At 39.3% G+C, this 72,089-nt stretch overlaps 1 protein-coding gene, 1 long non-coding RNA gene and 1 other non-coding gene across 4 annotated transcripts; 2 read left to right on the forward strand and 1 right to left on the reverse strand.

Moving 5' to 3' along the window:
• Positions 1-1,107: 1,107 nt before the first annotated feature.
• Positions 1,108-29,575, forward strand: LOC131234527 (uncharacterized). The gene is made up of 11 exons (XM_058231467.1): positions 1,108-1,260; positions 1,567-2,075; positions 2,455-2,575; positions 10,411-10,496; positions 15,635-16,034; positions 16,132-16,232; positions 22,382-22,448; positions 25,390-25,617; positions 27,261-27,767; positions 28,432-28,504; positions 29,320-29,575. The coding sequence occupies exons 1-11, from the start codon at positions 1,108-1,110 to the stop codon at positions 29,556-29,558; spliced, it is 2,484 nt and encodes an 827-aa protein (XP_058087450.1). The 3' UTR covers positions 29,559-29,575.
• Positions 29,576-30,607: 1,032 nt separating this feature from the next.
• On the forward strand, positions 30,608-35,002 carry LOC131234298 (uncharacterized). Of its 2 annotated transcripts, XR_009165667.1 has the most exons (3): positions 31,296-32,840; positions 33,002-34,370; positions 34,599-35,002. It is a non-coding gene; the product is annotated as an uncharacterized LOC131234298 (long non-coding RNA). The 2 variants fall into 2 exon arrangements; XR_009165666.1 differs by lacking the exon at positions 34,599-35,002 and having other exon boundaries at positions 30,608-32,840; positions 33,002-33,579.
• A 29,065-nt stretch (positions 35,003-64,067) lies between these two features.
• Positions 64,068-64,174, reverse strand: LOC131235857 (small nucleolar RNA R71). The gene has a single exon (XR_009166374.1). It is a non-coding gene; the product is annotated as a small nucleolar RNA R71 (small nucleolar RNA).
• Positions 64,175-72,089: the final 7,915 nt, after the last annotated feature.

Genomic DNA, 72,089 nt, shown 5'->3' on the forward strand with positions numbered 1-72,089 from the left:
GCTCATTTTAGTGCATGATCCTAAAATTGAAGCATATCCAAAGCTCAAGTGGGCCACACCATGGGAACTGTGGGAGTTGAATGCTTATTGTTAAAAAGTTGATGGGGCTACAGAGTTTTAGATCAAGCCAATATTTGCGTTTCCCTTCATCTAGGTCTCTGTGACCTTATGAACAGGTTGGATGGCAAGCAAACATTTCTGTGGGCCCAGGAAGGTATCAATGGTTATTCCACTATTTCCTGTGGTGTGGTCCGTTTGAGCTTTGGATATGCTTCAATATTGCTGTAACGTTCTAAAATGAGCTGGAAAAATGGATGGAGGGAATGGATAGAAGACATACATCACAGTGAGCCATACAGAGTCTGATATCGGGTGATGTAGGGGTGACGACCGAATCCACTTCCCCTAAGACGAGTGCACTCAGCGTCTGGTGGGGCGCGCGGTCTTGGTGTTACCTCGGTAATAGCTCAGTGGGTGTTACCCTAGCCGGAGGGCCCACCTTGATAACATGTTGTATATCCTCCGTCCCTTCGTTTTTTTCACCCCATTTTAGTATGTAGTCTCAAAAATTAAGCACATCCGAATCTCAGGTGGACCACACCACAAGAAACAGTGATGATTGAATTTACACCGTTAAAAACTTCCTAAAGGCCATTATACGAAGATCCTTAAATTTTATTTGTCATCCAACACGTTAATAATGTCAACCAGAACTAGATAAAAGGATAATACGAAGATTAGCCTGATCTAAAATCTTTTGTGGTTCACAAACTCTTTTAGTAGTCATTCACCACTTTTTCCATGGCTGTGTCGTGCACCCGATATTTGGATCTATTCAGGTTTTGGAATAACGACTTTAGATGAGCTGACAAAACAGATGGGGGCGTGGATATGAAACACACTCATCAAGGTGGGCCCCACACGGTAATGGTAAAACTCACTAAGCTGTTAAGCGGGTGAGAGCTAATGGGCTCCTCATCAGGTGCCCACATATGTACTTAAACGTGGATTATTGATCAATATCTTTTTACTTTCGATTCATTTTCATGCACACCTAGCCAGCCTGACAAGTCAACTGTTTTATTTTCTCTCTACGGAAAATTAACGATGGATCCATCAGAAAGAACGGCTCAGATCTCTCCACCCCTGCCGCATTGGCTCTATGTGGAGAGCAAGCTACCCACGCGAGTAGCTTCGCATTTCTCAACAGCGCAAGCAGCTCCACATCTCTTCCCCGCCAAAAAAACGTTTCCAAAAGAGGTATAACACCTCGGGAGCTCCGAAATCTCTGTGCCTCTCTTTTTATTATAGCGTCAATATGGAATATTAATACAATTATCTGAACCAATAATCGCATACTAGATAAATAATACTATCATCTCAATATAAACAAGATAAAAATATTAATAAATTAAATTTTTTCTAACTATATATGTTTTAGTGTCCATATGCATGCCACCAATCAAAGATTCATAAACATTGAATTTTTTTATTTTTGGTTAAAATACCAATTAAAAACCATTGTTTATATTGAATGAACGGCTCTGATCTATTCCTTGTTTGCAGCATATGCTGGGAGCGACATGTAGGCATGGTACCTCATATGCCTCCAGAAGCACTGGATCAGTTCCCATCAACCTTTTCTCTGCCAAAACTAAAAATCCCTTCTCCAGCGATAACCTCACTCTCACTCTCTCCATGATTCTCTCGAAGCCCTCCTCAAATCCCCCCTTCAGCGCCTCTTCTCTGCATCCCGCTTCCAGAAGAAACCCTAGAAATCTAGGGTTTTTTCCACCGTTCCCTTCTCTCCGCACTGGATTCAGGGCATTCTCTTCCTCCTCCAATCAACCGGACCAAAACCCTAGAGCCAATCCCTCCAGAAATCAGCAACACAAAACCGGAGAATATCACGGGCACGAAGAAGATCGTCCCGTGCATTGTGAAGTCGATGTGGTATCGTGGCGGGAGCGGAGAATCCGAGCTTGGGTATCGGTGGCTATCGATGTTGAAACCATGTGGAACGTGCTCACGGATTATGAGAGGCTTGCCGATTTCATTCCTAATCTCGTACGCAGGTGAGCTTCATTCCTGTTGAATTTCAACATGCAAGTGACTTGTCGACTGTACACGTGGTAGAGATGTCAACCCGGCCCGTCCAAATTGTGTCTGCCATTGTGGGTGGACCACTGACCTTTAAAAAAAATAAAATAAAATCCATTGGATGACCACAAATTGGATGGCTGAGATACTTTAGTTGAGGGAAATTTTAGGTGATGCTCCGTCCCAAATGGGTGCTCCATTTTGGAGATGGTCTAGATTAAACATGTATGTCATACAGTGGATGAATCACCACCATTCGAAAAGAAAAATGGTGGGTCTTGTTGAACCATCCATAGTCATTTTGGTTTGAGTCCTTGTATTTTCTTTTTGACTGAGTGGTGCCTTTGCCTGCAGCGGGAGAATCCCTTGCCCTTATCCAGGCCGGATATGGCTAGAGCAGAGGGGGTTGCAGCGTGCTATGTATTGGCATATCGAAGCTCGTGTTGTTTTGGATCTTCAAGAATTCCCCAATTCAGTTAGTCTTTTAAACTTAAGATAAGATTGTAGTATTAATCAAATATAGTTAAAAAAATCACTTGGTAGATTTCATTTCTGCAGCAGAGGAAGGACTGATTTGAGATGTTGCTGAATAAAAGCAGAGCGTGAAATGCTGATTGTTGAGTTAAAAGTTTGGTGAATTATTTCAAATGGACTTTTACCAGGACTGGTTGAACACATATCTCCCACCGCCCAAAGATATGTTGCACATATATATCCTGCAATCCAAAGATGGTCGGAGGACCTCACCAACAAATCTCCACGATGATGACAGAGATTTGTTGGGTTCTTCCAACCGTCTTTGGATTGTGGGATATACATGTCCAGCGACTCTTGCTGAACATAATATATGTGGGCAATAATTTTTGTTGAAGATGGCATACAGTTTTTTTTTTTTTTCTCTATTTTGATTTCTTTGTTAAATACATTGGCTCTTGGGGGGACAAATTTTGTCTTCTATTTATGATTCAAAATTTTGAAAACTCGACTCAACTGAATTTAATGTCTAGCCAGGTCAAGTTGACCAGAAGAATCAATTGAATCTCCAATTTATCTGACTCGATATATTATAATTATATAAAACAATTAAAATAGTTGTGAATATTTGAAAGAACTTAAAATTCTGAAGCAGCCATGGGGGTTATGCTATTTAGTTTCATAGTTAAGGTTTTAGGTTCAAGTCTTATCAGCCATCATAAATTTTATCAGCAAAATAGTTGACCCATCAGTTCCCAGATTTTTACTAAACCAAGTGACTTGGTTAGAATCTCCACAAGTTGTGTGGAGTTGATCGAGTTAGTGATCTGGTTCTTGAGTCTGGAAAGTATGCCATGGCATATTTTTATATGCGACTAATATGCGATCGCATAATGGCTCAATGGTCAGAAATATGATTGTTGAGACTTTATTTATATATATTTTTTGCAATTTCAGCCACTTTTGCCTACAAATAGGCACTCAAATCCCTCACATTTTCACCATTGATTTCCATTCTAAAGCTGACAATCGCACTCTCTCTCTCTCTCTCTCATTCTAATTTATCTACAGACTACATTAAGTTGTAAGTTGTAAGTTGTGAATTGTTTTAAGTTATCAAGTTATCCATTTATCAATAAAATTTCTATGTTTGAAGTTTTTAATAATTAATTCTCTCTTAATGTAGCTTGTCGATTGTTTTGTTAAAATTTTTGTAAATATAATATAAATAATTAAACATATAACATAATAAAATGCTCAAACTACAATGAAATAAGTAAAACAAGTTATCCAATCTCTTAGTCAAGTTTTCCCAATTTTTTAGATTTTTGGTTTTTATTTTTATCCTTTATCCTTTTTTATTTTTATTAAAAAAAACGATAGCATATGCGAACAACATATGTTGATTGCATGTGATCGCATATGCGATTTGACAACATTGATTAGAACTCTTTCAACATCGTACATAGCTTTTTTTTTTTTTTTTACACACGCACACACACCACCACACACTCACGCTATAGTGGGATTTCACCACCTATGGGTACTCGAACCCTTGACAAAGTGTTGAAACTCCTAAGAGTCTACCACCGGAGCAAGAGCAAGGACCCTTGAACATAGCTTCTTGTTGTTGTTTCTTTTCACTAGAATTGTTTTCCAAGTTCCGAGAACTCCTTAAGTTTCTCTGCGATATCTTCAGCCCGTGAACATGCCACTACGTTTTTCTTGGTTCGGGCGAAACATTCGGAATACATCTCACTTAGAACTCTTACCACAAAAATTGCATTTGAGGTGAAGGCCATTGTTCTCATCCACCTTTGAGCAATAGTCTCACGTTGGGTTGTTATCCTTAACCTTGGTCTTCTTCCCCGTCTTCAACAACAATCAACACACTCCCATCTATTAGGGGGGAAAAATCCGATTATTTAGCTAAAAAATAAGTATATAAATCTTTAAGATCGAAAAGAATCATAAAGTTAAAAAAATAGAATATTTTCAACTTATTTATCCTAAAAGGGAAGATAGGAAAGATAAAAGATTAGATAAGTATTTTATGTTATTTTGTACCCATTTTGATGTAGGATCCCAATGGAGACACCGATGTTTGATTCTGTTGAGCGACGAGAAAGATAAGTTGATTTCTTTCATTAAGTTTTTGAGGGCTAAAAAACCCCAAAACCCTTTTCTCTCTCTTAAAAGAAACAAAAAAGTGTTTTTTCTTTCTAATGTTGGTGGGCCTTAGAAAACTTTTACAAACAAAAAGAATAAAAAGGCGGAAAAAGCTGTTATTATTATTTTTTAAAAAAAGGAATTTTCATCTTCTTTTTTTTCCTGGTGAATTATGGTGGAAGTTGAATCGTACTATTCAGATTATATTGCGATTTGGATTTACGATATGATTAGAAACCCTAGCGATACAGTTTGAATCATTTGATTCAGATAACATTGATCATACCTTGGATATCCTTTTGCCCGTACGCATAAACGTACTCCCACCCATGTCCATGGTTGAATGTTCACCATAACTAGTACAATTGCTTGTTGAATAACCATGAAGTTCGTAATTAATATTTCTATAATTCATATAATTTATTAGCACATTCAATGTACTCAATAATTACACTAAATCAGTCATAGAATGTACTGTGCATTTGTTTTTAAAAAATATTTTTTATAATTTTTAAAAATTAAATTTATTTTTGAAAATAAATAAATGAGTATGGCTGATGTTAAGATTAGCATACACTCTAAATGTACACAAGTATTAGGAAGAAATAACATGTGGTTAATCTATTTTTTTAAATGATCTTTTATTATTCTTAAAAAATGATATTTTATTTATTTATTGATAATCTTCAATTTAAAAATATATTTTCTTTAAATTTCAAATAGTTCCGTTAATCTGTAGATCAACTTCCAAGCACTTTAATGTGATTTTTCCATATTCTAATTGCAAGTTAAATGAGTGAATTTTGAAAATTTTCAAATTTCCCCAATTTCCCATATTTTAAAAAATCAGAGGTCAAAATCCATGATTGAGCACGCAAAACATGCCGAATAATGGATTACTAACTTCATCCCACTGATTCCAAGCAATCTAAACGAGGGAAAACAATTCAAATTAGCAAAAACTCACTGATTAGGTTTCCGGTATCGCATGCTTTTCTATCTCAATTTCCACACCAAGTCGCATTTCTTTCCAAACAAATGAAATGGAATGGTCGCAATCCCCTTAGGAATAGAATCACAACAAAAAATTTCAAAGAATATCATTTAAAAAAAAAATTTCGTTGTAGTTTTGAATTTCTTTTGGAAGGGGCTGATGCAACTGCATATCATTGATATGTATTGCACGTATCAACAATATCGAGAAGTTTATACAGGCAATATTGTCAAAGTATCTCAATGTATCAATATTTCATCCGTACATTATGATATTTTTTACAATATTGTATGGCACCAGGAATTTGACACCTAACTCCCTGTTTCATATGTCGAGGTGTGATACCAATACTATGGGCCAATATCGATATTTAAATCACTGGTTGGGATTAGCATTCGAAATATTGGCATCACATTACATATTGCACCCTTGGGATATAGATACGTATCGGTTATTGCAGGGATATATCGCTTTTATTGTGTAATGTATCTTTGTTGTTGGAAACATGGAAAACATTGGGAAATTGGTCGAATTTTTCAATGAAACTTTAGTGATTGCTAAAAAAGACATCAATGCACACTTATAATTCAAAACATTACAAAAAAACAAATACACATAATAGGTTTTCTTTGTATGGGGTCCTAATGTATGTGTTGCCTAATTGAATTGATGCAATTATATTCAAAGTCTACTAATATAATTTATTAATGTAAGAAGACCTATGTTTGATTTTATGTTTGGACACAAATTACAATTGATTTGCGAGAAATTGGAAATTTTTGATTTTTTTCAATTTTCCGCAACTCGACCCTTCTCTTCCAAATCTCAAAATTGAAGCTCTCAATCCATGATTTTTCAGGCAAAACATGAAAAATCATGGATTTGTAATAATTTGACACTGATTTACAGAAAAAAAGGATTGAAAATAGAAAATGCTCACCAGATCAAACATGTGGGAATCATATCCCATTACTTGTACGTTTTGTATCACACAAATGGGATACAAGATATATCATGGGATATATCGGCTGATATTGTTGATACTTAAAACACTGGTTGGGATAGGGCTTAGATGATGATGATGATGATGTCAAGACATGGTTATTTGATGATTGATAGATTCTTTTCCATAAAGCCTGTGATGGGTTAAATTGTGGGTGATGCTCCTTTACATCTAGTGGTTTGATGCCCTCTTCTTTCTGTTCAGGTTCCTATATTCTTGCATTTCTGTAATGTTTTCTTTCACTGGAGATCCCCCCCGCCCTTCTTTTGAAGATCGCAAATTTATTAAAATCCTGAAGGCAGCAGAAAACTGGAGATCCAAATTAAGACCTAAAATCTTGTATGCAGAATCTGAGATCGGTTTCTTTCGATTTGGGCTCAATTTCCCTGCTCATGCTGCACCAATTTTTGGTGTCAGAGCAAGTTTTATTCTTCTGGAACTCATTTTTCTTTTCTTTTCATGGTTATCCGTTCTTTTCATCTAATCTATTTCCTGCATCAAATACCGGTTTACGGATCTTGTGCTGAAAATAAATATTGACACGGAAACAATTGTTTGGTTTTGAAAATGTTTCTGCACCAATCTGGTATGTTGAAAAAAATTCAGATCTGACACTCAATTCCTACGTTAAGTTTTTACTTTCAGATCCACTATCGATTTCGTTTCCTGCAGTCAACTCTGCTACTAGTAGCAATCAGATTCCCCTATCATGATTTCTGTTGCAAGTTTTTTGTTTCTAAATATCACTGCTTAGTTTGTTTTCCACTTTCTTTGACTTGTTTAATGTTTTTGGGTTTCTTATATCTGCATCAAGTGAATATTCTGACTCTATTATGCTTTAAATCCACGATTTGTGGCAATTGGTTAAGCCTCTTTTCTTATTTTTCTGCTGCATAAAACCAGAACGTGTAAGTTTTCCTGCTGAAACCTGCTTCTGAATCTATTGTTTGTGTCTTAAGTCCTGTCTTCTTTACCAAATAATGTTGGAAACACTAACAATTTTATTTATTAATTTTAAAAAAAAATTTTAAAATTTTTTTTCAAAAAAACAACAGAACTCTGCTACTGTAGGTAAACGGTTAACTAGCTCCCTGTTTGTCTGCAAATATATTTTTTCTTTCAGTAGACAGAGAAAATGATCTCAGTTCTGCTGCTGCAAATTAATTCTGCAAACATACGTAACACTTCAGGTGCCTCAGTTTCTTGCAGCTAAATTGTTCAGCTTCACCATCCATCTAGTGTTTCTCTGTTTTCCTGTTATGGAGCAATCAGAACTTGAATTATATAAACTGCTATCGACAATCTTTTTCTGTATCAGCCCATATTTACTTCTTTCTTCCACACACTTGCCTTTCACTTCATTCTAGCCATTTCCGTTACTTGTTCTAGTTGAGATGTCTACCAGAAGCAGTCATTTCTATCCTCTTTATGACAGTCCACCCTGTTATTTTAGTTATTCGGAGATGCTGGCTCATAGTGGAAAAATCATATGGGATCCAGGATGATGTGGGAAATATTGTGACAATTGACACACACCAACTAATGGCTCCAGTCAATCAGTGGATCCACCATAGAAAGAGATGTTGCAAACCCGTACTGTCGTGAAAATTCAATAGTGAATATGCTACTATGACGAAGCCTAAGCTCCTTGAGAAGGAAAAGTAGCATGAAAATTGAGTGGAAGTGTCTGAAGAAAGCATCACATTCCAAGATACTGAACACAAAGACACTGTTGGATCTAGTGATGGTTCCATGGATAGATTGACTGATAAATCTACTATTGGATCGACTCTTGAATCCATTGATGGATCAATTGAAGAATTTACCAATGGAGTGACCAGCAAAGCTGTAGATGAGTTGGTTTCTGATTCAACAATCGTGTTGACAGAAGAATTAATGGATGAGTCTAATGATGGATCAAAAGAAGGATCTATGAACATATTTGGAGAAGAATCAAAAGATGAATCAACAAAAGGATCGAACAATGCTGGATCTAATGATGGATGCATCTAACGATGGATCTGTGAAAATGACAGAGATTAACACCTAGATCAAGGGACACAAATTTGTTGAGTAATTCAGGGCCTGGAAAGGAAATTGAAGACATAATGAAAGGTTCAGGTTACATGAAAGCACAAGAAGATGCAAAGTGGTCTGCAGTTGATTCCAGCCTGAATTTTGTGAGATGACTTGTAGGATTATGTCAACTGCTGCCAAAGCCAAGGAAGATGCGATTTAGAGGACTGTAGCGAAGCACAGAAGTAGAGAACTGGAGGGTGGGTTCTTTTCAAGTATAACTGGAGTTTTGTGAGAGACTTGTAGGATTATGTCAACAGCTGCCAAAACCAAAGAAGACATGATATAGAGGACCATGGCGAGGCACAAAAGTAGAACTAGAGGCCGGGTTCTTTTCAAGTTGTGTTTTATTTTTATATTTTGCATCTCGGGTCAAAACGGGTGTGCCCGACTAGCGATCAGATTAGGTTGGTGGGCCTCACAGGTGGCAGTCAGATTGTGGACTCCACACCTGTGCACTATGGACATGTGTGCACTGTTCGTCTGTACATGTGTGGATTTGATAGTTAGCTAGTTAGTTCATACTTTTAGCTAGCTTCTTATGTAATTCAATTTAAAGAAGTTTTCTGTTAAAATCAAATTGTCTAGCAAGCAATAGTTGGATATTTATTCAAAATTTGAAAAGTGTGGTGTGAAAGGTCTACATATGGTAGACTTTATGGATGTTGTAGAGACATGGTATTCATGCAACCAAGCCACTCGATCATTAGATTGAGGCCTAGATTGGTTCATATGAATGACCATCTATGTGATCAAGCCAATCCAAGGCTTCATTCTACGTAACTGGTCTAGATCAGGCCCATCCAAGGCTCCAAACATCAGATCAAGCCCATCCAAGGCTCCAAACATCAAGTCAAGCCCTTCCAACCGTTCGGGCTGAAAATCAGGATTATTCAAACAACCAGATTGAATATTTGGACTACATCAAAGGTCCATATTGAGCCAATTAGTGATCTGGACCTGGTCAAGGGCTTTGATGACAGATCAGGACCAATTACCTATTCAGTTGGATTGGTGGAACCCACCGATCCATTTAGACAGTCTTGATGTAGACCGTTGGACCATGTGGCCCAATGTTCTATCTGTGCCCCATTTAAAGGTTTATGCACAATCTTATGAAGGAGCCAAGATGGGTCCACTTGATCTCACTTCAGACAAGTCTTCAATTTAATGGGGTCCATGTAATCTGCGTTGTCCTTGTAGCTGTTAAAAAGTTGATTTCTCATCATCTTGCAAACAGAGCTCTAATATTGGTACAGTCTGGTCATCCTTACATGCACAAGAAACAGACCTGCCCTTTTATAATCTGTTATGGCTTTCAGGCTTTCATTCATATTTCCAACACTTTATTCCTTGCCTTTAATCTATGTAACTGCAATCTATAGCCTTGTAACTTGACCCTACAATATTAAAGCATTCATCATTGTTTAGACTTCTCTCATATATGCATTTTAGTGTAGTTATATTTCATGGCAATTCTAGTTGATTGCTTGTAGACAGTTCCTAAGCATTTGTCATTGCATCTACTTCTCATATATGCATCTTTAGTGCAATTGCAAATTATAACAATCCTAATTGATTGCTCATGTCCCAGGCCAGTGGTCGTGAGCTCCACTTTTCCATGGTTGATGGGGACTTTAAGAAGTTCGAAGGAAAATGGTCTGTGAAAGCTGGCCTAAGGTTGGATCTCTTTACGCCCCTCTTGAATTGGTTGGGCATTGTGTCTTAACCGTCATTCTCCTTTACCTTCGCTCTTTGCATTCTTTTCTCGCCTTTGGCAGGCTTTTTGATATATTATTGTTAACTCTATAAAAAAAAAAAAACCAAAAAAACAAAAAAGTTGGCATAATCCTAGGTTCCACAAAAACGATTATTCTTAGCATTTCCTTTGTCCTACATGGACCCTTAAAAGAACTGGAGTACCGATTCAGATACTGAGATAAGGAACTCTCCTTCTGTAGACTCAAGTTCATTTCTGCCAGGGCTTTGAACACTTGGCCTACTAGTTATTTGAAACTTCGAGCATTCATACTACCTGGGATACAAACCAAAGTTGTAACTACTTTTATGGAGATATATTAACACGATTATACTCATAAGTTGTATATCCTTGCCGTAGTAGCATTTCATGAGAATTTGGGCTATAGAGGATGCCTTGTACTGGATATGCGTACTTGTACTTGGGTAACATAGCGTGCCACAAGTAACAAACACAATAGAGCCAAATTGCAACATAGAGATTGTTTAGGAAAAAGTAAGCAGCTTAGTGGAACTACAAGGATAGGATACAGGTCAAGGCCGCTGATTTTCCTTTAGCTTAAATCCAAATGGGCAACCATTGTCCTTATTTGCTGAAGATTTTGTGATTCTGCCATCTGAGATCAGAAGTATCAAAATAAAAACTTGTAGAAGATTGAATTATTCATGATGAAGAACGTTTACAGGCAAGCCTTCTCATTCCCCCTTGAGGACCCTTATTTTGAAGGGCAATGAAGTGTTTTTTTTTGATAGGTTATCAGAATTTATTAAAAGAAAAGCGAAAACAAAACAACACAGCAAAAGAGAAAAAAGCAGGCAGCAAATACAAAGTACTTCAAAAAAGGGCATCAACCAGCCACCCACAGCTGAGACTACAACCAGAAACACATGCCCCAAAACAAGATTACCTCAAACCCCAAAGGGCAAATTCAGCCCTAGATGCTCCTTGTTTGGCCATAGCATTGGTCAACTCGTTGGCATCTCTCCCTCTCTTTTTTTTTTTTTTTACACGCACACACACCACCACACACGCCATGGTGGGATTTCACCACCTATGGGTAGTTGAACCCTCAACCAGGTGTTGAAACTCCTGAGAGTCTACCACTGGAGTAAGAGTAAGGACCCAACTCGTTGGCATCCCTTGGCACGTGTGCAAGGAAGACCAATCCCCTTCTAGAAGCAAAGACCCCTCACTTCTTCGGTTCTTCCACTGTCCACAACACAAATTTTATTGTGAGAAAAAGAACAAGAAAAATACAAAGGGCTTATAGCTAGTGAACCCGGCGTTACTCCATCTCCTGCGAGGCTATGGCTCACCTCATTAGCTGACTTCGGCACAATAGAGCACTGAACAGAGCACACAACAGAATTCAACAACTTAATCTTAGAAATACAGTAAATGAGTCTCCAGGGCCCCTATTGAACTCCTGTAGCCTACTGCAATGACTTGCTGTGGATCTCCTTTGTTAATTGGCTCTCCATGAAGCAATGTGGAGAATAGACAAAGCTCTTCTCTTAGCTCAAACTTAGATGCATCGGACAATCCCACCTTCCCGTAGGGTCCAAAAATGCCAACTTCACCTCTAATTTATCATTTGTCAGAAGTCACCCAAGGAGCAACCAATTCAGCTTGAAGGTACTAGATTGGGGCAGTTCCCTTGAGGCAACTCCCACTTCATCGGAATGGAATGGCCCTCCCCTCCCACCCAAAATCCCTCTTCTACTTTCAGGGCTTGTTTGTTTTACCTAATACCACAATAAATACAAGGATAATCCTAATGATGATTAATTATGATTGTTTGGATAGAGATATGAAATGCTAAGTCAATTGCCACTGGTGTGAGGGGCACGATCCCAACGTAATTTTCGCAGGGATTTTCTGCAGAAATGAAGAGACTTCTTGCCGGTTCGGTAGTCCTCTGGTCTACCTGTGACTCTATGCATGTAACAGATACTCCTTAGTCCGCATCTCGTAGTTGGCACCGCTGCAACTGCAAACCGTCTAGTGTCGGACATTATCCCAGGCGCTCAACGGCCCCAAGCTTTGGATCAATCCTCGTACACCCCAACAGCCTTACTGCCTTGAAATTCCTGCAAAATGACAGCGCGACAATTAGGCAGCCTGTTCGAGGAAGGCTCGGTCGAGATGGACGGTGTGGATGAAGCGGCCAGTGAAGAAGGGTCATCAATGGCAGATGAGGGAGTTGGGGTTGTATTGGGAGGGAGGGAGGAGGGATAGAATGTGGACGAGGGGGGAGGTGTGGTCAAAATGGGAGGTGGGAACTAGTGATGGAGGGTTGGAATCAATCAGGAGGGCTCAGGTGATGATGATGATGGCGATGATTAAGGGAGTGGAGTTGCATGTTGAAAATGACAGGCTTGAGGGATTTGTCTTTGAACTAGAGATTGGGGAGGCTGAGGGGCTTCTTTAAGTTCCTTATGGGGTGTTATTTTCTGGAGAAAATGGCATTTCTCTTCTCCTTTTTTTGAGGGCTCGGGATTTACGAATTTTTTAGATTGGGTGGGGTTGATTTTCATGAATTTGGGTGTTGTCGTCTGGTTCTGCTTCCTACCTGATGTTGTTGTTGTGCTGGACTCGGGTGGCAGTGTTGCAACAGCACTGACATCGCAATTGTGCTGCTCGAATAGCTCTGTGGGCCCCACCATGATGCATGTGTTTTATCCACGTTGTCCATCCATTTCGCCATCTCATTTCAAGGCATGAGCCAAAAAATGAGGCATATCCAAGATTCCAAATCTCAGGTGGACCACACCACAGGAAACGGTGGTGATTGAACGCCCACCATTTAAACTTCCTAGGGCCCACTGTAATGTTTATTTTTCATCCAGCCTGTTGATTAGATCACACAGACTATGGATGAAGATAAAAAATAAATATCAGCTTGATCCAGAACTTTTGTAGCCCCCAAAAAGGTTTAGTTTTTTGCTGTCCCTGTGTGACCTTATTGATCAGATTTTAGCATGAGGAAGGGGGATCTTTTTAATGGTGGGCATTCAATCACCACTATTTCCTATGATGTGGTCCACCTGAGATGTGGATCTGCATCATTTTTGGGCGCATGGCCTAAAATGATCTGAAAAATGGATGGATGGTGTGGACAAAACACATACACCATGGTGAGGTCTGCTGCAGAGCTTTTCCAGCACCACATAGTACCAATGTTGGTGTTGTGTGCTACACTGTGCAATCTAGGCCCGCTGTTGCTGAATGTTGATGCTTCTATGAGGTGCTGTTTTTCAGATTTTGGGGGTTAGTTGTTCAGCTTTGGTGGAACACCATACTTATTTTAGCATTTATTAGGCCATTTCACAAACCATTCCAAACATTGGAATTGTCGCACCAGTTGCATTTCACATAGGATGAAGACGGAACCAAACATGGTATGAGTGTAGTCAAAATTTCTCTGATAAGAGGGGACAGGTAAAGTAATTTGTAATCATTACCTATTTGCATTACCTTACTGTGGTAATTTGTAAAACAAATAGGCCCTTGGATGAACTCCTAGAAGGAAAAACTGATTCTAATATCATGGGGATAATTCTTCTTTTAATTGACTCCTCCGAAGCTACCTTACTATCGAAGACCTACTATTCCTTTCTTTCCAAAAACCTCACTGCATGGCAAAATGGCATTATGTTCCACACAATATTCCTCTAGGAACAAAAGGAGCCGCAATTCCACCCACCCATCACCTCTTTAACACATGCATTCATAGCCACTTTATCCCCCAAAAGAAGAAGAAGAAGAAGAAGAAGATTCCACACAGAATTGGCCAACTAGCAAAAGAAAACAAAAGGAAAAAATTTCACATTGCATTGAGGACCCTGTACTGATGATTCCAATGGTGTCAAGGTTCGAAGTCAGTGAACTATGGAATTGAGCTTATTTAATATCAGCACCATCACTCCAACTTCTTTATCTTTGCTCATTAAAGAGATGGGCCTCTTATGAGTCAAGCAAAAACAAGAGATCTCATTCTTTATGTTGCTTTTTTGCATCGAACCAATGGAATCCTTCTTTAGGCAATCTTCTTGACATCAATTTTGTATCAATGGCATTTTCCTGCTGCTCTGCCTCATTTGTCTTTAGACTCTTTGCTCTAAACATTTGGAGCTGCACCCCCATGTTCATTCAAGTCTCTTAACCTATGAGGTCTGTTATTGGATCTAGTGGCTCTCCCAAACCTCAATCCATAGGGACATCTTAATCATTCTTATTCTCCTTCATTCATCTATCATCCCTCCATGCTTCCCCACAATCACCACTACTACCTCCATTGCTGCTGTCACCACCATTACCTCTTTGATGTCTCCATACTGTCTGTCCATCACCTCTCAATGAAAATACGGGATACTACTTGTTCACTTTCGCCCGCTGAACTATGTAGGCTGGATTTCCTCAATGTGCATAATATACCTATGCATTCATATTATTCCCTTAAAGGTGTTAACCATGCAAAATCTCATTTCCAAGACTGCAGACACATGGCTAACTTGGTTTCAAAAAAAATGAAAAAAGAATAAAAGAAGATATTCTTAAGGTAGTTTCTCTCTCACATTCAAACTTTTTAATGCATTTTTGGTTATACAGACCAAAGCTGTGCATCAAAGTATGACAATTCTAGTTGTTCTTCATGCTTTCTGGGACTAGGAAGCCATTCATGTTTGTTGCACAAGGCCATGAATTTTTGAAATAGTTGTTGCATGATTTTTATTGTTTATCATGATTCATGATTGGGTATCTCTGTGTTTGTTTTATGGTAAGTGATGTTGATTTGAAAATGACTGACAATTTCAAATCTACTCTTATTGTTTCTCTTATTTATAAGTCATTATTATTGTATAGAAATGTTCCCTTCTCTTGAATTTTTTAGGCTACCATGCCAAATACTTGAAAACACTTTCACACATGGTACCTATCCCATGTGTCTAGGTAATACAATATTGTCAAGTTTTTCTATTTTGATATCTCCTTCCGAGAAAATAAATGCCAGGTATCTCTTTATTAACCTTTCACTCCTGGTTCCTATGCGTTTCAGGTCTTCAACAACAATTTTATCTTATGAAGTGAATGTGATCCCAACATTCAACTTCCCAGCCATTTTTTTAGAGAGAATTATCGGGTCAGATCTTCCTGTGAACCTTAGAGCCTTAGCCTGTAGAGCAGAAAGAAATTCTGATGGGAATCAGAAAATCCCAACTGTTGGAAGCGCATCCTATACTTCCTCTTGCAGGGACTTGTCAGATGCTTTTCCTCAGACAGATAAGCTTCTTGCCAACGAGTTCAAGGGAAACTACGGCAGTTCTAATTTTGGACCCTTGCTTGCTCCATCTCCTAGTGAGGTCAACAGCAAATGGGGTGTATTTGGAAAAGTTTGTGCACTTGATAGGCCATGCATGGTAGATGAAGTTCATCTTCGTAGATATGATGGCCTATTGGTAACTCATTGTTTCTGCACTATTAACAGCTGCCATTCTTCTTCAATGGGAACCCACTTTATCATAGTTTCTCTGATGAAATGGTTTTGGGCTGAAGGAAAATGGTGGGGTCCATCGATGTGTGGTCGCTAGCATTACTGTCAAGGCACCTGTTCGTGAAGTATGGAATGTTTTGACTGCTTATGAGACTCTGCCTGAGTAAGCATTTATTTTCCATGTTCAATGTTCCTACTTTTTTTTTTGCCCTTTTTATCCACTTCCTGACTCAAGTTAGTTCATTACGCACACCGTGTTCCAAGTTGTTGTTTTTTTTTAAAAAAAAAATTTTAACTTTTTTTAAATTTTTTTTTTTTTTTTTCAGCTTATTACCTTCAGAACATCATAATCTTTATCATATATATGCTCATGTACTGTGTGCATTTTGTTTATTTTTTCTTAAGCCTGCTCTCTCAATTGATGATCACTTACCAAAGTAGGTTCAAATGTCTGCCCCTGATTTATCATCCCTTATTTGGAACGTTTCAATGATCTCCAGTGCTATATGCTCCAACCTCTCCAATTTGTATGACACTCTTGCTAGTTGCTACAGATGGATTATTTTTGCATCAATAAGCCGACATCTGCCATTGTTAATCCAGTCTAGCAAGGGAACATAAAAACATCCTCACATGCTAACAACTTCCTTTCTTAAACAGTTTTCAGATTTCCGATGTGCTGATATGTTAAATTAGGTGTCCACCTCAACCAGAGGTTAAACAATGTGATTAGCTCTCATATGCATTTGATGTGATTCTGGTGTCTAAAAAAAGACAATATTCACATTCTTGATATTGTTAGTTCCAGAATAATAAATGTGGAGATCCATTTTAGTCCTTGAGACAAGTTCCTGAAAAATATGGTAGCGGCAATGTTGTAAATTGCGTTTAGTAAGGGGTTGTTTGGCAATCTGGAATTGGAATAAAATCCAGAAGCACTAATTCCCATGTTCGGTCGGGAGTTTTGGCAGATTTGAATTCCAGCGGGATTTGAAATGCTAATTAGAAGCAGCTTTTCAATTCCTGGGCAGAAGCCGGCTTGCAAATTCCAGCTTATCAATTCCTCCCCAACGGTTGTTTTCTTGAAATACATATTTAAGGAGAGCACCAATAGGTAATAAGATGAGGGGAAGTAGACTTTAGATTATCTGGTCATGTGCAACGGAGACCAAGAACGTGCCGGTTAGCAGTAGTGACTTGGTAGAAGTTGAAGTCTATAAACATTGTTGGCAATATTGATACTATCGGCTGATATATTGGCCGATATTATCGATATTTCAGTCCAACGATACGAAACCCTCAGAAATTCGAAAAATAAAGAAAATTTGATAGAATACTTTGTATCGTGCGATATATCGCAAGATGTCGCAAAATCTTGGCCGATATTGCTGATATTGCAGAAAACATATATAAAAAATTTCTCTTATCTTTGTGATCTTCCTAAGGGAGTCACTTCCGTTTGGATTTAGTGGGCTGTGGTTGACATTGTTGGATCATGTAAGAAAATCTCTAAAACCTTTTTTTTTTTTTTTCTTTCTTCGAAGATAATTATTTTGGAAGAAAACCATATTTCCAGTGAAGATGATGGGGATTTGGGTTGGGATTTGTGAAAAGAAAGATTTTTGGGAATGTTGTGATTCCGGTGAGAATTTGGGATGGATTGCACTGTTTTCTCGACTGGCTTTAGCAAAGAAGAGAGTCAAAAGACTCACGTTAAGTTAGGGAGAAAATTAGTTGTTATGCAGATAACAACTTAGTGGGTGTTAACCTTACTGTGTGGGGTCCATCTTGATTAATGTGTTTCATATCCACGCTGCTCTTACTTTTTTTTTTTTTTTTTTTGATTATTTAAAGATGTTATCCCAAAACGTAAGCAGATCCAAATCTTGGGTGGACCTTGGGAATTTTTTAATGATGAGCGTTCAATCATCACTGTTTCATGTGGTGTGGTCCACTTGAGATTTGGATGTTCTTAATGCTTGGGACCATGACCTAAAATGGGCTGGAAAAACGAATGGACAAATTAGATATATAGCATAACATCAAGGTGGGCCCTATGGTAAGGTTAACACTCACAAAGTTGTTACTTGGGAAACACCTAATCCGCACCCCTTAACTTCAGGGAGAGTGGATTCGGTGTGACCCGACTGCATGAAAGACGGTGCGGCCCTTTCGATGGGGAGATATCATTTTGGGTCATGAGGAAAAGAATGAGGCAAATCCAAAGCTCAAGTGGACCCTACCACGGAAAACAACAGAGAATGAACGGCTACCATTAAAAACTTCTTTGGGGCCACAGAAGTTTTCGATCAAGCTGATATTTGTGCTTTCCTTTCATGCATATCTGTCTAAACTTATGAACAGGTTGGATCTCAAATAAACATCGTGGTGCGCCCCCCCCCCCCCACCCCGCGAAATGGTTTCAAGCTTTAATGGTGGCATCACTATCCCCGCTGTTTTCTATGGTGGGGTCCACTTGAGCTTTGGATTGGCCTCATTCTTTGGCTCATGATCTAAAATGATCTCTCTAAATGGATGGACGGTGGATACAACACATACGTCATGGTGGGGCCATAGTCAGGGTCCCACCCAAATCCTTGTTCGGTCGTGCACGGATTGGGTACTACCCCGCCAGGTCAGACGTGGATTTCTTGCGAAAGCCTTCCACGGAATGTTCCTTTGTTGGGATGGTAGGTGGGGCCCACCGTGATGTTTGTGAGACATCCACTCTGTTCATCCGTTTTGAGAGCCCATTTTAGGACCTTGGACAAAAAATGAGGTGGATCCAAACCTCAAGTGGGCCGCACAAGAGGGAAAACTGGGGAAAGTTTCTTACCCTTAAAACCATCCTGGGCTCCACTTTGTTGTTTATATGCCATGCAAACCATTTATAAGGTCATTCCCACTGGGATGAAGTGAAAGCACAAAAAATTTGTGGGCATACGAATTTTTCAACGGTGGTCATTGAATCCCAATGTTTCCTCTCGTGCGGCCCACTTGAGTTTTGGATATGCTTCATTTTTTTGTCGCATGTCCTAAAATGTGTTCTCAAAACGGATGAACAGGGTGGATTTCTCACAAACATCATGGTGGGCCCTACCTAGCATCCCAGCGCAAGATGTTGGCCTAAATTTGCATCTTGCAGATTGCCTACTGAATAGTGCTCTGTGAGGGCCACCATGATGTATTTGTTTTATCCATGCCGTCCATCTATTTTTCTAGATCCTTTTAGGCCATGAGCTCGAAAATGAGAAATATAAATTCAAGTGGACCATATATTAGGCAGGTTGCACTATATCAGACCACTGTCTATCCATTGATTTCAAGTGGGGCCCCACCTGATAAGTGAACCGGCTCAATTTACAGGTCGGAAAGGACGTTAAGAGATGCATGTGAAGGTTCATATATGCTGTGTATGTGATTATTTATCTATTCGAACTGTTTGCACTTTTGAAGTCGATCATGTGGGTCCACCTTTAGATGCCCGTCACTCTAAATATTACTTTCTATTATATTATCTGCTTTTGAATGAATTGGATGTGATTTCATACATGTCTTCATACATTTATAAATGTTATGCATTATATTTTAATATAGTTGGCTTTGTTCAGACAGACAACGCATAGCTTAGGACCCTATACAAAGGAAATCTATTATGTGCACTTTTCTTTTTTTTCTTTTTTTTTTGAGATGTTATGATTTAAAAGTGTGTATTAATGTTTTCTTCTTTTTTTTAACAATCCCTGAAGTTTCATTAAAAAATTCAACCATTTTCCTAATGTTTCTCCATGTTTTCCAAAAAGTGTGATAAATTACCTGATACAAACGATATATCCCAATTCCCATGCGATAACTGATACATATTTGTATCCCAAGGGTGCGATACATTGCGCGATACCGATATTTCAAACGTTGGCTATGAAAGGGCAAGGGGAAGGCCTAGAAGGATGTGGGTGGAGGTGGTAAGAAAAGACTCAGTGCCTTATGGTCTAAGTCTAACTGAAGTCATGGCCCTTCATAGAATGGAATTGCAAAAAAGTATTCATGTAGCTGACCCCAATTAGTTGGGATAAGGCTTAGATGTGATGATGATACCTATGTAAGGAGAGCAGCATGATGTCTCACTCCACACACACGTCCCCACAAAGCATCCACTACTTCATTATCTTCCCTAGTATGCACAAACAAACATTTAACTTCTTTACTCTCCTTCAACTCCTGCCACTGGTGATCTCTCTAACTTTGAAGGAATTAGAACTAATAGTGCCAATTAGGATTTTAGAATCACTTTCTACCACAATCTGACAAAAGCCAATGCTAAGCAGTAATGGATTTCATCAACCAAAGCTCTAAATTCTGCAAGCATGCTTGAACATTTCCCATAGAAATGAGGATAATAAAACAAAAGAGACAGAACAGAACCGAAGAATTCCACCTCCAGCTAACCCAAGATTTACCTTAAGAAGTGTTATCGTGCAACCCATTGGCGGTTTTAGCCAAACCACAGGGGTCATACGATTTTGTCTCCTTGAATTTTAACATGCACACATTCTATGGCCAGCCTTTTCTGAAAAAGTGCGTTCCGTATCAAACATTTAACCTTCGAAAGCATTCTTCAACCAAATCATCTTGTTGCTTTGAGTTCTTTGAGCTGAAAAGTCTTGTCCATCACACTTACCTCTAATATGACCATTCCGAACTTCATCAAGCACAACTCTCAATTGCTCCACTGAGGATTGCGTCTTTTCTACCCAAGCTTTAATCTATGATGGCTTTTCTGTTGAAACCATAACTTTCTACTTGGATCTTGAAACGCTTGCCCACTCTCAGATATGCAGGACATGCAATAGCTTCTTCTTTCAGCAGGGATTAAGAAATAAAAAGCATCACATAGTTGAGTAAGAGCATCTTTTCCTTGCAAGTTTCAGTTTCTGTTCTATGTTGATGATGGCAACGTCTTTGATAATTCTGGTTGGAGAATAAAATTGTAAAATTTTCTGGAGCTATCTAGATGTGTTCTCCTCATTTTTGTAAAAATTCATGTCATTCTTATGAGCGGAAATACATAAAATTCCAGAGGAGAAATCATCTGAAAAATTACAGCTTTTCTGGATAGCAAGTGTCCCTATAGTGATTCTTGGTGATCTTTAATTGGGTTTTAATCTCCTCCAGTTTTAGAAACTATATTGAATAAGCTTTCATTTGGCTTTTGAATCACATCAATTGGAGTCATGCACAAGCTATGGAAATTTGAAGTTTGTGCTATCATGGGTGTCATTCATTGTTCATGCGGAAACCCTTCACCGGTGAATCATCACTGGTTTTCCATTTTCAGTGATCCATCCAGTTGCCATCCGTTGACCCAATGTCAGGAACCCAACAATTCCCAACAAAAGGAGCATAATATATATAATTTTTAAAGGTCAAAAGGAGTGTCTTATTGTTTGGATTCATGAAGTTATGGCATAAGTTTGGTGCCAGCTGCCAAGCTGGCACAACTCTCCTTTATCTGGTCTTGGGATTGGCAATGAGAGCAGGCGCAATGAAGTAGACTATTACATAGGTTGATTGCCATCAAGTGCTTTCTAGTAGTCTAGTACATGGGTTGATTACAATTGAGTGACAACCTATGGTCTAACTGATGGTCCGGCCCTTGATAGAGTGTAATGGCAGAACAGGATTCATGTGGACAACCCCAATTAATTGGGATAAGGCTTGGATGATGATGATGAAAGGTCAAAAGGAGCATAATAATAGGATATTTTGTAACCAAGTAGCTCAAAAAGCTGTGTTCCTAACTGCAAAGTGGATGCCTAGGCCTGTGGTGTGAGGGCTCTTAGGGATTGCAGTAGGGATCTTTTTGTGGGTAGTTGGGAACTGATCCCTTGATATTTGACGACAGATGATTCCTCGCCATCTCTCCTCCTCTGATTTAGTGTGCCAGTGAGGTCTGTCTCCGTGTTGGTTTCTCTTTTAATAAATTTATTGACTAAAAAGACGGGGACCAACAACAACAACAACCATGTTTGAAGTCTTGGGGCTGTTATGTTGACCTTAGAAGCATCTGAGTCCTGTTATCACGTGTCTTACAGATTATAGTCTGACATTTTCACTCTTTTATAGTATACTTTCATGTACTGATAAAATAGATGTCTGTTACATTTAATGCTTCATATTTTATGTTTTAATTAACAATCCCATAAGAATCTTTCTCAGATTACTCTTTGTAGTGTGTAAACTCATTTTATCAAGCTCTATTGGTCTTAAATTGTTTTTCCTGATTTTCTTCTCTCATGAAGCTGGTTTTCACAGGATAGTTCCAAATTTAGCAATCAGCAAGATTTTATCGCGAGAAAATAACAAGGTTCGCATTCTTCAGGTACGAAGCAGGATGCTATATTATCTAGTAAAGGAACTTATTCTTTCTCAAGTGAACATTTATTTTATCTTCCTGAGTTTTGGTTTCTTGTTTTAAACGTGATACATATCTCTTTCCTTGCAAAGAGATAACTTGCTTATTGGACTGTTATTCCTTAAGTTCCATTCACTACTGATGTTCAATTGATGTAAGAACTGTGGTTCAAGGATAATCTACACTTCCATCATTATGTGTCTTAGATATACTTTGGCTAGAAAAAAATAATTTTATTAAGAAAGCAAGAACAAAGATGCAAAAAAGATGGCCCAATAAAGAATTGGCACTTCAAGCACAAACGGTGGCCAAAGACCAGCTATAGAGCCTTACATAATAAGCCCACCCAAACAGAAAACCTCATCTTCAGGAACCAATAGTATGATTCAACAACTGACCGATAAGGAAAGGCTGAACTCCAATCTCTCAAATCACCACACTCTGCAATATGTGAAGAAGGCAAACCATCAAACAATAGGAACTGCAAACCAATGCCGAATCCATGAATAACCAAAAGTCCAAAATACATAACAGACGAGCAATCATCTCTGAAGGCAGCCTCCCTGATTACTTAAAGGATCCCACTTAGCCATTCATAACTTGAATGGCCCAGAAGAAGATGATGCTGAAAGTCACAGGAGAGATCGAAAAATTGATGAGAAATAGCTCTTGGACTGCCATATAACATCCAAGAACTGATCCCATTCAATTCAGAAATTTAGAATGATCCGAAGTTCTCTGAACTCCAAAGATGCCTGGTGCCTCTCCAAAATACCAAGCAAAGCAGGCCGACTATCTTGAGGAGATGAGAAACAGTGGACAGCACAGCGATGCAAAAAGTACTGCAGCAGCTGCAAATCCAATTGAAATTTGAAGCAGATCTCCAAACAAGAAGAGGACTGCCCCATACAAAGAAGCAGCACAAAGGAGACCCAAAATCAACTATGAATGAATTTCAAACTGGCTCAAACAGAGGCTATGAATCTGACAAAATCTTCAAGAAACTTGACTGAAGAAGCATCAATGCAGGCTTTCAGAAAACCTCTTCACATTGAATGGATAAAAAAACTGCAGGTCCCTAAGAAGCTAGGTATCCTTCTCCAAGATTAGCGAGATTGCAAGCTGATCCGAAAACCTGAAACCAAGCAACATATCGAAGACATTAAAAGAAATCCCCGAGCCACCAGTAAGCAGAAAACTCTGAAGATACTTATAGAATATAGTACAAGCATCAATAGAAGCAGCAGCACCAAAAAAAAAAAAAAAGGAAAAAGAAAGAAAGAAAGATATATATATATATATATATATATATATATATATATATATATATATATATATAAAGAAAAAGAAAAAGAAAAAACCAGAACAGCATAATGTAAGCCTCTTGATAAATCCTGTGGAAGTACCAGTCTCCTTCAAGATTGGAGAACCACAGCCCATACGTGTATTCTCTAGATTGACCTCCATCCTAGCTAAAAAACTGGAGCAACACTGCAGCAAGAAATATATGTGCCACAACACCTAAATCTGTAAAAACCTGAGCAGAAGTGCCCGCGTTTCTCACAGCTAGTTGCGGCTGAAGGAATGTCACCCAATACACTGACTGCGATCTTCCTGGACCATGATGATATCCCAAGATAGCCCAAAAATCTGAACAGTCCAAGAATAAATAGGAAAAAGCCCTTAGAGCTTGTTGGATTTGTTGAAATTTAAAAATGGAAATTGCTTTACTGTGGAAATAAAATTTCCACTGTTTGTCTTTTTTCCATTTTTTAAAATTTTAATTCAAAATCAGTTTCCATTTCTTCATATTTCCAGGAAATGGCCCTTTTTCATTTCCTTTCTAAAACGAAATACAATTCCTTGGAGTGGAAAATCCATCTCGTTCTGCTCTTTCCACAGCTCAACCCTACTTTGTCTCCTTCACCATTTAGATGATCTTAACCATGTGGGCCCTTAGTCAAATCTAGTCATTGGTATTTCTACATGAAACCTACCTTAAAATGATCTTAATCAAGTGGGGTCTATCTTTTGTCAATCCTAAACACTTCTATTTCAACATGGGGAATCAAACTCGCGTATGTGGGGAGCACACCCACGACGTTTGCCCTTTGCCCAAACCCCGTTTGGGTGGCTCCCAGTCATTTTGCTACATCTGTAATGGGAGTTTGCAACCAATCCAAATGGGGCCTAGATCTAGCTGTGGAGGTTAGTCATTCCTCTCACTATCAACGAAGGTAGGTGAGTCATTGGTATGTTGCAAGGTCACTCGATCCTCACACCATTAACAAAAGGCACATGAGCCATTTGGATTTGGTATCGTGCAAGGTCTCTTGGTCCTCACCATCAAGGAAGGCGAGTGAACCATCTAGTACGGTTTAAGGCAGGCTACTTGCAAACCTCAAGAGGATGGGAGGCATGGGGATCTTTAAGAAATGGTGAATTCCGGCATTTCATTCAGGAAACAACACGTGCTGACAGTGCAAGTTTTTTGAGCAGAATTGTATAAATGAACAAATAATTGGCATTTGCGTAATTTCATGAATATAAACTTTTAAGGAGCTCTTCTCAAAAAGAGTAAAAAAAAAAAAAAAAACACTTTTAAAGAGCTGGAATCAGCAAGGGAGCCATGTTCAATAGAGAAGGTTCACAAATGTCAGGAGAATGGCTGGAAATGAAGTTCTATGTGTAGGGACAATTGTTTCTCAGTATAGCAACGTGATGGTTTTGCTGATCTTCATTATTCTAATTCTTTCTTCTTTTTTTTCCCGGAGTATATACCAAAAGAATAATAAAGTTCTTTAAATGACCAGAGTGGTATTTAGAATAAGTTGCAACTGCTCTTTTTCAAAATGTTAGTGTTTTTATTAATTTCGTGAAAGAATTTTCACACAGACCTGTGTTGCAGGAAGGCTGCAAGGGACTATTGTACATGGTACTTCATGCACGTGTCGTTTTGGATTTGTGCGAGCAGCTTGAGCATCAGATCTCATTTGAGCAGGTTGAGGGGGACTTTGACTCATTTAAGGGAAAGTGGCTTCTAGAGCAACTTGGAAATCATCATACACTACTGAAGTACATTGTAGAGTCAAAAATGCACAAAGATTCCTTACTGTCAGAAGCGATTGTTGAAGAGGTACATATTGTAATACTCTGATCTTGCAGATTTAGCTCAAGGGCTTTGTGGTAGTTTTGATTGAATTTTATCTACAGGAACTTAGAGAGAACCTCTTTCTATTGGATTTTCCAAATTAGTAGACTGTTTGTTGAAGTGGCCAAGTTTTTGGCAGTGTTCGAAGTATTGGTATTACACTATGTATCACACCCTTGTTATATGGAAATATCATGGGAAACATTAGGAAATATCACATGTATTGCGCAATGTATCACAGTCTGAGGGCAACATGGGGAACTATTAGGAAGATGGTGGAAAGCAAAATTCAGGAGAAGATAAAAGACATACGATTGCACACTTAGAATGCCTGCGTCCCAACTGGAGTGCAGAAAAACCTCCAGAATTCCATACTTGACCTTACTTTTCAGCTAGCTTGAAGTCTGATCAAGGACTTGATTGATACTTTCAAAAAGTATTGACTGATCTCATGCATTTATATGACCTACTTCTTGCTGATATATTGTGGAGAATATCAATTTCTCTTTATATCTGCATGTATCAACGACAATATTGTCGATAAAATGCAATTTTTGTGATACACCCCTGCTTTCCTATCAGTGACCTGCGATACGGATGGTATCGGCAGATATCTCGATACATTGAACATTGAGTTTTAGAATATTGATACTGGGATGCATATTGGATTTCTTGTAATGAAAGATATCAGCATGTGTCTAACTACACACTGTATCGTCCATCTGGTGCAATTTTTGTCTGATTTTGTGCCGAATTGCAACACACAAACTGCATCATATCATGAACTAAAAAAAAAAAACACCAATACATATTGGGTGATGCAATATGCATTAAATGATATTTAAAACCATGGAAGTGTAGTTTTCTATGTTTCTGTTGTTTCTTTCTTTCATTTTCTTAATAAAATTATTCATCTTTCAAAAAAAAATAAAAAATGGAAGTGTAACTTCTTCAGGTCATACATTTTACGAATTAATCCCTTTATCCCACTCAAGCCTTGTGTGAAAATGCCCCCGCATTAATCACCCTCCGTGAGGAGTCTTGAATACGAAACCTCCCGTTCTAATACCAATTTGATGTAGGATAATTATCACTTGCTCTAAAAGCTTGAACTGATAGAGCATAGCGAATTAATCCCTTTATCTCATAGCTATCTCATAGCCCAAGCCCCACATCCATGGGTTAGGTCCTCGACCAAACCCTTATCGTTGGCCCCAAATCCATGGGTTCCACCCCCTCGTGGGCTCCAAATCACATGGGTTCCGGCTCACACGAGCCACATGCTTCACACGGGCCCCAAATCACATGGGTTCCGCGGGCCGCCCACCCCGAGTGTGCCTCCGCATCCCACGGGCCACCCCACTCAAACTCGGTGTGAAAATGCCCCCGCAATAGGTGACCTATCATTGATCTGAACCATTCATTCATTCATTCATACAACCAAACACGTGTGCGTGTGCTTGTGTGTGTGCGCGTGTGCGTGCGTGCGTGTGTGTGTTCGTGTGCGTGCGTGCGTGCGCCTCTATATTAAGCGGTGTATGCAAAGGTGCAGCAACTAGTCTGTTTTTTTATAAGAAAAAAATTTGCAGAAGCAGGGTTTGACCAATTGTCATTTCTGATCATTTCAGGTTGTATATGAAGATCTACCATCAAACCTTTGTGCCATCCGTGATTATCTTGAAAAACGGGACCCCATTGAGTCAAATTCTTTGACGACATTCAGCCATCTAAAATATCCAGTCGAACAAACTGCTCCATCTGATAATGACAGGAATCTTGAGCAGAGCAAACCACCTGCTCCATCCAAGAATGGCATGCATCTTGAGCAGAGCAAGCAGCCTGCGCGGTCCGTCAGTGTCCCAAATCCACCTCGACAGAGACCAAAGGTCCCAGGCTTGCAGAGGGATATCGAAGTGCTTAAAACTGAACTCCTCAGGTTTATTTCAAAATATGGGCAGGAAGGATTTATGCCCATGAGAAAGCAGCTCCGTTTACATGGAAGGGTGGATATCGAGAAGGCAATCACACGCATGGGTGGTTTTAGAAAGATTGCATTGTTGATGAACCTTTCCCTTGCTTACAAACATCGAAAGCCAAAGGGCTACTGGGACAACCTTGAGAATTTGCAGGAAGAGGTAAGTTCAAGCATAACATCAGCCAGTAGTAGCTTTCATTCACCTCTGGCTTTCTTTTTTCTTTTTTTTCTTCCTCTGGGGGATCATGGCTCTGTGTCCTTTATGATCCTTCTTGCTTCTCCATACGCGATACACCTTAAGAACCATCCAATAACCATAAAAAGAAGAAACAAAAAAGAAAGTAGGAATCTGAATGTCTAAATAGAGGAAATATACAATGTTTTGTCGAACATTTGCTTAGCCCAATAAACTGTACATGTTGGGTCAAATTGTAGTTTGGTAATTCCCCAAGAATCTGCATATCGGATGATCTTAACCATCCAATTTGGGCCCTGTTAAATGGACAATTGATTGTAATTGTTCATTTTTATCACATAGCTATAGTGGAGACATTAGGGCATGGCCCATTACATGATGGGGCCCACTAGTCCAATGGTTTAGGTTACTGAAATGCAGTCCCCACCTGTACCTCTGCTGGATTGAAAATTTTTTTGTTCCTTTCAGCCAGGCATCATCTAGCACCTCGTTTAGATATCTTGATAATCTGAATTCGTTACAGACATTTGTTGGATTTTGTATTGAAGGTTAATTCCATTCCATCACCGTAATAAAGGCTCAAGTGGACTTTCTTGGTAGAGTTTAATGATTTGCTTTTATCATGCAGATAAGTCGATTCCAAAGGAGCTGGGGAATGGATCCAGAGTACATGCCTAGTAGAAAATCTTTTGAGCGGGCAGGTAATGGGAAAATATATACTTTCAATGATTATCTAGTGTCATGACCTGGACCGAGTTTTAGATGTAAGTAATCTTAGCCATCCAATTCTGATAGGATAGTAGCCAATTGTGTGGGTAACCACCTGCTTTCTTGGGGGCGTCAAACCCATCTAGTTTCAGATGGCAGTCTCCACATGCAAAAACCATGTGATCAAGATCTTAATTACTGCAGATTGTAAATCCATGGTAGGAAATTACACCTGGTTCTTCCTAGCCTCTCGTGTCTTAAATGGGCCAATTTAATGGCAATTCCATATTGAAAACTTCTCTAGGAGAGCATCTTGCTAACATTTCCCGTCCTATCCAATTTTCAGTGTCCATTTTCATGAGTTCTGCCAAGCCTATAAGCACATCTCGCCGTGCGCAGAACATGCATGTGAAATCCATGCAGCTGATTGGATAGATTCCATCATGTATGTGTCCTGGTCCAAAATGAGGCTTGTCCACTCATCAGGTGGGCCCCATGATTTTGTTCAATGTGGACTGTTGATCGGGTTATCCAACTTACCTTTTTTTGTGCATGTGCCATCCACCCAATTAGTGGATCGGTCTGATTTTCCAGCCACGGCGGACCTGTCTGGTGAACAGCTTTGATTCAGACGTGTTCCATATGTGCATGCACTTGCATTAGCAGAGCTATCAGTTTCATTGTTCTCTTGTTAGTTAGACAAACTTGAGTGGTTGCAGGAGTACCAATTACCAAAAACTTGCAGTCGTGTTCCCACTACACGAATCAAGCTGACTGCTATGCTTTTTTCTTTTATTCTTTTCCCCAGGGCGGTACGACATTGCCCGCGCATTGGAGAAATGGGGTGGTCTTCATGAAGTTTCTCGTCTTCTTTTGCTTAAGGTCAGGTACCCAAGCAGACAGGCCAATCCTGCTGCTAAAGAAAAGAAAATTGATGCGATTGTGTCCGATGATCAAGAGAAAACATCAAATAACCCTTACGTTTCACAGGATACACAAAAGTGGCTTACGAAACTAAAGCATTTAGACATTAATTGGGTGGAATAAGAATGCAACTTTTAATATTTATGATCCCAATGGTTTAATGGCCCAGTCCATTCCATTTGTCCTTGGGCTTTTAGTGTATGGTTCGGTCCTCGACATTTCCTATCAGAGTCAACACCACATCCTTTGTTTGAGTCCGAGAAGGATGACTTGGGAAAAGGGCAATCTAGACCAGAGTGAAAGCCGCCACAAGATGGAAATGACTGCATGGACAAGAGGCTAAAACCAGTGCTACTGCAAATTGGGCTGCCATACTGAGGTTGGCCGTAGAGTGTGGAGTTATGATCCCCAACGGTTTAAGGGCCCAACTTGATGCCTTCCTTTAGTCTTGGAGCTTTTGGTGTATTGGTTAGGTTCTTAACATTTCATATTGGAGGTAGCACCAAGTCCATGTTGAGTCCCATAAGGGGTAACTTGGGGAAAGGGCAAATTGTACAAAAGTGAAAGCCGTGTCAAGGTGAACAAGGCTACCTGGACAAGAGGCCAAAGTGAGTGTTGTGGAGTGGGTTGCTGCACGAATGTGGTCTATAGAGCATGTACTGTGATCCCCAGAGGTTGAAGGAAGGCTTGATGCATTCCATTTAGTCATGGGGCTTTTGGTGTATTGGTTAGGTTCTTAAAATAAGCCTACCATCTTTTGGCTTCACACGGGTCCTTGAATCACAGGGTCCCATAGTGGGCCCCACCCACGCCAGTGAGGAGACTCGAACACCAGACTCTCGCTCTGATACGATATTGATAGCTCGAACACCAGACTCTCGCTCTGATACCATTTTGATAGCGGACAACTAACCAATGCATCAAAAGTTCCAGAGACGATGGGTAATGACTGGTTTATCCCTATATGCAGGCTCTTCCAAGCAAACCTAGCTGAAACCTCTCCGTGGGCAACCCCTACTTTGCACGGGTTCTCGATTCACACGGTCCTATAGTGGGCCCCACCTCGTGGCCTTTTTGCATCTCACGGACCTTACTTCATGGGCCACCCCACCGTAGCGTGGAAATACGGTGCATCATTGGAATCACACTAAGATGCCCTGGACTCGGACTAAAAAGTAAGAAGTGGGTTTTAAACCCATGACCTCTAGCAAAGCTGGCAACACGTCTACCAACAAGCCAAGCACCATGCACTTTAACATATTGTTGCATTATTTTTACAATTTATCATGTAGAGCTATTTAAAATATTTACAAATAATACTAATTCAATTACTAAATATTGAGGTGAGTCAAGTAAAGACTCGTTCGAGACTTTGAGTCGGCCTATTTAGGCCAGACTTGGTCAAGTTTTCAAGTTTTGAAACTATGGCCAGACAAAGGTTGAATGGTGATGGCTCCACTTCGATGCTTTTAGGTGGCAGGATCAAGTGGCCTGTAGTGTTCGAGCATTAATGAATGTGGTCATTAATGATCATGGGGAGTGGGCCCTCCTTGATTCCAGTGTTCGAAATATCAGTATCGCGTTATGTATCACATTCTTGAGATCTAGATGCATATCGGTTATCGCATGGGATATATCAGTTGTATCGTGTACTGTATCACTATTGTTGGAAAAGTGGGGAAACATTGGGAAATTGGTTGAGTTTTTTGATGAAACTTCAACGATTGTTAAAAAAGACATCAATATACACTTATAAATCAAAACATTATAATTAAAAAAAAAAACAAGTACACATAATAGGTTTTCTTTGTATAGGGTCTCAATCTATGTGTTGTCTAATTGCATTGATGCAAGTTTATTCAATATCTTATTCATATAATTTATAAATGTAAGAAGACAAGTGGAAACACAATCAATACATTCAAAGCAAATGAAGAATCACTAGATTAGGTTACAAACATTTTTAATGTGATGTTTGAACACAGATTGCAAATGATTTGCGAGAAATTTTTAATTTTTGATTTTTTTTTTTCAAATTTTCACAACTCGGTCCTTCTCCTTCAAATCTCAAAATCGAAGCTCACAATCCATGATTTTTCATGCAGAACATGAAAAATCATGAATTTGTAACAATTTGAGACTAATTTAACATGAATTACAGAAAATAAGAGCATCGAAATTTGAAAATACTCACTAGATCGAACATGTGGGATATATTGCATTACTTGTGTGTTTCGTATCGCACTAGTGGGATACAAGATATATCGTGGGATATATCGGCCGATATCATTGATATTTAAAACAATGCTTGATTCCGCCCCTCAAAAGTCCATTTGGGGTGTGCTTCTGGTCGCCATTGGTCAGATTGTGATGGGATTGGCCTGTAGATGAAGTTCTTGAGGGTGCTTTCCCACCAGACCGTGTTCTCTGATTAATTTGATTTTTTTAGGTGTGATGAAGTGGGGCTTGCCTTCCATCATCTACTTAATCAGATAAACCAATTTCTACCTCCGTGGAATTCCTATAACCTACTTTGTTACTTTTAACATGGGATGATGGGGTCTGTTGGGCCCCACATCACATCTCCATCTGACCTTGATCAAATGGTGATGAGATCCTTGCATATAGGTATTGTATGGACTATGGATTGGATTATCAGGTCTTTGATCCGGATCATTGATTTGAATAGCTCTGTTGTAATTGGGAATGCCTCAGAAGTATTTGAGGTCAGAAGTTGCTAGGGTACAATCTAGACTGTTTCCTGTTTGTCACATTGTTTTCAGAATGATCTATTTGTAGGTCATTGATGAAGGTCTAGATTTTACCAAGGAGGGGGTTGGCTGTGTTGTCTGTAAGTTGGAATTGGAGAAAGCATGCGATCATGTCAGCTGGAACTTCTTGGAATATATGCTGCAGTGAGTAGACGTGGGTAAAGTGGAGGGATTGGATGAAAGAGTGGGTCAGCTCAGCTAGATTCTTCTTGGTGAATGGCTCCTTAGAAGATTTATTTTAAAGCCCACTAGGGATATTAGGTAAGGAGATCCTTTTTCCTCCTATTTGTTCGCAGTAGTGGTGGAGGTGTTTGGCACGATGTTAGCAAGAAGGCAAGAAGCGGGTCTATTCAAGGGTTCAAGGTGAATGGGGAGACTCCTCATATTTCTCATTTGCAATTCACGGATGGCACTCTTTTTTGCAAAGCCGATGAGGGCACGGTGAAAAGGTTGAGAACAATTATCTTATGCTTTGAAGCTATTTTTGGGGCATAAAGTTAACACCATGAAGAGCAAGATTCTAGGTGTGTGTCTTTTGAAGTGGTGGATTGGCTGGTTAAGGTGTTTGGAAGCAAAGTGGGAACCTTTCTGTCCACCTATCTTGTCTTCAACTTTGCGTTGGAGCGGTTTGAAAGTAAGCTTGCTAGTTGGAAATGTTGTTATTTATTTCTCGGTAGTCGCATAATTCTCACTAAGTTAGCTCTTTTGAATTTGTTATTTATTTCTCGGTAGTCGCATAATTCTCACTAAGTTAGCTCTTTTGAATCTCCCATTATACTTCATGTCCCTCTTCAGGTGTCTAAAATCCATCTTGAATAAATTAGAGAAGCTGAAAAGAGGCTTCCTGTGGCTAGGGTTGGAAGATAGAAATTTCACTTTTTGAGGTGGAGTGAAGTTTGCAAGCCTACTGAGGAAGGAGGTGCAGGTGTAAGAATGTTTGAGAGGATGGATCTAGGACTTTTGGGGAGACGTTTCTGGAGGTTTGAAGAGGAAGATAACTTGCTTGAACCAATGGACCGGTCACTTCTGGAAAAATGGTTATGAGGTTCAGCAAGGAAGATAACTCATGGTTGAGAGGTCATTGCCAGAGATATAGCTGCTATGGAGGATGGCAGGTAAAGGACTCCATATCCAGAGCTTCCCACTATATGGTAAGAAATTTCACCATTGAAGAAAGAAATTAGAAAAGGGATCTTGTTGAAGAAACAGGGCGAGGATATGAATCTAGAAAGATGTGTGGGTCGAGGACTACTCTTCAAGATGAGTTTCCAACATTAGCGTGCCTTTTATGTTGAGAATAATATTATGGATTTATAATATCTGTAAAATGTTTAAACCGAAAATATCAAGACATGCTGAAGCATGTATGATTACGTTGTCCTTAAAGTGTTATTTGCGCCTTCTCAATTAGATTGAGAATGTTGATAGGTTCCAGGCAAACAACTTCTAGGATATGATGAGCCTAGGTGTGGATCTGTGTTCAGCAAATACGAAGAGCCATAAATGGAAATCTGTACACAAATTGTTGGCAAATAAATAAAAAGAAAAAGATTCCAAAATAAAAAAGAGAATAGAAAATTTTTAGACCACTGCACTAGTTTGTTTCTTAAGCTCGCTTGGCCAAGGTTCGTATTAACCTTGCTGATTGGTTTGAGTACATTGTTGCTCCTTTTTCTCTGGTTCGTATGTGAGTGTGATTCGAGTGTTGGTGATGGATTGTTGAACCATCCAGGCACCGTTTATTTAGGCTAGGGTGGCTAATTGTTGTGGTCCAGGGCCATTAACTAATGTGATTGTTTTCTAGCTGTTGGTGAGAAAGTGGAATAATAACTGGTTGTATGCTGGCCGTTTAGACTCATTGGCTAACTGTTTATAGTTGTTGGGCTAGCCACATGCATTAGTTTCTGCATGGTTAGAATTTATGTGCATGAAGAGTTACACCTTACTCAAACGGCTAGTTTTTCCAGCCTCTATAAAAGCCATAAAGGTCTCGTTCAGACCACTAGCACTCATCCCAACCACCTGACCCATTTTTCTATCGTACCGGTTTGCATAAGGTTGTGAAGGAGTGACTCATCTGCGTACGTGCGAAGTACAAACTGCACCTCTACAGCCACACTGCCTCACATGCCCATGCACCAAGACCATGCCCAAGCCCGCACAGGTATGTAAGCTACGATACTCCATGAATCAACCGAAGAAATATAATGGTACTCCACACCTCACATATAAACTCAAGTTTTTCTTACCTCTTTTCCAATGTGGGACTATTCCCAAGAACACCAATACATTGATTTTTGCAACCAAAAAAAAAAAAAAAAAATCACTAATACTTTTATATATTTTTTTTATGTAAAATAATTGTAATCAATATTTTACAACATTTTATTAGGGATGAATATCTTGGTGTTTGAGTGCTTCTACGAGGGGAACAACATGGAATGGTCTCCTCCATATGTCGTATTATTGGATAAGCTTCTCTTGGACATTCCGGTAAGAGAAGATTAGGACAAGCCTGTTTAAGGACAAATTAGGTTGTTTCTAGTGTGGTCTCTCTATGGGTGGCTGAGTAGTCCGAACAAGAGTGAGGATGGCTATCATACATCTTACCCTTCGAAGGTGGTAGCTTTTGGTTGGCTAGTTAGAAAGAATAGAGCCCTCACTATTTACGATCTCCAAAAAAAAATCTATAGTTCTTGATAGTACATGTGTGATGTGCATGGAGAATGTGGAATTAGTCCGTATTTTTCATTTTCATTGTAAATATGCTTCGAAGCTACGGAGTAAGTTTATTAAATCCTTCGCTGACTTAGCACCATTTCCATACATCCCTACCGCTATGCCCCGTTAGATCAACGGTCTTGACCACTAACCATGGTTCCTGATGCATGACTATCCACATCCTAACGCAAATTCCTTTACAAAAAATGCGGCCCCAACAAGATGGAAATAACTCAAAATAAATAAATAAATAATAACAGAGAAATGGTCCAATGCTCTCGTAGCAGTACAAGTTGCGGTGCTCCTAATTGCATTGTGTAACTTGGACAGTCCAATAGATCAATCTAATCCGTCCATTAGGTAATAGAACACATTTCAAGGGCTATGGGGCAAAAATTAGATGGTTGGATGATTAAATCCATCCTAAGTTTGGCATTATTCTTTGTAACCATCCTTTTTCCAACCCATGGACGGGACGGTTCGGATTGCCTGAAAGAAGTGATTTCCTTAGAATCACAAGCAATCCATGACGGAACTATCAAATAGAGAGATCTAATTGTTAGTTCCACCTATTTTCGTACAAAAGATCTTAACTGTACATATTGGAGGCCATTGATCAGACGGTTAGGATCATCAGATCGGTGTGATATTTACATGGTAGCCGATGAAATGTGTGTTGGACACAGTGGACAGTCTAAATCGATCGATGGGACTCCTTTTAAGTGTCCTGGTGCAACTAGGAGCACTATTACTTATAGTGCTGTGAGAGCACTGAAGCGGCTCGACTACCATCCAACCTGCCGAACAGATAGATTAAATTGAGAAGTTACATGTACATTGTTCCAATGGTCAGGATAGTGCAATTAATGTGGGCTTTGACTTACAACCACACAGTGGGCCCTATAATTTGGATAGCTTGGATGGAGTAATGATGTAGGACCGATGGATGAGCTCAAATATTGTGTGGGATCAATACCTGAAATTAAGTTAATTAATAAAAAAAACACAAAATTGCTATCTTAGTCACAAATACCAAAATCTTAATAGAATATCATCTATAATTCTATCTTAGGTAACCAAGCATCATCCTACAATACCATTAAATAAGGGTAAGTAGGATCTAACGGATGCAGGGAAATTCAAATAGCATAAGATGAAGCCTATTTCAAAGGAGAATATTTAATATTACCTAGGATGAAATTAGGGTTTAGGGAAATGAGGGAAACTTGCAATTAATGTTAACGGGAATAAATCGAGTGGAGGGGTTAAAGAGTTTAAGTAATGGAATAAGGGAATTATGGTTTTAGATGGAGGGAATGTAAGGATTTGGGTTTAATTGAAGAATGTGAAGAATTAGGGTTTGGTAATTTGGGAAAATATGAAGATTTCATATTTATAGGTTTAGGATTAGGGTTTGGAAAAGAGAGAGTAAGGTTTTGATGCAAAGGTAGTGAAAAGACAAAGAAACAAGGGTGCGGCCATATGGCCAACTCAATGGGTTCATTTGGGTCCTTAGGATTTGGCTCGTCGATAGATATATGAGGGATGAGAATCGGAAGAATAGTACTGACTTAGAATGGAGAAAACTGAAAAACTTGAAAATTACCTCGATGGTTGGTGAATGGATGAGAATATGAGGATAGATGGAAGCCGCGTACCTGCGTTGATAAATATTAGCTTTACACCAATCTTCATTCCAATTCACATGGAAGTTACCTTTAAATCACATGAATATAGGAAAAGAAAACAATGAGCTTTCTCTTTTTTTCTTTTTTCCTCTAAAAAACCAAGTGAAGAGAGGTCACACGCCCCTTGTAGCTTTAAGAACTTTTCAAAATTACAAATTCAACATTGTCTTATGAAATTTGAAGAAAATGACCCTAGTCTAATGAAAAATCAACTAAAATCACTGATATAATATCCAAACATAAAGTAATCATAAATTAAATCCTAAAATATAATAATGTTCAAAATGATAAAGATGATCCACGATCAATGGCCTGATCATATGATCCATGTGATCCAACGGTCAAAATCACTCTATAAAGTAGCTCATGTGCATCTTCTTAGTTTGGGGTCTTTCAAATCCTCGCACATGTACATGGGTGCTTAGCCACAGAGAATTTGGTGCGACTCGCTTCATCCTCTATTACATACGCAAAGGTGTACGTGAAGTGGTGTCCTCATCAAAGAAACTCTGACCAAAGTTACTACTGGTGCATGCATGCATGCGATGACAGAGCATGCATGCATGCGATGACAGAGTATGCATAGTTTTATAATACCGTAAGATTAGTATAATCATCCACGACCTTCTGTTGTTGAATCTCGATTAATCGATTTCTTATTCGAGAGATCAAACCTTCTAGTCACATTCTACTAACCATCCATTGGATTGTCTGTTCATTCGAACAATTTCAGGTATTTATGTATTTTATTTTTATTATGTCTATTGTAACGAGTATAATCACAAATTAATAAAATTAACATTGTTTGTCTCATTTGCTTTATTTTTTTCATATTCTTTCTTTTCATAAATATATTGGCTGCAATTATTTGTGAAAGAAAAATCTTATATGTAAGGCAAAAAGAATCCATCGGGAAGGACTAACCCCTACTTCTCTACAAATTACTTGATCGTTGTTACAACCGCTGGTTGAGAGGGCAGCTGGATCTATGGATTTGGTCTTAATCGGTCCATCTCAACATGTGAGCCACCAACGTTCAATCAAACACTGAGTTAAGATGACTCTAGCACACCCGCACTTCCTAATCACACACAAATTGAATACAAGCCTGTGTTTACACGTGTGCAAAGTGTTTGATTGAATTGTGCAAATATATTCTAAGTTTTATTTGACTAGTGACAAGTTTAAAATCAAACATTTTACATTTGATTCCATTCTCTATTTACACAATTGAAAGCATGAGTGAAAGTGACCGCTCGCTGAGGCAACATTCACAATATTATAGTGGGCCCTAGTAATTAAGGTTATAAATGTGGCATCATTATTAATGTTGCTTCCTCTATTGTGGTCCACTTGAGCATTGGATTTGTCTTATTTTTGGACTTGTATCCTGAAATGATATGGGAAAAATAGATAAATGGTGTTGATAAACCCACACATCACAATGAGCCCTCAGCATGGTCTAGATAGTACCCAATTTGTATCCATTCAATACGATCTAGATATGATTTTTGGTGCACTCGGCATGATCTAGATACGGATTGCCTGCTAAAGCCTTTTACAAGAACTTCTTATGGCAAGAAGTTAGGTGAGGCTCACCAGGTTACATGTGAGAAATCCACTATGTCCATCAATTTTGCTAAATCATATTAGATCATGGACTAAAAAATGAGACAGATCCAAAACTCAAATAAGCCACATGACAAGAAACAATAAAGATTGAATGTCCATTGCTTAAACATTCCTTATGCCACAAAAGTTTTGGATGGCGCTAATATTTTTGTGTTTTCAGTTTCTCAATCCTAGTAATAGTAATGACCTTATGAAGGTATGGGCATTAGAGCTGTACGTGAAAGAGTTAGCTTGGTTAACTAGCTCGACTAAACTCGAAAAAGCTCGATTTGACTTGTTTTGAAACTAAGTTTGAGCCAATTTGACCTGATTTTTAGAGCTCGAAAAAATTTCGAGCCGAGTTCGAGCTTGGCCGAGCTCAATTTGACTTGGATTGAACCTCAACTTGAATCGAACTTAGATCGAACCAATTCGGTGACTCAATTATTTTGATATTGAAATGACTCGACGAAGTTTTGTTTTAGGTGGATACATTCTCCGTGGGGATCAGCCTCTGGCGGGGAAGGTATGGATATGGAATAAATCACTACCAAAAAATCAAACATTTCATGATAAAATTATCTTTGAATCTTGATTTGACGCAGCCTACTTAGTGTTTGATGAAATACCTGTAAACTGCTAGTATTGTTTGCAAAATGTGAGAGATTGTAGGTCACTTTATGTGTTTGAGAAAATGCCGCAAAGGCTCGAACTCGGCTCAAATTAGCCCGAGCTGTTGATCGAACCGAGCTAAGCGGGCCAATCAGGCTCAAGGACCGAGCTAAGCTGAGTTTGAGCTAGGGTCAACTAGCTGAGCCGAGTCGAGTCGAGCTGTCCCAAGCTCAACTCGGTTCAACTAGTGTACAGCTCCAATGGACATGCATATAAAAATCACGGTGGACCAAAGACAATTCAATGGTAGGCATTTCCCTACCCACAGCCCACTTTTTTTTTACACACACTAAAAAACCCAGGCATCCCATATTGAATGATAACCTCTATTATGTGACTCTCGTGAGTCTACCACTCAGCCCCTACCCACAACCCACTTGAGTTTTACATCTGCCTCATTTTTTGCCCATGTCAAAACGTATGGCTCAGATGGATTTCTCACAATCATCATGGTGGCCCACCTAACCTCCCGTAGTTGGAAGTTACTGGATCATACACTCGACAACGGAAAGGACATGGTTCAAAGATCATACAAGCCTAGAAATGGAAAGGTACAGTCCTCTATGTCGGCAATCCTCATCCACCGCCAGTCGTGCCTCGAGTGGTGGGGTGCGAGACCTTTCGATCTTATCAAGAAAAACAATTATACAAGTTCTTTGGGAAAAGCAAAATGTGGGTAAGGTCCGTTTGAAAGCAGCCATTCAGAAATTATATACGTACGTGGCATATATCAACTAAAAAAACCCAATACATTTTGTAGCCATCAAGTCACAATCACAAGATCAATCCCAACCTAATATTTGTGGAAATAGGACCGTTGGATATATTCTTCTATTGATCATCATTGGATTTATTTTTTTTTCACTATAGCCGTCCAATAAATATTCACCAATCTCATAGTCAGATAAGCGAATAAGCTTAAATTTTGTTTCGTGATGCCTCTACACTAGTTAACATAATCTGGACGGTTTAATTTGACTATCTGTATGCCACGTGTATAATTTTTAAGTGCCTGCGTATCGTCCACCATAATTTCCGAAAGTAACAAAGTTTTTCTTTTTCTCTTTTGCTTTTTTATGGTGGCCGTATCGCATGGGAGCGGATTAACTGTTACCTGGACAACTCGTTACTGGATGTTACCCTAGCTATGAATGTATTTTATATCAACTCCGTCCATCCGTTTTTACCGCCTATTTTACAGTACGGTTCCCAAACTTAAGTAAATCCAAGTCTTAAGTAGATCACACCACAGGTAACAACTACTAAAATGTTACCCGGGTGACAGCTAAGCCGTTCTCTAGGGTGTAAGTGGGGGAAGCGGATTGGCTGGTGTACCACTCATGTAGGGGTGCATACGGTTCGGTTCGGTCCAGTTTTGGGGTGAAACGGAACCGAACCAATCCCTATGGTTCTAGAATTTTTAGAACTGAAACCGAACTATTAGCACTCTAGAACCGAGCCAAAACCGGACCATGAAAACGGGAGGGAGAGAGAGAGAGAGAGAGAGAGAGAGAGAGAGATTTGTCTTCTTCTACTGCAGCAGCAAAAGGTTATGAAGATGAAGTGAGGAGTGACATGGATGGAATTAGGGATTAGAGAGGGAGAACAGGGAGAGATCTTAGGTGTCGGAAGATGGAGAATCAAGAAGAGCTATAGGGTTTTGGATTTGGTGGTGCAAAACGCACACTGCAATCTAACTCTTGTTGGAATTAGTAGCCTTGGTCTTGCTAAGAGACGGAGAATGTGTTTGTGAGAGAGATTCCCTTGAGGGGAGTGTTTGATACTCTGACAGTGTGTGAACTAATTTTATGCATCCACGCGTGCGAACTAATTTTATTTTTTACGTACGCACACGCGTGGGACTTCACGCCTGTGGATACACGAACCCTTAACCTGGTGAGTCTACTACCGGGGCGAGAGTAAGGACCCACCTGGAATATAAATACAATAATCAAAACCATCTAAATAATAAGGCCCACACACTAGACGGGTGTGAATTATAAAATCGTATTGATGGGATGTTCTTAGGGTCTGTTTGGGCCAGAACGGCCTGTAAGCGGATTGGCTAGTGTACCACACACCAGCTATATAGCTGGTGTAGTAACATTAGCAAGTTATGTGGGTCCCATCATGAGGTACGTGGTATATCCAAATTGTCCATCCAGTTGGCGAGCTCGTTGTAAATCTTAAGCCAAAAAATAAGACAGATCTAAAGTTCAAGTGGACCACATTGCAAAAAGCAATGGGGGATTGAATGTCTACAATTGAAATACTTATGAGGTCGCAGAAGTTTTGGATCAATATGAAATTTGTTTTTCCTCTTCATCTATGTATTTGTGACCTTATTAATAGATTGGATGGAAAATAAACGTTATGGTGGGCCTGGTGGGCCCGATGAATTTTTTAATGGTAAAAATCGTTATCCTTGTTGCTATTTTTGGTGTGGTCCATTTGAGCTTTGGATATGATTCATCTTTGGCCTAATGATCTAAAATGACCTTGAAAAATGGATGAACGGTATGGATATAGATAAGAGACCAAAAGTCAGGTATACCTAAAACTCAAGGTGGCTATACAAAAAGGAAAACTAGGGTAAGAGTTTCCCACTATTGAAACCTTTAGGGGGTGTTTGGACAGTCATGCTGGATGGGAGTAGGCGGTATTAGGTCGGCTACGAAAGGAGGACCCATCCTATCACTTGTTCGGAAATGAAGGGTTATCTCATCCTAGTTAGGGGGGCTGGTTTGAGACGGGTAGCCAAGCACGTTTTTCCTGCGAAGGAAACAGATTGGCTACTCCCCTGCTACTGGCCAGGTGGCTGATGGTCGGTGCTCTATGGGCCCCACCATAATTTATGTGTTTCATCCATGCCGTCCATCTATTTTTTCAGATCATTTTATGGTATAAAAAAAAAAACGAGGTATAAGAGAGAGAGAGAGAGAGATATTACAGGAAACAATGGTGAATGAATTTTGACCCCAAAAAATGTTTTGGGGGCCATAAAAGTTTTGGATCAAGCTAATATTTGATTTTTCCCTTCATTTGGGTTTTTATAACCAAATTAATAGATTGGATGTCAAATAAATAGTTCAATGGGCCTTAGGAGGATTTTAATGGTGAATATCCATTCATTATTTTTGTCCTGTGGTGTGGCCCACCTAAGACTTATATCCCTATCATTTTTTATATCAAGCCCTCAAATGATCTTTAAAAATGGATGAAACACGTGCATCATGGTGGGGCACAAGATAGAGTGCATAATGGGTTTAGTCCAATCGAGCGTGCTTCCAAACGAGTTCACTTTACTCATCCCAAGATGCACTTCAGTATCTAAACAAGTGAACGTTGTAGGTTCGGGATATAAAGATATTTTAGGATGTCGGACCATCCACTGACACCGCTATCATTACCTTAAAACCGATCCCATCTTTCTTAATCCCATGGGATCGGTTCGGCCAAACACGCCCAGGGTCTCTTTGAGCCGTGGCTTAGAAAGGATCAGGTGGGATGGGATTGAAAAAACATAATTATTACCATGGCAGAGATTGTCGTCAATTGCCATGGGATAAGATTAATGCCCTACTTTGTTGATAATATGGTGGTACATTGAGTGGATATATACCCACCATCATTTGAAATTACTGAGAATGACACATGTGTTATATCTAAGCTGTTCATTTGTTTTGTAACCTCATTTTATGGCATGGCCCTAAAAATGAGATAGATCCAAAACTTATGTAGCCCCAAAGAAGTTTTCAACCGTAAGTATTCAATCCCCGTTGTTTTCTATGGTGGGATTTACTTGAGCATTAGATTTACCTGATTTTTTTGGCCCATGCTCTAAAATAATCTCGATAAATGGTGGACGGTGTGGATATAGCCCACACATCATGGTGTGACCTACAACAACTTGCTAACATTGAGTGAAATTGGCACAGGACCCAATGCAATTCTATTTAATGTAATTCCAAGCTTTTCCATTCTTCCCAAACATGAATAGAATTGGCACAGGACCATCTACATCTAACCTAATCCCTTCTAAGCCCACCGCCCAAACGGACCCTTAAATCCCATCCAATCCACGCTAATCCGTTTAAATTTGCCTAATTTGCCTAGGACGTGTTTGGTTCAAGTGATTGGAAGAGATGGGAAGGTTTAATCCCGGGATTGGCCGGGCGTGCCAAACAGACTCGGTATAGCAATCCCGGATGGAGATCTTAAGACAATCCACTGACAACATCATCGTTACCTTGAAATCCATGCCATCCACCCTAATACCATTCAATCCCTTACAATCCACCCGGTCAAACGGGCCGTAAAAAATGGATGAACAGTGTGGATATAATAAATACAACATTGTGGGGCGTGTAAGTTTGATCTCCTTTGAACCGTTCGTACAACTCGGAGCTCGAGGAGCGTAAGCTCTCATCTTCACACGACACGTGTCTACACCAGATATATAGCTGGCTTGGGTTACACCAGCCAATCCGCTTCCGTCAGTGGGCCGGGCGCCAGCCTGAAATTTTCAAAATTTAAATAAGGCCTTAAATTTTTGAATTTTGAATAAAGCCATTTTAAATAAGGCCTTAAATTTTTGAATTTTGAATAAAGCCGCCCGGCCCAAACAGTTCAAAAGGCCTACGCGCAGAAGAAATTAAACTATTCTTAGAATGGCACTCACAATTTATGAATTTTATAAATAAGTCTACCCACTTGCCTACTAATTTAATTTTTCGTTCCGCTGCATTTCCAAAAAAGGTTTCCAATAAACTGCTATAATTAAGTACGGTTTAAGCAATCTTTTCAAAGCCACTTGTGTGGACCCCACAATGATATTTTCATGAAATTCACTCCAACCACCAGGTCCCTTACCTTATGTGAGGCTGAGAGCACAAAATTCAGCTCAATCGGTGACTCAAATTAAATAAAAGATTGAAAGTGTATAGGGCAACTTCAATCTGTTTTCTTATTGTGGCTCACTTGAATCACAAATAGACTTGGTTTTTTAGTTCCAGATCTAAGCTTTGTTGTAACATATAGTGGGTGGACTAGATTTCGTATGATGGCCATAGTGGGAGCTATAAAAAATAAGGGTGGATGTCTATCTCCTAATTATTTCCTTTGATGTGTCCCACCTGAATCACATTGTTGCCGTTTAGTTTAGATATATGGCTTGTTGCACAACGAATTGTATGAGTTCGTTTAAACATATCCCATGGATTTCATAATCATAATCAACTCGAATCAAATTAAATGTCTTATTAGTTTAGGTGCTAAAATAGTTGGATTAGGAATAGATTTATAAAGATTGACTTAATAACTAGTTATTGATTGTCAAAATGATTATACGATTCATGAAATTGAGGGTTAGTCTTTCATATGGATTCTTTTTATCTTGAAAACAATGACTTTGATCACAATGAAAATAACTTGATCATATTTGTCTACGAAAATAACATTAGAAATGAAAATAAGAATTAAAGGCTTAATACTAATTTTATTAATATGAATGTCGATTTGGTATAATCGATATAAAAGTAAGCAAAACATAAAAATATTGATGGTGGTTTGAGCTAGCAAGACAACTGTAGACTGGATTATCATTAAAAGAACCTTGACTGGTCAGCAGAATGTGACAAATAATTCACTAAGTGAGAATACAAGCCCATCCCATGGGATTAGATTGCATTAGGGTGGATGGCAGGTAACGATGGCTGTGTCAGTGGATTGCTGGCAATCCCATGGGATTGCTATATCCAGGGAATCTACCATCAAGTATGTTTGGCTTGCCTGGCCAATCTCGGGATTACGCCCGACCAATCCCTACCAATCCGTCCACCCAAACATGTCTCAGGCAAAATAGATGGGAGTAGGAGAGATTGGGTGGATTTCAAGGTAATGACGGTGATGTCAGTGGATTGCTCCAATTCAAGCAAAAGTTCAACGTGCTTGTTTAGCATGCCCGGCCATTCTCGGGATTGCTACTTCCAATCCCTTCCCATACAATCTAATCCCATCCAGTTTGCCCGGCCAAATAGGTCCAGGATTTGAAAAGGAAACTCTATTAAAGTCATGGATATTTATCTAAACCAAGCTAGCTTACTACAACGTTGTATTGGATGGAAGTAAGAAATAAACTGATCTAAACTTGTTACAATGTGGTGCTAGATAGGAAGTGGAGAGGCTAAAATTAGGCTATGCTAAGATATTTATTCATGAGGGATGTAAGGTTGATAAGCATTGTTGAGCCAAAAAGAGTTGATTGGTTTGGGTTGCTTAAATCCAAGCTACTTTCATTAATTATTTTTAAAAAGAGAAAGCCATATCCTTAAGAAGTAATCATATCTTTGCATTTTGATTAGATTAAAGACTTATAAAGTGATTTTTTCTATGGGCCTGATATTTAAAAGGTTTCAATAAACTTTACAAAGGTTTTCAACTATTAAAGTCTTGTGTGGACCCCACAATGATATTTTCATGAAATTCACTCCAACCACCAGGTCCCTTACCTTATGTGAGGCTGAGAGCACAAAATTCAGCTCAATCGGTGACTCAAATTAAATAAAAGATTGAAAGTGTATAGGGCAACTTCAATCTGTTTTCTTATTGTGGCTCACTTGAATCACAAATAGACTTGGTTTTTTAGTTCCAGATCTAAGCTTTGTTGTAACATATAGTGGGTGGACTAGATTTCGTATGATGGCCATAGTGGGAGCTATAAAAAATAAGGGTGGATGTCTATCTCCTAATTATTTCCTTTGATGTGTCCCACCTGAATCACATTGTTGCCGTTTAGTTTAGATATATGGCTTGTTGCACAACGAATTGTATGAGTTCGTTTAAACATATCCCATGGATTTCATAATCATAATCAACTCGAATCAAATTAAATGTCTTATTAGTTTAGGTGCTAAAATAGTTGGATTAGGAATAGATTTATAAAGATTGACTTAATAACTAGTTATTGATTGTCAAAATGATTATACGATTCATGAAATTGAGGGTTAGTCTTTCATATGGATTCTTTTTATCTTGAAAACAATGACTTTGATCACAATGAAAATAACTTGATCATATTTGTCTACGAAAATAACATTAGAAATGAAAATAAGAATTAAAGGCTTAATACTAATTTTATTAATATGAATGTCGATTTGGTATAATCGATATAAAAGTAAGCAAAACATAAAAATATTGATGGTGGTTTGAGCTAGCAAGACAACTGTAGACTGGATTATCATTAAAAGAACCTTGACTGGTCAGCAGAATGTGACAAATAATTCACTAAGTGAGAATACAAGCCCATCCCATGGGATTAGATTGCATTAGGGTGGATGGCAGGTAACGATGGCTGTGTCAGTGGATTGCTGGCAATCCCATGGGATTGCTATATCCAGGGAATCTACCATCAAGTATGTTTGGCTTGCCTGGCCAATCTCGGGATTACGCCCGACCAATCCCTACCAATCCGTCCACCCAAACATGTCTCAGGCAAAATAGATGGGAGTAGGAGAGATTGGGTGGATTTCAAGGTAATGACGGTGATGTCAGTGGATTGCTCCAATTCAAGCAAAAGTTCAACGTGCTTGTTTAGCATGCCCGGCCATTCTCGGGATTGCTACTTCCAATCCCTTCCCATACAATCTAATCCCATCCAGTTTGCCCGGCCAAATAGGTCCAGGATTTGAAAAGGAAACTCTATTAAAGTCATGGATATTTATCTAAACCAAGCTAGCTTACTACAACGTTGTATTGGATGGAAGTAAGAAATAAACTGATCTAAACTTGTTACAATGTGGTGCTAGATAGGAAGTGGAGAGGCTAAAATTAGGCTATGCTAAGATATTTATTCATGAGGGATGTAAGGTTGATAAGCATTGTTGAGCCAAAAAGAGTTGATTGGTTTGGGTTGGCGTGAGCTCCAAACTCTTCACTTTATATTATTTTTATAGACTTGCAAAGGTAGTGGACCAACGCATAGTCATTAAATATATATATTTTTTCCTAAAGTGTGACCAACTATGCAAATATCCTTGTATCTGGGTGTATCTTTAATTTTAGATGATTTCTCTTAATACCCACTTCATAATCTTAAGTCATGCATGCCAATTGTATCTGGCCGTGTGTCCCTGGTTACTATCACGGTGTAAAACACGTCTTAAAAAATATGATAGGTATGCTTCTCTTATGTATATTTACCACGTGTCATTGAGAGAGTGACTGCTTTCAAGTTTTCAATTATACATATATATCTAAGCGTTTCAGCCATCTTAGTATAACACATCTCAAGGGAAGAGGCAGTATGGATTTTCATGATCTCCCCTTTTTACTATGCGCTTGCCTTTCCTACATTTCTATACGAATGCATTGATATGTGGCAACATCTTGTCCATCGGACTTGGCTATGATAGGTCAGGTGTAAACACACGTGTCAGCTTGCTTTTAGGCCCTGTGCTTAATGTGGGATTGCACATCCAATGGTTTGAATGGATTTCATATAAACATTACCATGACTGGTTAAAAATCAAGGGGCCTCCTGGACCCACCTAAGAAAACCATATATTTAGGGACCTGCATTTTTGTTTTTTACAAATCCACTGTGATGTTCATGAGATCCAACCGTTAATTATGTAATTTTATATTGCGCCCAAAGCAAAAAATAAAAATAAAAATAAAAATAAATGATCACTTGTCATTCAAGTAGGTTATACCAAAGACATTAGTTAGGTGATGGACATCCACCATTGATTTTTCTATTGCCCACCTTAATGATTATATAAGATCCACTCTAAGTGATTCGGATAGGCTGCACCAAGGAATATAGTTTGGACGGCGACTATTGCCTTATAGATTGTTTCCAATTGTGTGGTCCCCAGCATATCATGAAGCGAAGGATCTAATCATTACAGTGAGCTTCAAATAAACAACAAGCCTGCCTTCACTGTTAAGAAAACTAACAATAGGTATTCTAATGATGCTAACTAAAATTAATTAATATGAACATGGTGACATGGATTGCCCACTGCCATGGAGTATCATAATTGGATGGTGCTTTGTGGGTTTTATAGTATTGTTTATCCATTTTTCCAGCTCATTCAAGGCATTAGATAAAAAATGAGGCATATCAAAGTCTTAAGGGAACCACGCCATAGTCAATAGTGGCTACTGAACACACACCTTTAAAAGCTTCTTTAAGGTTACAAAAGTTTTGTATTAAGTAAAAAAATGAGGCATGTTAAAATCTTAAGTGAACCACACCACAGTAAATAGTGGCACACACCTTGAAAAGCTTCTTTAGGGACACAAAAGTTTTGTATTAAGTTGATATTTGTCTTTTTCATTCATCTAGATTTTTGTAATCTAATGAACAGGTTGGATGGAAAATAAGCATTATAGAAGGCCCACATAAGGTTTAATGATAGGTATTCATTCACCACTAATTTTCTGTGTGGTGTACGTTTAGAGATGGTTATGCTCACGAAAATAATGATCCAAAAGGGATGGATGGCATGGATTGAACCATACATCAGTGGAAAGCGGATTGGCGGGTGTACCACACACCATCATCCAGCCATCTGGTTGGTGTGTTGACATCATCAAATTATGTGGATCCCATTATGAAGTGTGTGTTATATCCAAACCATCCATCCTTTTGGCAGCTCATTGTAAAGCTTTAGCGGAAAAATTAGACAGATCTAAATCTCAAGTGGACCATACTGCAAAAACCCCTCCTGGGTCAGGGAAATTTTGGATCAATATAATATTAGTTTTTCCTTTTCATCTAAATCTTTGTGATATCATGAATAGATTGGATGGAAAATAAACATTATGATGGCCTAATGAATGTATTAATGGTGAAAATTATTATCCCATTACTATTTGGGGTGTGGCCAAGTTGAGATTTGGATATGATTCATTTTTTAGCTCATGCTCTAAAATGATCTCTAAAAATGTATGAACGGTTTAGATATACTAAATACGTCATTCTGGGGCCATGTAGCTTTGATCTCTTTGATCTTCCACATCACTGTCGGTTGATATGGAGCACCGTCGGTAGATAACGAGGTGTCACTGGCAGTGTCAAGGTATCAGAGGTATATCCCCAATTTTATAACTAATAAATATATATAATTTTTTCTAAACTTATCTATAGACTACTTGAGAACTTATTCCCACAGGCCTGACTTTGTGGCCACGGCACCTCTCGTGACATTTTCCACTGACAGTTTTGGATCTCACCTCGAACGCCTTTGGACTGAAACTGGCTACCCTTGTTTTACAGCAGCTATGTAGAACGCCCTGAATCCGTTGGGCCAGCATATTGCCTAAGCAAATCCGTTCCATCCTAACGTTACATAAAAAATATCAGATCAGTAAAAATTTCCAGTCGTTGAAAGACCTAAATTAACAGGTTTGATGAAAGATAAGCACCTATGGTGGTCATTCCATATCTATTGTCTCCCATGGTATGGCCCACCTGAAATGTTGAATTAGATTATGATTTTCCACAGGGTTTAATTTCATTGGCAAAGCCTGATGGACGGAGTGGATTTTAAGTATAAAATATGGTAGGCCCCGGATAGCTGAGCGTTTTAAGGGATGCGTAGAACAGCAGTTACGAATTATAGCGTGGAATCGGGAGCGGGTTAGGTGCGGTCCCCACGAAGACGGTGCGGCCCTTAATGTAAAGCCTATTCTATATCCACGCCGTTCATCCGTTTTTTCATAGTATTTCAAGCTATGATCCAAAAAATAAGCATAATCCAAATCTCAACAATGGCGATTGAATGTCACACCGTTAAAAACTTCCCGAGGCCACTGTTTTGTCTACGTAATATTTGATAAGATCACTTAAACATAAATAAAAAGAAAAGCCAAACATCTGCTTTCGGAGCCCACTATAAATTGTTAATGATCAATCACCACTTTCTCTTATATTATGCCATTTACATCTATATCTGCTTTAACTCTTAGATTATGTCTTAAAATAATCGGCCAACATGGGTGAACGGAGTAGATGTCAAATAAATACATCAAAGAGGGTTGACGGTAAGGGCCGCACCTTCTAGAGTGAGATTGGGCCGGACCTAATATGCTCCTTCAAGGAATCACCACTTGTAGAGCTGTACACGGGTCAAATCAGGTCGAGCTCAGTACAGTTCAACTTGGCTCGCCCACTAGTTGACCATAGCACGAACTCAGCTCGGCTCGGTCGTCTAGCCTAATTGGCCAACTCAGTTCAGTTCAATTAATAGAACGACCCAGATCAAGTTAAGATCAAGCTTGTGTGACATGTTCTCAAATGCATGGAGTGCATCTTCAATTTCTCATAACATATAAAACAACAGTAATAATTTACATATATTTCATCAAATACTTAGTAAATAACATCAAAATCAAGATATAGGAGTATTTGTGTCATATCCATACCTTCTTTGCTACCAGTTGACACTTCGTTGAGTCATTTCATCAGACACTTGGTGAGAAACATCAGTTTTACAATTAGAGCTGGGCATCAAGTCGAGTTAAACTGACTTAGGGCTAACTCGACTTGATTCAGTTTTGAAGTAGGCTTGACTAGAACTTGATTCAACTCAATATCGAGTCCAATATGCCTAACTCGATCCGAGTTCGGTTTAGCCTGGACTGATCCCGATCGAGTCCAATCCAATCAGAAGTACCGAGTTGGGTCGAGTTAGTATTGAGTCAAATTGAGAAATGATGGAGAGAGAGACCAAGAGAGTGCAGAGGAGAGAGAGGAGGAAGAGGGTGATGGTGGTGGGTGGTTGCCAGGCTTAGAGGAGGAGGAGGGTAATGGTAGTGGCTGGTTGGAAGATGAGGGAGGGAGAGAGAGAGAAGCCAAGTTTGGAAGATGAAGATGATAAAAGAGAGAGTGAGAGATTTTGAGATCGAGTCGAGGCAGGGTGGTGGGGTTAGAGAGCTATGTTTCCTTTCGAGTCGAGTCTAATCGGATCAAGTTTTGGATCAAATTACTAAGTAACTCAAACTCGACTCGATTTGAGTTCGGATTGGGTAAAGCCTACTCGGTTCAGACTAACTCACCCATTTAATTCGGGTTGAGTCGAACCTAAATGAGTTAGATGAATCAAGTTAGTTACATCGAGTCGTCCGATGCTTTCCTCTAATTAAAATAACCGAGAGTTACTGGATTAATTCAATCCAAATTCGATTCAAGCCAGCGTTTGATTCGAATCAAGTCGTGCTTTGGGCAAACTTAGGGGTCGTTTGGCACCTTAGATTGGAGGGGATTGGAGAGGATTAGAGGGGGTTTCAAATCCCCATGGTTGTTTGGCAGCATAAAGCAACTGGGGATTGCTAATCCAGGGGGTTTCCAATCCCCTCTCTGAGGGGGTTTGTAATCCAAGGTGAGAGCTTGGATTACACCTAAAATTATTTGAATAGTTGCAGGTATAAATGTATGTCACTGTACACTATCATTGTACTGGGCACATGACCCACTAACGATGATCAACACCGTCCAAACATTGTTCATGTAGATCAGCACCGTTCAAATATTGTCCAGCACCGTCCAAACATTGTCCATATCAATCAACGATTAAAAATCATTGGTTAGTCACTCAGACATGATCTTGTGCTTGCGGTCCATCTGAGACTTGAAATTTCATCACTTTTAGGCAAAATATATATTTTAGCGGGCTTATCACAACCATAGTGTCAAAAATTATATATCTTACTAACTGGGGATATTAAAGTTGATTTAGTAATTAAATTCAAACCTCCATAAAGTTGATTCACACTCAAGGGTACCAAATACACCAAGAGAATTGCCAATCTAGGGGGTTTCCAATCCTGAGGGTTGCGAATCCAGGGGGCTCCAGATCCACGCTCCCAACCAATGCCATTAAACTCAACCCAAGAAAACGTTTCAAGCGCAACAAATCAACGCAACTTGACTCGAGCACAGTTCCATACCCAAGTTAATCAAACTTTTTCGATTTGAGGCGAGCTAACCGATGTAACTCGGCTCCGGCTAGTGTATAGCTGTCGCCCACTTGTCCGCGTCCCCGTGACTAATCACGTGAATGAGGCATGACGTGACATCACAAGAGCGGTTTCTTCAAAACCATGGGCTGTAAAAGCGGTTTGTAAAACCACTCATCTTTGCTCTCTTTGCTATTTATGGACTGTTAAGCCATTAAACGATTACGAGATAGGTGTAACAGGAATGGGAGGTGAATGAAATCTCTCGGCGTCTTACGGTTGGGAGGTATACGGGAAAGAAGAAAGATCTTCAAAGTTCTTCTCTTGGTTCGGCAGATGTGAGATAGATTGGAACAGGTAAATCTTCTCCATCCATCGAAGATGGTCGGTCAGACTTTCCGATTCCTCCCATGCCATTGGATTCCGAGAGCTCCTCCCTTTCCTTCCATTGCCTTTGTTCTCTTCTTATGTGGAATGAGAGGTGGAATCTCTTGGTTTCTCATGTCTTTGGGGTAGGTTAGGAAGAACTTTATGTCCTTCACATCTGTCGATTGAAGAATGTTATTTCTTTCCGATGCCTCCCATGCCGATGGATTCCGAGAGCTCCTCCCTTTCCTTATTTCACCTGTGGTTTCTTCAAGCGTGTGTGGAATGAGAGGTGGAATCTCTTGGCGTCTTATGGCTTGGAGGTAGGCCGGGAAGGATTTATATTCTTTCATGTCTATATAAGTGAATGATGTTATTTTCTTCCCGATGCCCCCCATGCCGATGGATTCCAAGAGCACCTCTCTTTCCTTATCCCGCCTCCAATCTCTTGTTATTTTGAGTGGAATAGGTGTGGTAGGAGTGTGGAATGAGAGGTGGAATCTCTTGGCTTCTTACGTTTCGGAGGTCGACTGGGAAGGATGTAGATTCTTCCACATCTTTCCAAGAAAGGGTTTTATTTTCTTCCCCAAACCTCCCATGCCGATGGATTCCGAGAGCTCCTCCCTTTCTTTATCCACCTCTGGTATTTTCATCTTATTGTGTTGAGAGGAATAGGTGAGACAGGCGTATATGGAATGAGATGTGGAATCTCTCGGCGTCTTATGGCTTGGAGGTATGTTGGGAAGGCATATATTCTCCCATTTCCATTTGTTGGATTGGGCTAGTGTCTTCCCAATTCCTCCCATGCCGTTGGATTCCAAGGGATCTTCTCTTTCCTTTTCCCGCTCTTGTTGTTTCCATGGTGTTGAGAGAAATGAGATTGGTTATCGGTCCAATTCCATTAGACTCACCATGGCTTGAAATGAGGATCTGCTCTATATTGAGTGTTTGATCAGAGGCTGTGCGCAAAGGTAGGCAGTGGTCTTGTTTTGGTCTGGTTGTGTGGTTATGATTATCCTTTTTACTCGATTTTTGGGCCATGGTTTAGCCTGGTACACATGAGCTCAAACCCTAGTGAGACTTACATTACACATGCTGGGAAGTACACTTGGGTTACCTCTTTGGACATGAATTGCCTCGGTGCTTATGGATAATCTGTAATTAATAGTTATTGTGCTGTAATAATTCTTTCAATGAAAAAGTGTCATGTGTACATGTTAGATGGACTCGAGGTGAAGTGTGCACTGGTATTTTAATTTTCACAATGTAAATTTTCACTGTAAGGTCCACATCTGACATGCCCATGTGATGCTTTTTCGTTGGGTTATTACATGACTTTTTTGAACATTATATTGTAAGTAATCTCGTTGTTTACAGCATCTATCCAATTGCATATAGTCATTTTTCAGGTGACATCATCTGACTTTGCATAGGCACGATAGATGAATGTCACTTATGTGTGCTGGGCTAGATCCAAAAAATCATCAGGTGGGCCATAAGCCATTGGAAAAGTGGATGATCTGTAAAAGCTGGAGGTTCATCTTTTATTAGAGAGCTGGCTCTTATGTGCACATGATGTATATTGTGCGCGGTGAATCCATCATTGCTTGCCAATGTTTCACATCCGTGGAGGGCATTAATCAAACCTGCTTCTTACGTATGCATTCCTTGACCCGTAGATCAACCGCATTCAATCATGTGGTTTATGTATGCATTCCTTGACCCGTAGATCAACCCAATTCAATCATGTGGTGCTTAGCCCAAATGTCAGGCCTGGGGTCCAGGAAAAAAATTGATAATGGTCCACAAACCTCCTCCATTCACGTAAGGGTACATCTGTACTCTACCGTGATGCATGCTCTTCTCCGAAAGGTAGCAGACCCGAAGGAGGATGATCTCATTCACATGAAGCCGGTCTTGCAGTTGTAGGCACATCTGTATTCATTGTCTGCCTACTTGTGCACCTGTATAATGTTGTCTCTGTGTTCATGGATAGCATGGGGATGTACCCATACTCCGCACGTGCAGTCTATTGTTGATGTGTTAATTGAGAGCGTGTGATATGTGCCGGCATTGGACTGGAGTTATATTTGCATTGGACTGGCTTCTTAGAAGGCCGGCCTATAGGTCCCCAACATGAGCCTAGATCTTGGACCTGCAGATTTGCCTATTGTTGAACATATTTTATATCAGATGGATCCGAAAGTTTTGCATTAAGGGGTGTGGGTCCATGGTATGAATTGTTTTAAATGTGAAGGTGGCCTTTTAATTTTTTGCATCAAGGGTATGTGTTGATAGCATTGTTGGCTGTGCCATGGATAACTTGTTTTACAAGTCTTTTAATAAAATCTTTATGGGTCTGACTCCACAACATGACCCGTCATTCGATGTGTTAATTCTAGTCTTGTTATAATATTGCACGAGCGTGCGTGGGCCCTATTGAGATGCTCACCACCTGAAATCCAATGGCTGCATTTTCATTGGTCTTTGAATTTAATGCCGATCCCATGGACCATGTCTCCTTGGGGTTTTGGAAAGCTGTATTAAGAGAAGGTTAGAAGGATGCGGCCATGCTAGCCACGATGAATGAGTTGATCCCCTGTAGACGCTACACGATGAATGACTTGACCCTGTCTTGACGGCTATGGATCAAGTGCTGAGGTTACAGAACTTTCATATCAAGGCTGGTACGCCGAGGTTCCGATGGCAATTCAGTTACAATTTTCAGTTAGAATAACGGTGAGTTTTGTCAACTAAGTTTGTAGAGTTTTAAAACCTTGTTTCAAGGAGATTGTGTAGATTCTTTTAACATCTCCAATGTAATTGTCATATAAATATGTTAGTTGTGGCTCTGATTGTGTAGAATCTTTTGTTGTCTATTAGGCATCTTATAACAACGATTTTTTCGTTGTGGCTTTTCTCTACTATAGAGCTTAAATCTCACATCAATTATGCTGGCTCTTGTGATTCGCTAAAGTGCGGGAATTCATATACGAGTAGACGTGACTTGTGAGAGGATCTTGTGATATGCGAAGGGAGCGTGTCTGGTATATAGGTGGCAAGGAATTGCATTTGGTCCCACGCCAATTGCACGGTGTTTGGGAAGAATGGAAAAGCTTAGAGTTAGATTAAATTTATGCCAAATCTACTTAGGCTGTGTTTGGGCAGTGGGATTAGAAGTGATTAGGTGAGATGGGATTCATATGGTACTTTATCAAATCCACTCCATGTTTGGGAACATGGAAAAGCTTAGAATTAGATTAGACGAAATTGCATTGGTCCTTGCCAATTTCACTCAATGTTAGCAAGTTGTGTAGGTCCCACTGTGATGTGTGTGCTATATCCTGTGTCTACCCATTTTTCGAGATTATTTTAGACTATGGGCCAAAAAATAGGTAAATCTAAAGCTCAAGTAGACTCTACCATAGAAATTCACTCAATGTTTGCAAGTTATGTAGGTCCCACCGTGATGTGTGGGCTATATCCACATTGTCCACCCATTTTTCGAGATTATTTTAGAGCATGGGCTAAAAAATAGGTAAATCTAATGCTCCAGTAGACCTTATCATAGAAAAGTAACGGTGTTGAAAACTTCTCGGGGGCCATAAGTTTTGGATATACCTCATTTTTTAGACATGCCATAAAATGAGGTTACAAAACAAATGAACTCATATGTATGTTATTCTCAGTAATTTCAAAAGATGGTGGGTATATCCATTTAGTGTACCACTGTATTACCAGCAAAGCATGACATTAATCTTATCCATGTCAATAGGGGACGATCCTTGATCCCTGCCATGGGTAATAATTATGTTTTTTTGAATCCCATCCCACATAATCCCTTCTATTCCCATCGCCCAAACATGCCCTTAATGTTAGATGGATTTACATTGGGTCTTGTGCCAACTCCACTTAATGTTAGCAAGTCCAAACATGCCCATAATGTTAAATGGATTTGCATTAGGTCTTGTGCCAACTCCACTTAATGTTAGCAAGTCATCCTGGAGGTCCCAACAGGATGTGTGGGATATATCCACTATGTCCATTCATTTTTTGAGACCATTTTAGAGCATGGGCCAAAAAATTAGGTAGATCTAAAGCTTAAGAGGAACTCACCATAGAAAGTAGCGTAGGTTTAATACCTACCGATTAAACTTTCTTTGGGGTTGCATAAGTTTTGGATTTATTTCATTTTTAAGCCTATGCTATAAAATGAGATTACAAAATAGATTAATGGTTTGGATATATTCACAATAGTTTCAAATGATGGTGGCATTCAATGTACCATCGTATTACAAACAAAGCATGGAATTAAGCTTATCCGGTAAAGGAGACAATTCCTGACATATGTAATAATTGTGATTTTTTAATTCCATCTCACCTAATCTTCCCGTCAAACACCCCCTAAGGCGGTGGGATTAGAAGGGATTAAGTGTGATGAGATTTAAAAAACATAATTATTACCCATGGCAGGGGTTGTCTCCTCTTGCCATGGGATAAGATTAATTTCATGCTTTGTTGGTAATAAGGTGGTACATTGAATGGATATACCCACCATCATTTGAAATTAATGAGAATAACACGTTATATTTAAACCGTTCATTTGTTTTATAACCTCATTTTATGACATGTGCCTAAAATTGAGGTAGATCCAAAATTTAAGTGGCCCTAAAGAAGTTTTCAACGGTAGGTATTCAATCTCTGTTGCTTTCTATGGTAGGGTCCACTTGAGCTTTAGATTTACTTGATATAACGGATGTCTTGTTCAGGTCTGTAGTTCCTTATTCTGGGAGGGGGTATCCAAACAGGGCAATCCACTGGATAACAATTGCGCACAAGGTAGAATTGGTGTACCCACCATGGATATACCCACCATCATTTGTAACTATTGAGAATAACATGTGTTATATCTAAAATGTTGATATGTTTTGTAACCTCATTTTATGGCATGGGCTTAAAAATGAGGCAGATTCAAAACTATGTGGCCCCAAAGAAGTTTTCAACGGTAGGAATTCAATCCCTGCTGCTTACTGTGGTGGGTCCACTTGAGCTTTAGATCTTCTTGATTTTTTAGCCCATGCTCTACAATGATCTCGAAAAAATGGGTGGACTGTGTGGGAAATTATAGTCTACACAACTTGTTAACGTTGCGTGAAATTGGCACGGACCCCATGCATTTCCATCTAATCTAATTCCAAGATTTTCCATTCTTCCCAGACATTGAGTGGAATTGGCACGGACCGAATGCAATTCCATCCAATATAATCCCATCTAATACCATGCGCCACACGCCCACTTGGAGTTGAGATTCTCCTATTGTGTTTGACACCTTAGATTTGGAATCAATTTTAATTCAAAAGTAGCTATGTAGGGTATATTGAAGTAGCTATGTAGGGTATATTTACAGGGTTTAAATTTTAATTATAAAGTCAACTTTAATATCTCTAACTAGTGATGCAAGTAGAGGTGGGCATCGAGTCAGACCCAGTTAGGGCTGACTTGACTCGATTCGGTCCTGTAAAAGGCATGACCCGAACTTGATCCGACTCGGTACCAAGTATAGCATGCCTGACTCGATTCAAGTCCAGGTTTGGGGTGGATTGATCCGAATTGAGTTTGACCGGTTAGAAATACTTAGTTGGATTGGGTCGTTGGGTCTTGTTACTCAACCATGCGATCTTAAAAAATAAAAATAAAAAAAAATAAATCCAAAATGGATTGGCTACTCCCTACTACCATCCCGTGGCTAGTGGTCGGTGCTCTATGGGCCCCACCATGATATATGTGTTTTATCCAATTTTAAACTTCATCTTAGGGCTTGCACTTCATTTTAGGGCTTGCAACCAAAAATGAGAGGGATATTAATCTCAGGTGGACCACACCATATATACCCAGATGAAGGGAAAAATAGTGATTGGATATCCACCATTAAAATCCTCATGAGGCCCACTATACTGTTTATTTGACATCTAATATGTTGATTAGGTCATATATACCTCAAAAAGTTTTTAATAGTTGACGTTCATTGAACACTATTTCTTGTAATGTAGTCTACTTGAGATTGAGATATACTTCATTTTTGGTCTCATACCACCAAATGATCTAGAAAAACAGATGGACGACATGGATGAAACACATACATTATGGTGGGTCCTACAGTGCACCAAAGCATGGCTTAGTTGTAAGCTATTCTCGGATAATTAAAACATTGTTACTTGCTATTGAAAAGCTAGCCCTCCTGTCTTTTCGTAGGAAATGACTTTCCACGGCCTACCATGTAGGGTGGGTGTAAAGGAAAGAAGACTGTGTAAAGAGTAACTCAATATGCTACTCAGTACGCTAAGCGTACTGAATAAACTATGTGGGGTCCAACGTAATTTATTTATTTTATTCACTCCGCCCATCCATTTTAACAAATAAACACATACATCATGGTGGTCCCATAGAGCACTGAAGTATGGTTTAAATGTAAGCCAATCTCGAATAACTAAAACATTATTACTAGCTATTGGATAGCTAGCCGTCTTGTCTTTTTGCAGGAAATAACTTTCCATAGCCTACGTGTAGGATGGTGTAAAGGAAAGAGGACCGTGTGCCGAGTAACTCAGTACGCTAAGCATACTGAATAAACAATGTGGGGTCCACCGTCATTTATTTACTTTATCCACTCTGCACATCCATTTTAATAGATAATTTTAGGGCTTGATCTTAAAAATAAAGTATATCCAATCCCTTCATCCATGAGTGTGTGATCTTGTGAACTGGTTTGATGAGAAATAAACATCATTGTGGGCCCTAGAAAGGTTTTAACGGTGGAAATTATTATTCCAACTATTTCCTATGGTATGGTCCACTTGATCTCTGGGTATGCTTAAATTTTGGGTTTAACCCCTAAAATGAACTGGAAAAGCAGATGGCCAGCCTGGAACGACATACAGTCACAGTGGGCCCAACAGAATTTAATTTATCATACTCTGAGTGACTCAATACGCAATTCAACTCGGGCGCAAATGGGGCTTGATTTGACGCTTGCTTTTTTAAGAGACAGTGGACATTGTGAGATATACATGGGGCCCACTGTGATATATGTGGCTTATCCATGCCGCCCATCCGTTATCCCAGCCGTGACCAAAGAGATAAGGCAGATCCAAAGCTCAACTGGACCATACCACAAGATCTAGGGAATCAAACACCTACCTTTAAAAACTTCTTAGGCTAAAACGGATGGACAGTTCAGATAACTCGAGTTGGGCTTCGGATCGGGTTGAGTTTGATGGATCGAGTTTCGGATCAAGTTGGGTTGAGTTACTGGATAACTTGAACTGGACTCGGTTTGAGTTCAGATTGGGGGAAGCCTACTCGATTTGGACCAACTCGCCCATTCGGTTCGAGTCAGGTCGAGTCCGAATGAATCGGACCGAGTCGAGTTAGGCGAGTTGAGTTGGTTTGTGCCCAAATCTAGATGCATGTAATGTTTGAAACAATAGTTGTAATAAGCCCCACTGGAATATATGCTTTGCATTAAAATGATGAAATTTCAAGTCTCGGATGGGCCACAATCACATGATCTTGTTTGAGTGATTAACCAATGACTTTTAGCTGTTTATTTACATGGATGATGTTTGGCCAGTGCTGATCATTATATAAAAGTAATTATAATGATGCAATTGATAATCTATTTGGTTTATGATATCATTTAGACTGTGCTGAAAATCTAAGTGAAATGTTTTTAGATGTAATCCAAGCTCTCACGTGGATTTCCAACTCCCTCTTTGAAGGGATTTGAAACCACCGGTTTCAATGCTGCCAAACAACTAGGGGATTTGAAATCTCCTCAAATCCCCCCAAATCTTTGGTCCCAAATCACCCCTAAATTATGCATGCAATCACCTTGGGCGAACGGTTAGTGTTATGGGTTTGCTCTCCCATGGTCGTTCTTTATTTGATGTGTGTGGTTTGTGGGTGATTGCTTACATATATGAGGATTAGTGTCGCTTTAAAAGGACCTAAAAGGACCTATGCTTTACTAGGTTTGTAGATTAGTTCCCTTTTATTTTATTATTATTATTATTATTAATTTCGCAGTCTGTTACAATTGTATGTGTTTTTATGAGTAAGAGGAGTTTATTTTATTTTATTTTATTTTAATCTTTTCATTGAAGCCACAAGGATCTCTATCTTTGAGAGAATTTGTGTATTTATTATTGAGGGTCAAATGTTACATATCAGACCCCAATTATTACCTGATTTTACGTATATAATAATACTTAATGTCATATTTTAATTATGTTTTTATTGCAGGATGTAATAAGGAGCGTGGACTGAAAAATATCACTAAAAGCGTGGATTTGACACTCCGAAGTCACCAGAGCAAGGGACGCACTCCAGAGAACCAAGACTGAAGAATTTACATGCCAGAGATCCGAGGAAATCAAGCCATTCACGTTAAAGAGGCCCGAAATTGGTGAAGAATGCAAGATCACATAGTTCCCGCCATCTGATTGGCTCAAAACTTCATACATGGCCTGAGGGCCATAAATTAACCTTACATATCAAATTTCAGCCCTCAGATCACTATGGAAGTGCCCCAACTGACAGATCAGCCCATAAACCGTTGATTCTGGGCCCACCTGATATCTGAAGCTGCCTCAAATCTGGTCTCAACGCCTTAAATAGGGAGATTCATTGAATGAATGGATTGGATTTTGCAAAAATATCACAATGGGCCTCGTATGTACAGCGTGTGTACATAATGTACACACGTGCCGCCGCGCGCCGAACCAAGTAAGGTGGGTCAGCAGGCGCTGACCTGCGTCTGCTTCTCAAAACGGCAACTGCCGTTTTGGCGTTGCATAACGGATGGACGGCATCCATTTTACGGACGCTAGTGGGCCCCACAAAGTGACCGTACGGATGATCCAAGCCGTCCATTGTGTAGAGGGCCACGAATACATCAAACCTATGCTGACTGTTTGTACCCATGCAAGCACACGTGCGTGATACAGAGGCCATAAGTGGACTGCCCTGCAATGTTCAAATTGATTTTAGCATGATTTCTTCTCTGGTCCGAGTCAATGGACATTCAAAACCATCTGTTTCTGACCAAAATTTTGAGGGCAATCTAATGGACGGGGTGGATTTCCATGAAAGCACCTCTGTGGGGCCCACCGATCACGACAGCGCTGGACGTGCGAAAGGTTACGTACGTCCGCCAAATCTGGGTTTCCAGGCGGTTGTGGCCCACCATCTTTAATCATATGGCAGATCCAAGCCGTCCATCGTGTAGGCCAGCCAAAAAACTTCCAAGAGACGTTGATTTTACAGAAAAAATGCAACGAACACGAGAGTTATGAAGCCCCGAACTTGGCTGCGAAAAGGCTTTCGCTGCGCATGCGATAGCTTTCCAAATCCGATTTCCATAACTCCAGCAGCTATAAAAAGAGTTCCAAAATGTAGAGAAGGGAGGAGGGCTTGAACAGGGGACGTCAGATAGAGAAAGAGAGGCAGAGAGAGAAGTGTTGGGAATTTTTATATATTTTCTTTATTTTTTTCTGCCTTTTCTTATGAATTATGTTGAGATTTAGTCTGATTATGTTAGGCTAAACCTCTTAGTTAGGGCTAAGAGGTGAAGCTTGTGGCGTGATGGAATGATCCTACGGTTTGATTTATGTTGAACTTGTTATTGATTGGTTTGATTTTAAGGAAGGCTTTAGTTTTTAATGGTTTATGGTGACTGACATTACAGTAAATCTGCGATGGCGTGAGTTTTTCCTTTTTATTATCCTGATTATGCAGTTAGGAAGTCCCGTTGTTCACCATCGTCTCCTGGGCATGGTTGGATGATGGAATCCTTCCTAACATTCATACATCTATCTGATTGATTGTTGATTAGTGTAATTCTGTTGTTTACTTAGTCTCATAGGCATGGTTTTGTGATGGAATCAACTCTAATTCTCATACCTTTCATCTCTTTGAAAATTAGATCGAAGGAAGTTCATAATGATTTTTAGTGAATCCCCAGTTTCCTACCCCTAAATTTCTTAAGTTTTACATTAATATTTCACCATTATTCCCTCAAATTCATTCGATTTAGATTTCATCTTAATCTAGTTCTAGTTCTAGTGAGTTTCAGATTACGCACAGGTTTCAGTCCCTTGGGATTCGACCTCGGTCTTACCGAGTTTATTACTACATCACAATCCTATACTTGGGGAGTGAACAAGTTTTTGGCGCCGTTGCCGGGGACTGACGGTTACGTTTTTCTGAAATTAACTAGTTTTAGGATTAATTTAAGATTAGGATTTTTCTAACTTTAGGTTTAGATTTTTCTGATTTCTAGAAACTAACCTGTTTTCTTGTTTTGTAAGATCCTGACACAAACTTCTAAATTGGTAATCCCTTTCTAATTCCTCTACCTTTTCTATTTTTTGAATTAGGGTTTGAATTTTAGAAATTTCTAATTCTAGTATTTTTCTATTTTTAGGAAATAGTTTATGTTTAGAAACTTTCCTCTTTTGTTTTTAGAAACTAGGTTAGTTGTTTCCCTTTTTAGCAATTCTTTCTAATTTTAAAAACTAACTCATCTTTCTTTATTTTATTTTTTTCCTTTTTAAAGAATTAGTTTTTTTTTTTTAGAAACTTTCTAATTTTAGGTTTAGATTTTCTATTTTAGAAACTTTCTAATTCTGGAACTTTCCTTTTTAAAAACTAATCTCTTTTGTTTTCTTTTATAAGATCTTAACATAGGAACTTCTCCTTTGGTACCATCTTTCTAACTTCTTCTCTTACTTTCTGTACTTTTCTAATTTTAGGTTTAGATTCTTCTTTTAAGTAACTTTTTATTTTCTAGTAACTTTATTTCCTAATTTATTTTTAAAAATTTTCTACTTGTAGACTTTTTGTTTAGAAACTAACTTTCCTATTTTGTAGGCTTTTAAGATAGAAACTTCTAATTCGGTAAGCTCTTTCTCTACTTTCTATTTTTCAAATCCCTTTTAGTAACTTACTTTCTAGTTTAGGACTTTCCTAATTTATTTTAGAAATTTCCACTTTCTTTTAGGAATTTCTTCTTTTAGAAACTAGTTTACTTCTATCTTTCTTTTTAAGGATTTTCTAATGCTAAACCTTCTCTTTAGAAACTGACTTGTTTTATTTTCTTTTACAGGTTTTTAACTGAGGGACTCCAAATTGGTAACTTCTTTCCAACCCTTTCTTTCTTTCCAGATTTTCTTTTCCTTTCTTAGAATTAGGTTTCGAATTTGATTGAGGGCTGCGAGTGTTTCATGCCCAAGTGGGCCCGTGACAACACTCGACGTCTCTTGACTGAAGGAGGACTGGTTGAGGGGTTAACTATCCATCGCAGGACTAGATACCACTTGAAATCCCCTGAGTTAATTAAAGTGATGACTGAAAACCAACCTCTTCTACCCCAACCTAGGGTGGAGGACATTCAGGATGAGAATGAGGTGTATCAAGCACCCCCGCCTCATACTTTACGAGATTATTTACAACCAGCGGGGCTGAGTACGCCCTCATGCATAATTTTTCCTGAAAATACAGGACATATGGACATCAAGCCAGAGGTTATTCAACTCCTTCCTAAGTTCCATGGGCTTGAATCTGAAGAACCATATCTACATTTGAAAGAGTTTGATGAGATCATAGCCACTTTATATTTTCAAAATGTGTCTGAGGACACAGTTAGGCTGAAACTCTTTCCTTTTTCCTTGAAGGAGAAGGCTAAGACGTGGTTACATTCACTGCGTCCTAGATCCATTGGTACATGGAATGATATGCAAAGGGAATTTATAAAGAAATTTTTTCCACATCATAAAACGATTACCCTTAGAAAAGTAATCATGAATTTCACCCAAAAGGAAGATGAAAGATTTTACCAATGTTAGAAAAGGTTCAAGTATTTGGTCAGTTCATGCCCACAACACGGCTTTGAAACGTGGTGCATTACAAATTTTTTCTACGATGGACTGACATCTTTAATGCGCCAAATGGTTGAGACAATGTGTAATGGAGAATTCATTAATAAAAATGTCGATGAGGTATGGGATTACCTTGATAGTCTTGCTGAAAAAACACAATCATGGGATTATTACCCAAAATCAAACACCACGTCTAGGCCGACTCAATTAAAGGAGAAAGGTGGATTGTATCTCTTGAAAGAAGATGATGATCTCAAGTATAAAGTGACTACGCTCATAAGAAAAGTTGAGGCCATGGAAGGAAAGAACGATAAGGTTAATGAAAGTGTTTGCGGTATATGTGATTGCAACATTCATACAACTGAAAATTGTCCTACGATACCCGCCTTTTGAGAAGTGTTGAATGAACAATCCAATGCTGTAAATAATTATCAAAGACCTTTCAATGGACCAACCTCTAATACGTACAATCCTGGTTGGAAAAATCATCCAAACTTTGGTTGGAGAAATGGACAAACTGTTACCCCTCAAGGTTTCTTCAATCAAAATCCAAATCAGGGGAAACCTCAAGAAGAACCGGTTCAAAATTCCATGTAAGAGCTGACCCAGGCAATGCGAGACTTTATGCAAAAGATGGATTCACGTATGACGGTTATAGAAAAGGGGATGCTTCCTGTACAACCGCTCCTCAATCCTAAACCGCAATACGAGATAAGTGATCCCAGCTCTTCAAATCAAATGGGGCACGCTAAATCCATCACCACTCTTAAGAGTGGGAAGATCATTGATAAAACCCTTCTGGTTAGGCCCGAAAAGCCTCAAGAACCAGAAGAGGACAACAATAATAGATCTAGTGAGGCTCCACAAAAATTAGAACCAGAACTTCTAGAAAAGCCAGTTGCTCCATTTCCCCAACGGTTGGTCGCACCAAAACCTCTCTCTAACTCTCAGGATATCCTAGAGGTGTTGAAACAAGTGAAAGTCAACATTCCTCTACTTGATGTCGTAAAACAGATACCTTCATATGCCAAATTCCTGAAAGACTTATGCATGACCAAACGACGACAGAGTATTCAAAAGAAGATCTTTTTGACCGAGAAAGTGAGTGTCATCCTAAAGTAAGACGTGCCACAGAAATTCAAAAATCCCGATAGCCCAACCATATCATGTGTAATCGGGGACCATTGAATTGATCATGCACTTCTTGACTTAGGAGCGAGCGTCAATCTGATTCCCTACTCGGTATACAAACAGTTAGGTTTGGGTGAATTAAAATCCACCCTAACCACACTACAACTTGCTGATCGCTCTATTCGTGTACCAAGAGGGATAATTGAGGATGTGTTAGTCCAAGTTGATAGATTTTACTACCCTGTGAATTTTATCATCCTGGATACCGAACCCATCAATAACATGAGCACTCAGATTCCCGTCACTCTTGGTCGCCCATTCCTTGCCACTTCAAACGCAATTATCAATTGCAGGAATGGTGTCATGACCATGTCCTTTAGGAATATGACATTGGAGTCAAACATCTTTTTCAATAACGGCAGAAACTTAGAGGATGATGACGATTTTCACGACATTAACATGATTGACTCTTTAGTGGAAGATACGACACCTCTGACCCTTTAGAGACGTGCTTGGCCCACTCCCATAATTTGATGATGACATGATTAGGGAGACGTGTGCCTTGCTTGATACTGCACCGGTACTTGAAGTTAACCGGTGGAGGCCACAATTTGAAGAGTTGCTCCAAACTAATGTAGTGCCTCTACCGTCTAACTTCAAGCCACAGAAGCTTGACCTAAAACCTTTGCCCTCTGATTTGAAATATGTCTATTTAGGTCAAGATGAGACATACCCAGTGGTGATCTCTTCCCACCTGGAGAAAAAATAGGAGAGTATGCTCATATCTACTCTCATTGAGCATAAGGGAGCCCTTGGATGGACGATAACGGACCTCAAGGGAATCGACTCCTCGATTTGTAATCACCGCATTTATCTTGAGGATAATGCTAAGACCGCTCGGTAATCACAACGTAGACTAAATCCAAACATGAGGGAAGTGGTTAAGGCCAATATTATTAAACTATTAGATGTGAGTATCATATACCCCATATCCAATAGTCAATGGGTGAGTCCAACTCAGGTGGTTCCTAAGAAGTTCGGGATCACCATCGTAGCCAATGCCAATAATGAACTCGTGCCAATTAGAGTTACTACTGGTTGGAGAATGTGCATTGACTACAGGAAGCTGAATACCGTCACGAGAAAGGACCACTTTTCTTTGCCCTTTATTGATCAAATCTTGGAAAAGCTAGCTGGTCATTCCTATTACTGTTTCCTTGACGGGTATTCAGGCTACAATCAGATTGAAATCGCCCCTGAGGACCAGAAAAGGACTACATTTACATGTCCCTACGGCACCTTTGCCTACAGAAGGATGCCATTCAGATTATGTAATGCCCCTGCCACCTTTCAGTGATGTATGATGAATATCTTTTCTGACATGGTGGGGAAATATCTAGAGGTCTTTATGGACGATTTCTCTGTTTTTGGTTCATCTTTCAGCGAGTGCTTGGAGAGTCTTAAATGTATGCTGAGAAGATGTGAAGAAAAGAACTTGGTACTTAATTGGGAGAAGTGCCATTTTATGGTTCATAAGGGAATTGTCCTTGGACATATTATCTCATCCAAAGGAATCGAGGTGGATAAGGCAAAAATCGATCTTATCTCTAACCTACCTCCACCCAAGAACATTAGAGACGTGCGATCCTTCTTAGGACACGCAGGATTTTACAGGCTATTCATAAAGGACTTTAGTCTCCTCTTTCGTCCTTTGTGTAATCTACTTCAAAAGGATGCACCATACGAGTGGACTGAGATATGTCAGGAAGCTTTCACTAAGCTTAAGGGCATGTTGACTAGTGCACCCATTATACAACCACCTGACTGGGGCATTCCTTTTGAACTTATGTGCGACGCGTCTGATTATGCTCTTGGGGCGGTTCTAGGCCAGCAAAAAGATAAAAAACCCTACGTTATTTATTATGCGAGTAAGAATCTAAATCCTGCCCAAGTGAACTACTCAACTACGGAAAAGGAACTCTTGGCCGTAGTGTTCGCTTTGGACAAATTTCGGTCCTACTTGATTGGATCTAAGATCATTGTTTACACTGATCACGCGACGCTCAAGTATCTTCTGTCTAATAATGATGCTAAGCCCCGTCTGATGCGATGGATCCTCCTACTCCAGGAATTTGACCTAGAAATAAAAGATAAAAAGGGAGTAGAGAATGTAGTGGCTGACCATCTTTCTTGCCTTAATCCCTCTGATTCCCTTGAAACGACACATATCAATGATATGTTCCCTTATGAACAATCGTTCAGAGTCTCCCATTCACCTTGGTTCACTGATATTGCTAATTATCTTGCCACAGGTTCTATACCGACACATTGGACTGCGCAAGATAAGAAGAAATTTTTCACCAAGGTACGTAACTTTTTCTTGGATGATCCATATTTGTTTAAATATTGCCTAGACCAAATCCTGAGGAGATGTGTGCCAGATGATGAGCATCAGAGTGTCATCTCCTTTTGTCACTCATAGGCCTGTGGTGGTCACTTTTCTGCTAAAAAGACCATGGCCAAGATTTTACAGTGTAGCTTTTACTGGCCCACTATGTTCAAGGACACTCATGAGTTTTGCAAAGCTTGTGAGCGTTGTCAGAAATTGGGAGCATTGTCCCGTCGAAATATGATTCCTTTGAATCTCATCCTTATCATAGAAGCATTTGATTGTTGGGGCATTGATTTCATGGGACCATTCCCCCAATCTTTTAAAAATCTATATATTTTGCTCGCTGTAGACTATGTCACTAAATGGGTTGAAGCGATTCCGTGTCGGAATAATGACCATCGCATGGTCATTAAATTCTTAAAAGAGAACATCTTTTCCCGATTCGGAACGCCTCGAGCTATCATTAGTGATGGGAGCTCGCACTTTTTTAATAGGCCATTCGAGAGTTTAATGAAGAAATACGGTATCTCTCATAAGGTGAGCACCCCATATCACCCACAGACAAGTGGGCAAGTTGAGATTTCCAATAGGGAGATCAAATACATTTTAGAGAAAACGGTTAACCCTGACCGTAAGGATTGGTTAATTAGATTGACTTATGCCTTATGGGCTTACCGTACTGTGTTTAAAACCCCTATTGGAATATCTCCCTTTAGACTTGTCTATGGGAAGGCTTGCCACTTGCCTGTAGAGTTGGAACATAGAGCCTACTGGGCAATAAAAAAATTAAATTTCAATCTGGACAACGCTGGCTCGCTACGCAAACTGCAGTTGAATGAACTCGAAGAAATTCGGAACAATGCATATGAGAACTCGAGAATTTATAAGGACAAAATGAAGGCGTTTCATGACCAACGTATTCTACGGAAATCATTCACACCTGATCAGAAAGTCCTTTTATATAATTCTCGATTACATCTCTTTCCAGGTAAGCTTTGATCTCGTTGGACTGGCCCTTACATTGTGGTCACTGCGTATCCTCATGGGGCCATTGAGATAAGAGATCCGGACAATGGCAAGGAGTTTAAAGTAAATGGACATCGCTTAAAGCCATTTGTCGAGAAATTTGATTCAGAGGACATGTCCATACCTCTGACTGATCCTGTTTACCAGGATTGACCTCCTAGTCTGATGGAGGTATAGGTAGGTTTCCTGTTTTCCTAGGACTAGGGTAGTTTACTTTATACTGTTCTAGGTTCATCACTTTCTACATTGTTTTAGGATAATTTTCTTTTATTGGTTTCTCTCTTGTGCTGACTTGCTTTCATGCTGAGATCCTTGTGTAAAAACTTCTTGAATCCCTCATTCAGGTACAATTTTTCCATCACTTCTCATTTACTTTCATTGTCTCATGTACATTGCGAGTATATCTTTTACATTGAGGACAATGTAGATTTTTAGTTGGGGGTGGGAGATTAGGTTACCTAATCAGTGTTTTCTTGGTCTTAAGCGCGAAAATTATGAAAATTTTTAAAATTTTCTGGAATTTTGTATGAATTCGAAGTAATTTTGAAGACCATCTAGGTCACTTAGAATTTCAAGATACGTGATGTTGGTAATTTATGACTACTGAATTTAGTTATTTGTTAGATTTCACAATTAAGTTTGAATTGTTAATCCAAAATTAAAAGTTGTAAACATTGATTGAGTCATGATTTCACATGTCACATCTCGCTTTCACATTAAGGTTTCAGTTTGATATTGAAGGGTTAACTTAGTAATCATTAAGCATGTAAGGAACCAGCTTGGAAAATTTGCCCGTCATGATCAATTGGAGAAAAAAAACACACACAATTGGAAAGGGTTGGGCGAATAATCTTCACCATAAGTTTGCTCCCTATAGGTGTAGATTTAATTCTCCAAGGATGATATGTGAAAAGGGCTGGGTATACAGTCTTCACTATAGGTTTGCTCCCTATAGGTGAGGATTTGATTCCCCTTCTTGGCGTTACTTTTAATGGAAAAATCAAAAGCTGGAGGAATGAAAAGATGATTTGTGAGGCAGTTTTAGTTATCATGAATTCTCTTGTTACTTACCAATGATATCCTGAAATAGAGAAGTGAATTTTAATGATGATAAGTCGACATTAGACTATACACCCATGGAACTTAATGTTTGGAATTGTTCTGATTGATGGATTAATACTTTGAACTCGACTATGAAGTTATCGTGCGCTCGAGTCCAGGAGAGAGTAATGCCCAACGTTCATGAAACTTAAAATTCTAGTATTTGATTTGTTTTTTCAAAAATCACTCGAGTTCACATAAATTGTCCCGTAATTTTCAACTTATTTTTCGCATACTTTGCTTGGGACTAGCAAAATGCTGGTTGGGGTTGTGTTGAGGGTCAAATATTACATATCAGACCCCAGTTATTGCCTGATTTTACGTACATGATAATGCTTAATGTCATATTTTAATTGTGTTTTTATTGCAGGATGTAATCAGGAGCATGGACTGAAAAATAGCACTAAAAGCGTGGATTTGACAGTCCGAAGTCACCAGAGTAAGGGACGCACTCTAGAGAACTAAAACTGAAGAATTTACATGCCAGGGATCCGAGGAAATTAAGCCATTCACGTTAAAGAGGCTCGAAATTGGTGAAGAATACAAGATCACATAGTTCCCGCCATCTAATTTGCTTAAAACTTCATACATGGCCTGAGGGCCATAAATTAACCGTACATATCAAATTTCAGCCCTCGGATCACTATGAAAGTGCCCCAACTGACAGATCAGCCCATAAACCGTTGATTTTGGGCCCACCTGATATCTGGAGCTGCCTCAAATCTAGTCTCAACGCCTTAAATAGGGAGATTCATTAAATGAATGGATTGGATTTTGTAAAAACATCACAATGGGCCCCGTATGTGCATGGAGCGTGCACAAGCCCGCGCCGCACCGGAATCGAGAGACGGGTCAGCAGGCGCTGACTCGACCTTCTTCTCAAAAAGGAAACTTCCGTTTCCTACAACGTGTAACGGACGGACGGCGTCTGTTTTGCGGACGCTAGTGGGCCCCACAAAGTGCCCGTACGGATGATCCAAGCCGTCCATCGTGTAGAGGACCACGAATACATCAAACCTATGCTGACTGTTTGTACCCATGCAAGCACACGTGCGCAATACAGAGGCCATAAGTGGACTGCCTTGCAACATTCAAATTGATTTTAGCATGATTTCTTCTCTGGTCCGAGTTAATGGACATTCAAAACCATCTGTTTCTGACCAAAATTTTGAGGGCAATCTAATGGACAGGGTGGATTTCCATGAAAGCACCTCTATGGGGCCCACCATCTTTGATTATATGGCAGATCCAAGCCGTCCATCGTGTAGGCCAGACAAAATACCTCCAAGAGACGTTGATTTTACAGAAAAAATGCAACGAACGCGAGAGTTATGAAGCCCCGAACTTGGCTGTGAAAAGGCTTTTGCTGCGCGTGCGATAACTTTTCAAATCCGATTTCCACCACTCCAGCAGCTATAAAAAGAGTTCCAAAACGTGGAGAAGGGAGGAGGGCTTGAACAGGGGACGTCAGATAGAGAAAGAGAGGTGGAGAGAGAAGTGTTGGAAATTTTTATATATTTTCTTTATTTTTTTCTGCTTTTTCTTATGAATTATGTTGAGATTTAGTCTGATTATGTTAGGCTAAACCTCTTAGCTAGGGCTAAGAGGTGAAGCTTGTGGCGTGATGGAATGATCCTACAGTTTGATTCATGTTGAACTTGTTATTGATTGGTTTGATTTTAAGGAAGACTTTAGTTTTTAATGGTTTATTGTGACTAACATTATAGTAAATCTGCGATGGCGTGAGTTTTTCCTTTTCATTATCCTGATTATGTAGTCAAGAAGTCCCGTTGTTCACCATCGTCTCCTAGGCATGGTTGGATGATGGAATCCTTCCTAACATTCATACATCTATTTGATTGATTGTTGATTAGTGTAATTCTGTTGTTTACTTTGTCTCATGGGCATGGTTTTGTGATGGAATCAACTCTAATTCTCATACCTTTCATCTCTTTGAAAACTAGATCGAAGGAAGTTCAGATTGAGTTTTAGTGACATATCTTCCAACTGGATGAAGATGGGACTCGAAGTCCAGTTGAGTTCATGAATCAAGCGTAGATCTCCTTGATCTCTACAAGTGGATCCTCTGAATCCCTAGTTTTCTACCCCTAAATTTCTTAAGTTTTACATTAATATTTCACCATTATTCCCTCAAATTTATTCGATTTAGATTTCATCTTAATCTAGTTCTAGTTCTAGTGAGTTTCAGATTACGCACAGGTTTCAGTCCCTTGGGATTCGACCTCGGTCTTACCGAGTTTATTACTACATCACAA

The sequence above is a fragment of the Magnolia sinica genome, chromosome 19 (assembly GCF_029962835.1).
Source record: "Magnolia sinica isolate HGM2019 chromosome 19, MsV1, whole genome shotgun sequence".
NCBI classification, from domain to species: Eukaryota; Viridiplantae; Streptophyta; class Magnoliopsida; order Magnoliales; family Magnoliaceae; genus Magnolia; species Magnolia sinica.

What these genes read in the sequence shown, in the direction of transcription:
- LOC131234527 (XM_058231467.1), top strand. Translation starts at nt 1,108, where the DNA reads ATGGATCCATCAGAAAGAACGGCTCAGATCTCTCCACCCCTGCCGCAT. An exon ending in GTAGATATGATGGCCTATTG is followed by an intron (nt 16,035 to 16,131) that starts GTAACTCATTGT and finishes TTTGGGCTGAAG; the next exon opens with GAAAATGGTGGGGTCCATCG. An exon ending in CAGAAGCGATTGTTGAAGAG is followed by an intron (nt 25,618 to 27,260) that starts GTACATATTGTA and finishes TGATCATTTCAG; the next exon opens with GTTGTATATGAAGATCTACC.